This window comes from Diospyros lotus, chromosome 7 (genome assembly GCF_014633365.1).
Source record: "Diospyros lotus cultivar Yz01 chromosome 7, ASM1463336v1, whole genome shotgun sequence".
Taxonomy (NCBI): Eukaryota; Viridiplantae; Streptophyta; class Magnoliopsida; order Ericales; family Ebenaceae; genus Diospyros; species Diospyros lotus.
The window spans coordinates 5,073,348-5,145,436 of NC_068344.1; the positions used below are offsets into that span (position 1 = coordinate 5,073,348).

At 35.5% G+C, this 72,089-nt stretch overlaps 4 protein-coding genes across 15 annotated transcripts; 1 reads left to right on the plus strand and 3 right to left on the minus strand.

Annotated features, from left to right (window-relative positions):
• Positions 1-589: 589 nt before the first annotated feature.
• Positions 590-5,810, plus strand: LOC127806076 (homologous-pairing protein 2 homolog). 2 transcript variants are annotated; one of them, XR_008024339.1, is made up of 7 exons: positions 590-707; positions 947-972; positions 2,770-3,037; positions 3,221-3,291; positions 3,381-3,569; positions 3,702-3,853; positions 3,995-4,053. XR_008024339.1 is itself a non-coding variant. In XM_052343070.1 (6 exons), the coding sequence occupies exons 1-6, from the start codon at positions 680-682 to the stop codon at positions 3,798-3,800; spliced, it is 681 nt and encodes a 226-aa protein (XP_052199030.1). In that variant the 5' UTR covers positions 590-679; the 3' UTR covers positions 3,801-5,810. The 2 variants fall into 2 exon arrangements, 1 of the variants encoding a protein (XP_052199030.1); XM_052343070.1 differs by having other exon boundaries at positions 3,702-5,810.
• LOC127806394 (uncharacterized) lies at positions 5,187-7,265 on the minus strand. Its single transcript, XM_052343647.1, has 5 exons — positions 7,074-7,265; positions 6,895-6,998; positions 6,624-6,795; positions 6,189-6,311; positions 5,187-6,095 (listed from the first exon to the last, which is right to left on the minus strand). Exons 1-5 carry the CDS (start codon positions 7,263-7,265, stop codon positions 5,187-5,189), a joined length of 1,500 nt encoding a protein of 499 aa, XP_052199607.1.
• A 4,397-nt stretch (positions 7,266-11,662) lies between these two features.
• LOC127806074 (uncharacterized) lies at positions 11,663-48,947 on the minus strand. Of its 10 annotated transcripts, none has more exons than XR_008024337.1 (16): positions 48,149-48,947; positions 46,355-47,553; positions 46,093-46,268; positions 45,410-45,609; positions 45,000-45,068; positions 34,646-34,718; positions 33,136-33,292; positions 32,736-33,027; positions 32,538-32,652; positions 32,241-32,404; positions 31,949-32,023; positions 31,434-31,850; positions 30,943-31,007; positions 30,168-30,221; positions 30,041-30,070; positions 11,663-11,849 (listed from the first exon to the last, which is right to left on the minus strand). XR_008024337.1 is itself a non-coding variant. In XM_052343069.1 (12 exons), the coding sequence occupies exons 1-12, from the start codon at positions 48,584-48,586 to the stop codon at positions 31,662-31,664; spliced, it is 3,147 nt and encodes a 1,048-aa protein (XP_052199029.1). In that variant the 5' UTR covers positions 48,587-48,947; the 3' UTR covers positions 31,246-31,661. The 10 variants fall into 10 exon arrangements, 1 of the variants encoding a protein (XP_052199029.1); XR_008024335.1 differs by having other exon boundaries at positions 11,663-11,945; XR_008024331.1 differs by lacking the exon at positions 11,663-11,849 and adding an exon at positions 11,892-12,073.
• An 8,271-nt stretch (positions 48,948-57,218) lies between these two features.
• On the minus strand, positions 57,219-59,779 carry LOC127806586 (heavy metal-associated isoprenylated plant protein 1). Of its 2 annotated transcripts, XM_052343969.1 has the most exons (5): positions 59,349-59,779; positions 59,185-59,266; positions 58,086-58,850; positions 57,893-57,974; positions 57,219-57,791 (listed from the first exon to the last, which is right to left on the minus strand). In XM_052343969.1, the coding sequence occupies exons 3-5, from the start codon at positions 58,104-58,106 to the stop codon at positions 57,565-57,567; spliced, it is 330 nt and encodes a 109-aa protein (XP_052199929.1). In that variant the 5' UTR covers positions 58,107-58,850; positions 59,185-59,266; positions 59,349-59,779; the 3' UTR covers positions 57,219-57,564. The 2 variants fall into 2 exon arrangements, with proteins under 2 accessions (XP_052199929.1, XP_052199927.1); XM_052343967.1 differs by lacking the exons at positions 57,219-57,791; positions 57,893-57,974 and having other exon boundaries at positions 58,572-58,850; positions 59,349-59,768.
• Positions 59,780-72,089: the final 12,310 nt, after the last annotated feature.

The following is a 72,089-nucleotide window of genomic DNA, read 5'->3' on the forward strand; positions in this document are numbered from 1 at the left end:
AAAGACCACAGAATAATTAGAGGCGATGTCCACCTGTCTTATTTGAGACAAACCAGATCCCTAATAATGTGGAATCCATTCCCAAATTTATGGAGCTGATAAGGATATATTGTCTCTATAATATTATCCTCTCATTTTGAATTTTATGAAAATTGTAAACACCTTATACTATAAATAGAGGTTAAAAACCATTCTAAACGGGGGACAATAATAACATACTATTACTCTACCAGAATAATTAGAAAACAGTTGAGTACTAGGCATCATTCTGACCGAACCACGTAAAATCTTTCCTATGTGCGATTTATTATTCGTTCTATTTGTTTATTCTCTTTGCATTAGTTTTTATTCTCTCATTGCAGGCCGACGAACCACGGTCGACCAATTCCAAATGTCAACAAGTTTTATATTAGAAATAAATTTATATTTCTTAATGTTGCGGTGTGGCACGTGTCTAGCATTATAAAATTTTAATTAATATAATTATGTAGATTAGGCGTAGTTTGCTTCGTAATTAAAGGGGGTATGGAATCCTTGGGCGATTCAAGATTGGGGTTTAAAAAACGGTGTCGCTTATCTTCATTCCAATTGCACAAAAAGAAGGTTTTAGAAAGATCTTCCCGCGCGAGCAAGGTGCTGCTTCTTCTTCTACACTCTCTCCCTCTCTCTCAGATCGATCATGGCCCCCAAATCCGACAGCGTCGAAGGTCTCCCCATCTCTCTCTCTCTAGAGAAGCATAAACAGGGATTTGAACCTTCAATCAGTACTACAAATTACATTTCGTTTTATGTTTTGAGCATCATTTCTGGAAATTATATTTGCCAATATATATAAATATTTTAATCGAGCTCATCCATTCAAAGTTTAATTCTCAAATAATCGCATCTAAGTTTTCTTTCTCTCTTTTTTTGTTCTATCATTTTTTTTTTTTTTCAATTTTTGCAGGGATTGTGCTCAACTTCGTGAACGAGGTAAAGCATTTGTAGCCTGTTTGGATTTCTACTTTTCCGAATTCGTCTTTTTTTTTTTTTTCATATTGTTGATAATACTCTGAAATTCAGTCTTGTATGTGTTCTTCCATGTTTATCTGTGTATACGCCCTAGTTTAATTGGCTTGAAATGAGTTTTCATGGATGAGATTATACGAGTTTTTGTTTCTCTATTACTTGTAAATCTACTTCAAATTTGCTCTGGTGTGGTGTGGATGTATTTATTATATGCATTTGATTGCCCAATGAGCAGGTGAGAATCAAATGCAAACTTGAATTCGTGCCGTGTTTTGGGTTATGTTTGAGGATAAGTTGGGGCAACATAGACTCCATTTAGATTGCTGAGAAAAGGCTAACAATCACGAGGACAAACCCATTCGGTTCCCATATCACTTTTCTATCTTTATTTCATTTTGAACACAAAAATAGAAAATGGCATCTGCTTGCTTGTTATTGTTTTAAAAAAAAGAAAAATGAAAACAAGAAAAAGGTATTTTCGCAGTTTTCATTTCATTTTTAATTTTTGCCATCCCTTACTGTCAAGCATTGTTTTTACCACTAAACATTTTTCACCTGTGATTGCACTAAGGTTTATTGTAAGTTTCAGCCAATTTGATCCCACACAATGTACAGAACAACGCAGAGACACAAAGATTACAATAATACTTTCCCATCCTTATTAATCAATTATGATTTTGAAGGGTCTGGATGAAACTAACCTACTTTGCCCAAAATCACACCCATGTCAACCATGCGAACCATGTTTTGGCAGTACGCATTTATTGACTGCCTTAGGTATTTATTATCAGTTGACATCCCTAACCGTGTAAGAATATCTTTTATATTTTTCATATTTTTTTTCACTTCTTCCCCCTCCCACACTCCTCAACGCCTGGAGGGGAGCCGACAACCCTACCTGGGACAGTGTGACGTACCTAGTGACTCCCACGAGATGATTTTCCTTGGAGAATAATTTCCTCAGCTCGACTTCATCTTTTCTTCTGACATTATCACTCAATAAGAAATTATATAGCATCAGAAATCCAAAGTTTCACGTCATTTTGCTATAAAATTTTGATTGATTTTCACATATTTTGCTGTTTATTAGGGTCACTCCTGATAGTTATAGGGATTTACTCAGTTCTGTGGGGGAAGCACAAAGAAGAGAAGGAGAAGAAGAATGCCGTCCCGCAAACGGCACTTTAGCACTGCTAAGCATCTGAGACACCAAAGCAAATGGCTTGGAATTGCAGAAACAAGAAACAGCTAACAATAAGCTTCCCTCAATTGCCATTATTTTACCCATATCATCATCACAGACCTTGCTGTGAATCTTGTTGGTGACTTGCCAGAGGAGACGCTGACAGCCTGCGGTGTCTCCTCTAGTTGTTGATGAAGATAGGGGTGAGAGATAAAATATAAAAACAAAATAAAACCGAGTTGTCAAACAACATACTAGTTTTCATAATTTTAAATGAAAACCAAAACCTAAAAAAAAAAAAATGAAAACTATAAAATTGGAAACTCTTCAACTTTCCTTTAGTGTTCCTTTCCCTTTTCAAATTATAGTTTCAAGCGAGCAATGGAAGTTTGTCTATTCTTCTCAAATTTCCTATTAGAAATTTAGATGGATCTTCAGATGAGAATTTTTAAACCATTTAATCCCTCTCCTAGTATTTTTTTGCCAGATCTAATCTTCAATTACCTTTCCCTTTCAATCTGTTTGATCTTCGAGGAGCTATAGATACACTCTGTGATATATGATTTTTCTTTATCCAGCAAAACAGACCATTAAATTCTCAGAATGTGACTGATGCTCTGCAAAAGTTCAACCTCAAAAAGGCTTCAATACAGAAAGCTCTGGATGCCCTTGCTGATGGTGGGCGGATATCATTCAAGGAATATGGTAAGCAGAAAATATACCTTGCGCGACAAGATCAATTCGACATTCCAAACAGTGATGGTCTTAATCAGATGAAAGTAGAAAATGCCAAGCTACAAGAGAAGCTTAATGAACAAAGGAGAGAAACAAGGGAGGTTGAAGGAGGTATTTTTCTGAGCATGCTAATGTATCTTATGGACCATAAGTTTTATTATTACGACAGTTTTACTCCTTGTAGGGTGCTAACTATAAATTAATCTACACATAGCCATAGCTTTATGGACTTCAATATGATATAAAGCAAGATATATCATTTCTTGATGTCATGAGAATATATTGGTGTTGCAGAAATTAAAGCTCTTGAGTCCAATTTAACTTTGGAACAGATATGTGCAAAAGAATCGAATTTGAGAAAGGAGGTAAACTAAATTAACATAATCTGATCTTTTTCCTTCAATCTGAGTTTGAAGATGTAATTAACATTATAGGACTTCATATCCTGTATTAGATTGCGGAAATGGAGGAGAAATTGACTAAATTGCGTGGAGGAGTCACTCTAGTGAGCCCAGAAGATAGGAAGGTCATAGAGAAAATGTATATGGATACAGTTAGTCAGTGGAGAAGACGGAAAAGAATGTTCAAAGATCTCTGGGATGCCATAACTGAGAACTCACCTAAGGATCCCAAAGAATTTAAGGTGGGTTGATGTCTCTGTTTGCAAGGAAAAGGGGGAAAGAAACCAAAAAAAGAAAAAGAATGGCCTTGCATATTCTGTGTGCTTATTTTTAGCCTTGCATATTTTGTTTGTTCTGAGTATTCACATTTACAGGAGGAACTTGGTATTGAATATGATGAAGATGTTGGGGTGAGTTTGCAGTCGATCTCGGATCTGATGCAAAACAGGAAGAAGCGAGCTAGAGACCAGTGACTGTCTAACTAAGCAAAGCGTTGCACTGTTAATATGGCCTTTTTATGATAAAGGTAAGTCCATTGTGTAAGTTGCGTCTGTATGTTCTCATAATTCCATTTTTCCTCCTTGCTAATTTTACTGTTTAGATATGTTCCTTGCCATGAAATTGTTTGTATACAATGCAATGAGACAATTTATGTAATTCAAACAAGGTATACACATGGTCCAGAACAATCAAGCACAAGGCCCCTTGCAAGTTGGGATAATTTTGGGGCTTCCCTTCCTCCCCCCCCCCCCCCCCCTTCTTTCATATTTTGATGAATAAGAAATTTTAGAGACATGGCAAGGGCAATGTAAACATATACCAGACAAGCTGAAAGGAAAACATATGAGCGACCAAACTGTAATCCTTTCTGAAGTCCTGAAAGTACAGTTTCTGATTGAGAAATTATGTCAATATTAGCATACATTGCTCCTCCACCCAAGTAGTTAGTGTATTTCTATCCATACTCTTTTATCTTTCTTACTGGTCTAACCTGTGAACAAAAGAAGACACTATGCTAGCTTAAAAAACCTTGTCCCTGGAGTAATTCTGTCAGTCAGAATCGGCATGAATTGATATGAATATTCTTTGCTGAATAAACACCTTTTATGAGAGAACTGATCTGAAGCAAATTTTGGGGACAATGAATGACCATGAAATCACTTAAAACATTTGATCCGATCATGTAAAAGAAATGAGAGCCAAAAGGGTAGTTTACTATTCCTTTTTTCTGAATAACTTCTTTGGGATTTTTTTTTTTTTTAAATTCTGCAACCAGGCTCTTTATAGGGCAGAATGGAGACTTAATTCCCCAGTAGTTGATAAACAGGTGTCAGGAAGTTAAATTGGATTTTTGGGAGTTGTATGCTTGGTGTATTCATAAAATGATCTGTCTGTTTCTTCTCCTCTCTCTTCCATTTCTAGGTATGAATTGTTTCTCTCCGTAGCTTCTCTTCATCAATAAAAATGAATATAAAGGCTCCCGCCTTTAACTGCTCGCCACTACAATGCCATGTACATCTTTTTTACTATTTGGTCCAGTGAACTTTTTCTCCATACAGCGTCACTTTGAAATCATGAGGACTTTGTGAATTTATAGGAATTATGATTTGTATCTTTCAAGAGAGAGACATAGAACTCTGAAACCGTAATCAAAAGTATATAATGATGATATAAATAATACAAGAATCACCCCCCCCCCCCCCACCCCCCTGGCCAAAAAAAAAACAAAAAAACAAAAAAAAAGGGTACAGCGTTTACTATTTTGCAAATAATGTTCATTAAAAATTGGATAAACATCTATAAAGGTAGATAAAGCCTCTGTATTTTACTGCAAGCTGACCACATTTCCAATATGCTTCTCAATCCCCCTGTGCTCTTCTGGTTCTTACTGAGATTGGCCTCTTCTCTGCATTCAGATACTTAAGCCTTTGCATCCTGGACCTATCAGCAAAATGTGCTTCAGGATTTCCAGGCCCTGCCTCTGCCTGCACACCAGTTTGAGATGTCAAAGGGAACCTCTTTTTAGATCGATAGAGCTTTGAACCCTCTCTTTGATGGAGATCGTGATCCACAACTGTGTTATGCTTTTCAGAACTTAAACCTTCAGTCATAAGAAAGCTAGGCTTCATCTCCAAACTCGATTCAAGTACTATACCTTGTTCATTTCCAGTATCATGATCATTCTCGTCAAAATAGATTCCCTCATCTATTGGCTTTGCCTCGGCCACTACATCCACGGGTATGCTGGTCCCAGTTGAAACACCCCCATCTGAATCTGCTGAATTCACACCAGGGACTGCTATGTTGATCTGTTCAGATTTCTCAGCTCTTTTTTCGCCTTGAATTTCATCATCTTCGAATTCAGAACGGTAATTCTGAATCGGGTGGACTTTCTCAAATTCCATCCCAACTCTCCGATCCTCAGTAGTTTGAAGTTCAGATTTTGTCTCATAATGCTCATCACTCTCCTTTCTTTTCCCTGAACCAGGACTATTTTGGTCGTTGGGATCATGAGATTCAGACCTAGAGAGTTCCACTGCTGCCCTTGCTGCTGCTGCAGCATAAGCTGCTGATTTAAAAGCTGCTTCTGCTGCATCAGCTACATCCTTATATTTCCTAGTCTTCATTGAATCAGACCATCCCTCCATGTTTTCTACACCCTCCGGCAAATCATGCAAGCTATCTCCAGCCTTAGAACTACTCGACACTGCTGATAACTGTGTATTAGTCTGGTGAGGCTTCTGTTCTGCCTCCATTTCTTCCTGCAACTGTCAATCACAAGAAAAGTGTCAATATTCTGAACAAATTGATGATATCTGTTTTCTTACAATTCCTGATGTTGATTCATATAGAATGGATACCTTTGTGATAACTGAAGAAGCTTCTTCAATCTGCAAGACAATGTTGTTCTCTGAAGCAATTTCCTTGAGCACCTTCATTCTGTTCTCCAAGCTTGGCTGTTTAGTTGACAACTTCTGTATCATCTACACATACAAATACACATCACAAACATATTCAACCGATCATCCTCCCAAATCTTCAAAATCCAAGTAAATGCAAGAATTTGAGTTCGGGGGACTCATAGCCGGCTTGATTTGGGTCTTGTATAAACCATAGGTTCAATGGCGTAATCCAAATCCAACTTGATATTGATCGGGTCCAAAAACATAGACCCTTAATAAAATCAAATTAGAAAAAAGGACCAAACTGAATCAAGCCAACCACATAGGTTCTAATCAATTCTTGTCTCTATCTAGACCTATGAGCACCCCTAATTGGAATAAGTTGTTGAATACCTTCACATTCACCCCACAGTTGTTTCGCAGCTCAATGCCACGAGCCGCAAACTCCTTCCCAAACCGAGATGTGAAGATGGCTCGCATCTCCACAAGCTCCGGAAACATTCCACACCTTGTTGACGCATAGAGCAGACCTGATATTGCCTCCTTTAGCTCCTCAGGACACTCTCTACAAAATCAAACATGCATCATACATTGCCAGGACAATTTTTAAGCATAAGGAATTCGAAATTCAGTTGGGCATGGAAAGGTTGGTGTAGAAACTAACTTGGCATGTTCAATGAGGTCGATCCTCTCTGCCAACAAATGACAATAGCCTTCCATCATCACAAACACATCCAGCATATTCTGCTCCTTAATAACTTGCTCAACCTGCCAACAAACCACCATTTAGAAACACAAGCACAAGCGAACACCAATCAAACTCCACCGGAGAGTGGTAGGTACCCGGAGAAGAGCGCGGTCGTGGTGGTGGCCGAGGTTGAGGAACTGAAGAACGTCAGAGCGGGCCAGGGAGCGACAGGCTTGGCGCTGGTTCTTGAGGACGGCAAGCCGGGAGACGGCGAGGTTGAGGAGGGACCTGAACTTGGAGGTCTTGAAGGTGGTTCTGCCAAGTAGAGCGTCAAGCTTTCTTCCCATGGCTGCTGCTGCTGCTGCTCTGTGCTTGGCTGGCTTGCTGGCTAGGCTCGTTTGAACCTTTCTTTATGAGATAGTACTACCATTTGTTGTTAGTAATTGGAAGCATTATACAAATGGTTGATGGTGTGAATGAATTGTGAAGAAGAAAGCGATTGGGTTTTTCTTAAGAAGGAAGGCATGATATGTTCTGTAATTCAGTTGTATCGTGAAGAATGTGAGGCAAAGAATTTCAAAACGCGTTCCTCTGTCGGTATCTCTGCAAGCGGCCCATTCAAACTTTAAACTTCGTGGAAACAAACATACATGTTATGCACTCTTCCCAAAATAAAACCAAGGGTTAACCCGGAGAGATTGGCAATTAGTAGTAGCAGATCTACACGCCAAATAGCCATATGATATTGATCTTGTCGTCTACGAGTCTGGAAAATTACACAAAATTACTGGGTTGGGTCCAGGTTAAATGGGTTTTGCCCAATACGGATACGGGTCAACATAAAATTAACACCAGTCGACATATCTAATCTAATAGAAATTAACCCGCTTAGCTGTGCAACTCAAGTAAGTTAAAAGGAAATCATAATTAAAAGGTATTATTATGGGGGTATTATTAATAATTAATAGCTATTGGAACGTGTTCGCTGTGTATGTTAGATTTGATGATGTGTGAAGAACTTGTTAAACTATTTTATTATTATTAAAATACTCTTTAATTAATCTATTTTATTAAATATGTAAACCACAGATTTAGTGTATGAATCTTTATTAAGGTTTTTATTCATAAAATACCCTTCAATGTCTCAGATATAGTACCTATATATATTAACAAGATATGAACTCATCACTGTCTCTGAATTACAACAAATGTAATCTAATCTCACCCACCATTTGTTTGGGTGACGAAACATAAATTGTGAGCACTAAGCCAAGTACAGGTCACAACCATAATTACATCTGTAACCCACACGGCATGTCATCATCAGCAACAGCAGTTTTTCACACCATCGGATTATGGGTTCACATCAAACCTTAATGCATCCCTGACAATTCACTCACAATGTTGATTCAAATCAAAACCCACAATTTTTCTACCAGTTTTAGTTTGCCCAATTAATGTTGGATAATTATACGACGGATTATTCTACTTTGTCTGAATTAATTGACGTACGGGATGATTAAAAATATTAAATATAAAAAATATTCTCATCTTGAAAATATCGCGCGCACATTTAAATAAAATTCGGACAAATTCATCATAAATGAAATCCGCTGAAGTGAACTGGGCGCCCAACGGATTTCATCTCAAATGAAATACGTCCACACAATGTGCGCGGATTTCAACAATGTTGAAGTTTGTTCGATAATTTTTCAGTAAATTTGTACATCAACCTTTTCCAGGCACTGTAGCACGACTCTTATACAACAACAATATTGCATTGATTCTTAGTTGACTTCAGTGAGTAAATTAGATGGATTGTTAAGCTTCATAAATTATCTCTATTTATGGTGATTATATTTCTTTATAAGTTTAATGCATTAAAAAATGACATATTATATTTTGATATGTAACAAAAACTCACATTCATAATCATATTTGCAGTGTCTACATGACGATACAGCCGACCACAACTGACGATTATCTCGTCAAGTAAAAAATTTGAATTACAATTATATTGAGGGATTCGAATATTCTCTTAAATTGGATATATGATAACCTTTTTAAGGAGAAACACCCTAAAAATCAAGTATCATCGTCAATTTAGCCAATTAAGCAGCAAATCACATTCAATTCAAAGCTGATCACAAATCAGGGCATTTAGTGACAATTTTCTATATCATCATCATCATTATAACTTATGTTCAAAAAAAATTTAACTAACTGTTTTTGGTCTTTCTTTGTATTTTATTACAAACTTCTTTGATCTTGTCCACTCTTCTCATAGGAGCATTCATAGTCTTTTCCTTTAAGTAACCAAATCATATTAATCTTGTTTTCAAGCACCTTATCATTACTAAATACCCTGATTTGTGATGATTTTATCATGATAACTTCATTTCTAATTCCATTTCTTGCGTTGCACATTGATTGTAACATCTTCAAGTCAATTATGTTCATATTTAGCACATGTTAGTGTTTCACTATTCAATATTTCATACGATATAGTAGAATTAGTTTTATAGTTGTAATATGATAGAAGAAGTTTGGCAAGTGAAGGAATCGTAATATAAAAAATAGGTCAAAGATAAAAATATAATGTATACATCCATTTCATTTATTATAATTGTGACTCGAAATTTAAATTTGACTGACATTGAGACTTCTAATTCGACCGTGATTATGATGATTTTAAATTCAATTTTGATTGAAATTTATCTTATCTAAAAATTATCTTCATAAATCATTTTCTGATCAAAATATGATTTCCTATGTATATATAATAAATGATTTTAAATCTATAAATAAGTACCTAATACTCTGAAATTAATTACAGTAATATCATCTTAGTGATATTTTAAGTATAACAATATCACTTTTATTGTATCAATATTTATTTAGTGATATTTTATTCTTTCTATTTGTAATTTTTTTTAATTTAAGATTTTTACGTAAAATTTTGTGTTTCGTGTGTGTAATTAATAATTTGATCATGATTTATATTCGATCTAATTTTGTAATATCATCCCATAAAATAAAATGGGATGTTTTTCATCCATTTGAAGGAATGGGCATTCATTCTTCATAACAACCAAACCCAATCCATCCTTCCTTCCAACCAACAAAAGACAAAATGAGATTTCAAAGGAAAGCTTTACTTCTTTTTTTTTTTTTTGAGTAACGTGAGAAATGTGAAAGGTCTCCGATCACAAACAATTTTTGGGCTAAACCGTCCTATCTTTTCTAAAATTCACAGTTCACAATATGCTTTTCTTTTTTATTTTTTGGCAACGTGAGAAATTTGAGAAATTTCTAAACACAAACAACTTTTAATTTGGACCGTCTCACATTCGCTAAAACTTATGATCTGTCTTGACCTAATCTAAATATATAGTAGATAAGTTCACAACGAGAAGAAACTCAAGATCTAACATCTAAGATAGACATAAATAATTATATAATGCTGTACAAAGATAAAATTAAACTCACAATCTTATAATATCTCAAGTTCCTAAATACATGCTACGGACTCTCTACACTACCCCTAGAGTTATTTCACTTACAATTTTATTTTTAAATTTTTTTGTTTTTATTTTTACGCACATGCATAACTAAAAGCAAGAATAAAATATTTTTAAGATTAACTGAGGCACCATTCATTTTCGATTTAAAATATTTTAAATTAAAAGATGAATTTTCAATCTTTACAATTTAAAGCATATAAATGCGAATGCCAATGCCACTTTTCTATTTATTTTTATATGCTGCCAGATACTGCAATTTACTTACTTTCTAATGTTTTATGTGAAAAAGTTTCTTCCAAAAAATTTCAGTTATTTTCTACTGTTTGGCATGTTCAAAATTTTAGGGCATATTTGTTAAAAAAAAAAAAAAAACTATTTTTAACTCTAATTTTTAATTAAATAATTAAATCTCTCATAAAAAACAAACAGAAAACCTCAATTTTGCAAGTTTTTTAATGATGAACTAGAGACAGGAGGGAGAAAAAATTCAATTTATTCAAACTAACCCAAATGATCCAACCAAACTTGTTGATTCTGTTCAATTTTTTTTCTTACATCAATGATTCAATTAATTTTTTTCAAATATTTAATTTTTAATTCTTAGTTCAATTTTTTAGTTAAAAAAACCAAACTAACCAAATCAATTGAATTTTAAAATAATATTATTTTAATATTTATAAAATAATATCATTTTTTTATTTTGTATATTTTTATCAATTATTTTAATTTTCTTCACTGTTTTTATATTTCTTCAATTTAATTAATTCTATTAAATTTATACAATTTGAATTCAATTTTTCAAATTAATAAACCAGTTCAGTAACCACCGTTTACACACCCCTAACTAGAGACATCATTATTGATTGATGCTTTCAATTCAAAATATAAAATATTAAGATATTTTAATTATGAAATTAGTTTAAAAAAACTAAAAAATAAAAATAACATTTACCATTTCCAATTTAATAGTAGTCCACAAACATTTACAAGGGACGGCGCTATGCTTATATATATCATCATAATAGGTGTAGTGGACAAAGACAATACAACAACAGCAAATTCCCTCCCATTTTTAATCCCACCCCCCCCCCCCCCCCCCGGGAGAGAGAAAAATTTAAATGCCTTGGCACCATCAGTTGTATTATTGTACCTAATAGACACAACATTCCAAGTGACTAGAAGAAGGAAAAACGCTGATAGCCCATCGAAATCACTACAAATTGTTCAATGTAACTATTATTATTATTATTATTGTCATCAATCATGATGCTGATGAGTTATGACATTACCAATAATATGCTTCGCTATGCATACAAAGCGTTAATAATGCCAGAGGGCGGGGATAAACTCTTTTTTCTTTTTTTTTTTAGATTTATCAAAAACCACTCGCTCTCGTATAGCCAACATCTGTATACACGAAAAAAATGTAATTTGGCCTGTGACATCGCATTTAAATAAAATATTATTTTCCAAAATCCCTGTGAAGTAGCATTCCTCCTGCGACTGTTGTCCAGTGACAACAAATAAATAACATCAACTCACAATGTGTGTTAAAATCACGACGACAATGCTTTTAACTGACCCTGATAGCCTCTTCAGATTCCTCAAAGATACAGCCAAGGAACCCCAACCTTGAGGAGTCAAGTCATGTTCATAGTTCTCAGACAAGCAAAACAAAAAGGGGGAACTGAGCTTTAAATTCAAAGAAAAATACAATGCCTCCGACCAAGAGAGAGAAAAATTGAACCGTGTTCGTCAACATCCGAGGTGCAGTACAATAAGCAGAACACCAAAGAGAGAATGTGTAACAACATAGAGGAAAGAAAATGTACATAAGAAGCTAAGAATGTTTTCTTTATGTCCTGCTAGTTATAAAATGAGAAAATTTCTCGTAAGTAGAACATGGTTCAGATGAGCACAATAACTATGAAAACAACCCAGTTAAGCAAAATAAGCCATTGACAGGGCAAAATAACTATTATCTGATAAGAAAAAACAACCCAGTTAAGCAAAACTCCATAAAGACTCCGTACAGGTACAGTGAAACGGGGAGAGGGGGAAGGAGGATGAGGCAACGCAAGCTGACGTGTGTACAGCTTGAGGGCATGACATGCATTTGGCTGAGACTCCCACTTCTTGTCTATCTTAACAACTTCTAACCATTAACAGTAGGGGAAATGAAAATTAACGAGATCTGTGTTAAGTCTCAAAATCCTGTGAAAGAGTAGCAAGTTAAAACAGATTGAAAACTCACTATATGAAATGTGAGTATAGTAAAAATACAAGTGTGGATGATGTTATGGTAAAACCAATAGATCAAGTCATACAAAAAAAAATCAGTTTACATATCTTGGATGCTAATCATCCAAAACAGATGGAGAGGCTGATGAGAATGTTATCCATTGAACCAAAGCAGGCTGGTTAAAATGGAGAAATACATTTGGCATTCTATGTGATAGCAAGATTCTGTTAAAGCTAAAAAAAAAGAAAAAATTATAATACCAGTTTTGCTGTATGGCAAAACTTGTAGGGCAGTAAAATACAAACATGTATAAAACATGGGCGTATCAGAGACAAGGATGCTATGAGTAAGGTTATCCATAACAAGGTTGAAGTGAATCCTACAAGATAAGATGCATGAGACACAATTAAAAGTTTGGTCATATGAAAAAAACAAAAAAGATCAACAGAGGTTCATATAAGAAGAATGGATCATAGTTGTTGAAGATCAATAGGGGTTCCTATAAAAAGAGGTAAGAGGAAGATCAAGAAAAACTTAGTGACAGATGCCTATAATATGAGTTATAAGGACTGTACAGAAGATAAGACCATAAAAGGGAATGACCAGCAAACTAGAATTCATGAAGTTAACCTTACAGAGTGAGATAAAGGCTTGATAGATTGTTGTTGGTACCCATGAATACAGGAAGGACAAGATCCAAAGCTTTTAATGAGATTAATTTCTATTCTATGTCCTGAAAAAGCCATAAGTTCTTACATTCAAATGGTTGAAAACAAGGGAACAATCAGCTGACAAACTTGAGTTTTTAGCAAGTCAAAGCTGTTAAGGATTAATGCATCAGGTAAAAAGAAAACAACTAAGACTTTGAAGGTTAAATTAGACAGTAATCAACTGAAAATAGTACTACACCTTTTTTTCTCCATCTTAATTTATCTATATACCCATTACATATCCTCCAATCAAGACAAAGGATTTGTAAAAAGAAATCTTCTTTTCACTATCTACAACTCAGACAAATATCTTGCTGAGCAACCCCCAATCGGCTACCCATGTGTATCCCAACTACAACAACATATAACAACAACAACATATCTAGCCTTTATCCCACTATATGGGGTCGGCTACATGAATTCTAGACTTCCATATATTTCTGTCTTTTGTCATATCCTCATTTAGATCCATATATTTCATATCAAATTTTAATGTCTCTCCCAAAGTCTTTTTGGGTCTACCTCTACCTCTTTTTGTGATTAATTGTTCCATTTCATCAACTCTCCTCACAGGAGCGTCTCTTAGTCTCCTTCTCACATGACCAAACCATCTTAGTCTAGTCTCTCTCATCTTCTCCTCGATTGGCACTACTCCTACCTTATTACGAATAACTTCATTTCTAATTTTATCCTTTCTTGTATATCCGCACATCCATCTTAACATCCTCATCTCCGCTACACTCGTCTTTTGCTCATGCTGGTATTTGACTGCCCAACATTCTGAGCCGTACAACAAGACTGGTCTTGTATGTAACATCCCGTTCGAGCGATAGGAAGATCCGGAACAACTTATCCTAATGGGCCTACGCGAACTTCCCAGGGGGGTCACCCATCCCTGGATTATCCCAGGTCAAGCATGCTTAACTTGGGAGTTCTTTGCCAACATTCAGCCCCAAAGGCATTCAGTTGGTGTTATTTCTTTTCTTACACTATCCTCGATATATACTAATCTCTCTGGGCTCTCGAGGTATTGCATTCTCTCCCCCTTAAACACATGACGTCCTCATCATGGGACCTTACAACTGGTCCCAGCTCTCCCCCGTCCAGTGTCCCCGGTCCAGTACCCCCAGCCTTGGGCTAGTACACGGTCCCCAGTCCAGTACCCCCAGCCTTTGGCTAGTACACGATCCCAACACACGGCCCGGGTCGGCTCTGATACCACCTGTAACATCCCGTTCGAGCGATAGGAAGATCCGGAACAACTTATCCTGATGGGCCTACGCGAACTTCCCAAGGGGGTCACCCATCCCTGGATTACCCCAGGTCAAGCACGCTTAACTTTGGAGTTCTTTGCCAACATTCAGCTCAAAAGGCATCCAGCTGGTGTTATTTCCTTTCTTACACTATCCTCAATATATACTAATCTCTCTGGGCTCTCGAGGTATTACATTATAGCTGTCCTATAAAATTTTCCTTTCAATTTTAATGGGATTTTACCATCACATAACACCCCCGATGCATTTCTCCATTTTAGCCAACCTGCCTTAATTCTATGTGCGACATCCTCGTGGATTTCTCCATCTTTTTGAATCACTGATCCCAAATATCGAAAATGGTCTTTTCTTTGTAAGATTTGGTCTTCTAATTTTATTATAACATCATCCACTCTTGCATTTTTACTAAATTTGCATTCCATATATTCTGTTTTCTTTCTACTTAATTTAAATCCCTTAGATTCTAAATTGTTTCTCCACAACTCAAGCTTAGTGTTCACTCCTTCTTTTGTTTCATCCACCAACACTATGTCGTTTGCAAATAGCATACACCATGGCACATCTGTCTGAATTCTTTAGTGAGTTCATCCATTACTAGGGCAAATAAGTATGGACTTAGTGCAGAACCTTGATGCAGTCCTATTGTAGTTGTAAATGGTTCAGTATCCCCTCTACATGTTCTGACCCTTGTCTCTACACCATGATACATGTCCTTAAGGGCTTGTATATAGGCTATTTTGACTCCTTTCTTCTCTAAAACCCTCCATAATACTTCTCTAGGGATCCTATCATAGGCCTTTTCTAGATCTATAAACACCATATGTAGGTCCTTCTGATGATCTCGATACCTTTCCATTAGACGCCTCAGTAAATATATAGCTTCCATTGTTGACCTACCAGGCATGAAACCAAACTGATTTTCTGACACCTTTGTTTCCTTTCTGAGCCTCTACTCTAATACTCTCTCCCAGAGTTTCATGGTATGACTCATTAACTTAATTCCTCTATAATTTTCACAGTTTTGAACATCTCCTTTGTTCTTGTATATAGGAACCAAAGTACTCTTCCTCCACTCATCTGGCATCTTTTTTGATTTAAGGATGGCGTTAAATAGTTGCGTTAGCCAGGAGATGCCCTCTTCTCCCATGCATTTCCATGCTTCTATTGGTATATTATCTGGTCCCACTGCCTTATGATTTTTCATCTTTTTTAATGCTTATCTTATTTCATTTGAACTTATGCGTCGATAGAATGTGTAGCTCACATTCCCTTCGGAGTTACTAAGATGCCCCAACCTAACTCTTGTGTCACCACCATCATTGAATAATTTTGTGAAATACTCCTTCCATCTCTCCTTAATCGCTCCCTCATTCACTAAAACATTTTGATTGTCATCTTTTATGCATTTCACTTGATTTAAATCCCGTGTTTTTCTTTCTCTTACTTTAGCTAATTTATATATATATCCCTTTCTCCATCTTTTGTATCAAGTCGTTTATATAGATTCTCATATGCTTTTGATCTTGCTTCACTAACAGCTCTTTTTGCTGCCTTTTTTGCTTCTTTATAATTTTTTTGATTTTCTTCATTGTTGCATTGATATACCGCCTTATAGCAAGTTTTCTTATTTTTAATTTTCAATTGTACCTCTTCATTCCACCACCAAGACTTCTTAAAGTTAGGGACTCTACCATTTGTCTCTTCAAGGACTACCTTTGCCGTGCTTCTCAGAGCATTAGCCATTTCTTTCCATATTTGGTTTGTCTGTCTTTCTCCATTCCATTCCCTTCTACCCCTTAATTTTTCTTTGAAGATTAGTTGTTTCTCCCCTTTTAAATTCCACCACCTGATTCTTGGATTTTGTTTCATGTGATTTTTTCTCTTCCAATTTCTTACTTGGACGTCAAGTACTAGAAGTCTATGTTGAGTAGTCAAACACTCTCCCGGTATCACCTTACAATTCCTACAACATAACCGATCCTCTTGTCTCATGAGGAAGTAATCTATTTGGGTGCTTGAGGTGATATTTTTATATGTGATTAAGTGTTCGTCCCGTTTTTTGAACCTAATATTGGTTATAATGAGCCCATATGCCATAGCAAAATCTAGGATAGATTTACCCTCATTATTAATTTCCCCAAATCCATACCCTCCGTGTACCTCTCTATATCCGTTTCCGTCTCTACCCACGTGCCCATTTAAGTCACCTCCTATAATCACTTTCTCTCCTCTTGGTATCATTTGTATGAGTCCCTCTAAGTCCTCACAGAATTTTGCTTTTATCTCATCACCTAACCCCGCTTGTAGTGCATATGTACTAAAGATATTCATAGTCATTCTTCCTAGACTAATCTTCACCATAATAATCCTATCCCCTATTCTCTTTACATCCACTACCTCATCTATTAAGCTTTTATCCATAATAATCCCCACTCCATTTTTCGCTCGATCAGTTCCTGTGTACCATATTTTATATCCAGCTTCTGATAAAGTTTTTACTTTTTTCCCTACCCATCTCGTCTCTTGAAGGCACATAATATTAATTTTTCTCCTAATCATCACATCCACCACTTCCATAGCTTTGCCTGTTAATGTTCTTATGTTCCATGACCCAATCCTTAATCTATGATTTTGTTTTTGGCCTTGACTTTGGATTTGATTTTGTTTTTGGCCTTGAATTTGATTTTGTTTTTGATTTTGATTTTGGTTTTGGTTTTGGTTTTGGTTTTGATTTTGATTTTGGACTAACTTCTTTACCCACATCCGTCCAAGCAAATGCGGGAACCCTTTCTCATTTATCACTACATCCGGGCGCCGATGCAGCGGCCCTATCTCACTTGTCACTACACGGGGGCAGTGTAGCGCGTCGCTATGAAGGGTTACGCCCATGTGCTCCCATAAAACCCGTAGGCAATTAAAGAACAAGGCACTAGTCTAAAAACCTATCATTTACATGCAAAATGACATTTTGAAATCCAATATATACAAAGGCAAAGAAAAAGAAAGTATAATACAAGTCTTAACCCTCTCCAATTTACAGGTTTTTTATTTTTTTCAATTCTTACAGATCCAAATGCAGAATCTGAAGAAAACAAACTCCAAAGGATCATTGTTAAACAAAGCAGCATCCTGGAAGACAAATGACACTATATGAGCCATTAAGGGGAGGAAAAGAGGGAGATCAACAAAAGGGACAAACAAATGTTGGATCACATCATCCAAAAAAAATGTTAGATCACTTTGCCAGTCCACAGGCATGAGCTCCCTCAATATGTAGTTTGCACCTGCTTCTCTAGCAGATGTAAGTTGACTAATAACTAGGAAAATGCTACCCAAGACTGAAAAAAAAACAAGAGGACCAAGATAGCAAGACACAGGGAGAGAGAAAAACTAGAAGAGGTGTCTCAAAAGTTCATTTTAATAAGAAAGACACATCAGTTTCATTCTTATGAAAGACCACAATATGCATTCCAGATTTTGCTGCCTGCGAGCATGTTCCAATCAACAGAATAAAAATTACAATTGCAATCTCTTACTTTCCTAAGCTACCCAATAATAAATTGAACAGCCAGAGCCCAAAGAAAGTATGAGATTCTAAGACAAACATAATTCTTTAACATGAAAGTGATAAAAATTGAGATATTAACAAAGAAACAGCCCCCACCCTCTTGCCAGCATAGATGATCAACAAAATCCACCATTAAAAAAAAAAAACAAAAACAAAAGAGGCCAAACCAAATATCAAGATAACAGATCTGACCATAACCAGTTACAAATTGATAATAAAAGAGAAAAGATATGGTCACATCATGAGGGCAGGCTGAGACAGGTCTCAAACAAGGAAACAATTCAAGGTTATCCATGTACAGGAGATGCCAGGGTAACCTGCAATTTCAGAAGCGCAGGTATGGACATGGGAAGAGAGCAAGACAAAGACAGGGACAAAGCCAACAACAATTTTTCACAGATGATGAGCACCAAAAACAAAACAAAAAAAAAAAACTGCAGAGCAACAAAAAAACATATTTTTATAAAAATTAAAAAATTTGGGGAAAACCACTTACAAACTAATTATAAGATAATACATCTATAGAAAAAAGATACAAAGATGCAATAAGTAATATGGCAAATCTATGTGCCCTGAAGCATACTTCCTCATCTTATACACCAAATGCACTATATCACACTAAAAGGGACGACTAGTCATGTATAATATTGACCATGTCTGAGCTTGCCAGACCAAAACGTACAAAAGATTCATGACTAACAATAGCATAATCACTAAATGCCAAGAATCAAATAAAAACTGCTTGACCTCAACAGTAAAGAGGCTTTAACTAACAAATAGAGAAAAGTCACATGCATACATAGAACTATGAAATGTTCTCTTGCTTTTTCATTACAAATGAATTCATACATCTCAAAATAGAAAGTTTCTGCATCTGAAAACATTTGCTTTAAAGTTGCAATGTATCATAAAATTTCTATCACGACCTTAAGACCCAACTTCGGCAAAAACTTCTGGATTGTGCAGAAAATCATATATAGTAGATTTTACTACTTAATGATTTTGGTGTACATCTTATTACACAATCATCTCAATCTGCATCAGGATCCTACTCAATCCCACTCTTAGATTTTGTTGTGCATAATATATATTAGCTATTGCTTATTCCTATGTTTGTGGAACAAAACAAGCATTTTACACCAGGGCAAAAATTCGTACAATAATAGTTATAATAAATATGCTACTAAAATCAAATTAGTCACACCAACTCTCAACCAGGAAAAACTAGACAGTAAGGCCAAATTATTAGTTTTTTAATTCGTACTTTTTCCTTTTCCTACAGATCATCTTTTTTCCTTTCTTTTGTTATTTCAAACCACAACCAACCATTTTAAAAATGCAAAGCTACTGTTCAAATTCTTTTTTCAGCATCTTTCTTCATGTCTTTTTCTTGCAATCCATAGCTCAGAAGTTTCAACAAACCAGTGCCAATATTGATTTTATGGAACAAAGAATCACTTTTATTTCATTCTTTGTCTGGTTACTCTATTTTCTAAATTTAACTTGCTCTTTGATTTAGTCATTTTTTAATTTCCTAAAACACAAGACTTTTACTTTTAAATTCTCTATAACATATAAGTGATATATTATATTATTCAGTTAAAAAGTGCAACTTTTCATAACTTAGCCTCATTTTGTGTATACTAATTAATTTGTTCATATAAAACCATCATGTATTTTTTTTTCCCTTTTCTTGGCAAGATTTTATAATTCCCAATGATTAATCAATCATGCAAGCCCATCCAGTGATTCAGCACAAGATTCCCACATTTTCAATTGCATATTTCCCAAAGCAAGCTGAAAAGTATTTTGAATTGTAATTTGTAAAACTCTAACTAATTCCCAATACTCGAATCCATGACCTTCCTATCACAAAGGAGCAACCTTACTGTTGCTACCAAGGCTCACCCTCAATTAGAGAAACATAAGCCCCAACATAATTTCTGGAAACTAGCTTTTAAACCCCATTGTCACCCAAAGTTATACTCTAAAAGAAAATGATAATTTTCTATGAAACAAAGGGTGGTAACTAGTAATCTAAACATGCCCTCTACCACTCAAAAGAATCAGATACATCACAGAAGGAAGGACTGGTGATACTCAAAAGAATCAGATATCTCACAAGAGACAATAAACTCAATTCCTTCTCATTTCCTGTTTATAATGTGCCTCATGAAATAATATTACACACTAGCGATTCACCCATTCGCAGGTCCTTCTCAAATCAAAACCGTGAATGAAATTTGGAACTCATTAAACTGCCCAACAAAAGGGATTTTTTTTTGTGATTTGAGTGTGGAGATTTGAGGCACTTCTCCAACAGAATCAAAAAGTTGGATAGTAAATCAAAGAGAGAAAAGTAAGATTACTAAATTTGTGAATTTGGAAGGAAGAAAAAAAATACAGCAGCACATGTTGATTGCATGCACCCAGCTTTAAGAAGTCATTTTAATGTTAATTTGGACATTAATTCCAAAAAAAATGGTACCAAACTCATATGAGGAAACAATTACCAGAAAGAGACGATTAAGAAATGATAGCAAATTGATGGAGGCTGAGCAGCTGGCCTCAAGTTTGGCCCACGATTACCAAGCTTCCAACAATTACAGTCCAAGGTATTGGGGTTAAAATAAAGGAAACAAATCAGCTTTTGCAGTTGATTTAATCAGTATTCACAAAGCAGGTTTTAAATTCAGACTGGGGGGTTTCACATCATGTCCTAAATAGAAGAGAAAAATAAAACAATAAAGTAAAATCTAAGGGGTTGTTTACTTCTGGAGAATGTTTTCTGTTTTTCATCTTTGTTTCCATGTTTTCATTTTTAAGCAAAATTAGAGAAAAATGAAAAACGCGTTCATTTCTACCAAATATGAAACCAGTTTTAGACTTCAGAAAAAACAAGAGAATGTGTTCAAAATCATTTTATTTTCTATTGAACAAAAACTGAAAAGAGGAGAGGCCGACAATCCCCTAAGGATCTGCAAGAGGAGGAGAGCTAGACAATCTGCAAAGGATCTATGAGAAGAGGAGAGGCCAATGATCTGCAAAGGATCTGTGAGAAATGGAGAGTTAAGCGATTCGCGAAGGGTCTGTGAGAAGAGGAGAGGCCGACGATATGGGAAGAGGGATTTGTGAGCTGGAGAGGTCGATGATCCATGAAGGATCTGCAAGAAGAGAATAGCCAGACAATCCGCGATCCTTCAAAGCAGGGGCTGAAGCTGAAGGATATGCAATGAAGACAAGAAGCAGATGAAGGATGTGCATCAATGAAGGATATGCAGCTTGGAGGATTCAAAACAGTCTCCCATAGAAAACCGTGTTTTCCCTTGGAAATAAGTGGGAAAACACGGTTAAAATTTACTTAGGAAATAGAAGAAAACAACTTTAAGATGTTTTCTAAGGCCTAATACAAATTTGCAAAATAGAAAATTTGTTTCTGTTCTCTAATTTAGGAAAAAAAATTGCTTTGAACACAGTTTCCAATTTTCTATCCATGTGGAAAACTTTTCTGGAAAACTTCTCTAGTTTTCCACAAGTAAACAGCCCCTAAAATTTTCTTCTCCAAAAAACCACAACAGAAAACAAAGTCCAACCTTTCATATACTACTTACCCTCAATGTGAACTAATTAAAGCTGTTAAAGGATTACAACACAGCAAATGCCTAAAACCCAACCAGTAAGAATGGTAAAGTACAGAACAGGACAACAAAAGTATCCAGTTTCCCCAACCTTGTCCTGCCCAAACCCCAAAAGTGGGACATGACACCAATCCCAACCCATATAGCTAAAGGCAAAGAAGCCTAGTTCTTGAAAGGTTGATCGATTTTCTGTTGAAAGGATTATTCCATTGACTGGAAACAAAAGAAAGGAGATATATAACAAACTTATATATGTTTGAAAATCTAGGTAACGTCGGGAATCTTGCATGTGTACATGTTTGTTGTGAGCAATCAACACCTCAATCTAATGAACCAAGAGTGGGACAAGATAAGGTCATAGAGCATGCCTTCGGCCACACTTAGAGGAAGATGAGGAAGCATACCACAGCTGTAGGCACTCAATTCTTCCCCTTTCCAGACCTACTCAGCAGCACATGGCAGCAAACACCACATTGCAATTTGAACAACAGAGAATATGAAATCACAGAGAGACCAGAAACAAAACCCTGGAATTAATTTTTACAGACCACCTAGATAATATAAACCCCAAAAAAGAAGTCACCATATTTACACAGAGTTATAAATTCATCACCCAAACCCCATCCTAGTGGGTTCAGGTAGGGTTGGAACCTGACTAGTCAGTTTATATTGCCATACCTACACACCATCCATTGACAAGCACCTGGAAAGTACAACTTTTCCAAGGCAAGAAAGTGATAAGAGACTTGCATGTAACAACCATAACTACAATTAGGCAATAATTACCTTTCGCATATTGAATTAGAAACAGGAATTATCAGCACCAATCACCTCCTAACAAGGTTGCCTTACATCTATGGCAACTTGCAAAATATGCCTAACAATATATCTTGATCTTATTCTAAAATTCACATCCACAGATATTAATATATCATAACTTAAAGTAAAATCCAACTCCTTAAATTTATTCATTTCCATTCTGAAAGCATAAAATAAACCACATTCTTAACAGCCATAGCCTTGGATCAAGATATTATCATTACACCCAAGAGACTAATACTGACACCAGCTAACCAGCCAGCGGCCAATACTTAATCATATAAAGGGCATACATATGAGATGAAGAGCAAACAATATGATCAAATCAGAACACAGCCATAGAGAAAGAGGTATGTTCAACAAAAATTATAATTAATATGTCAGTTCAAATAATTGAAGCCACTCATCAGCTTATAAGAAAGGACGTTGAATAACAACAACAACAACATATACAACAACATATCCAGCCTTTATCCCACTATGTGGGGTCGGCTACATGAATTCTAGACTTCTATGTATTTCTATCTTTTGTCATATCTTCATTGAGATTCATACACTTCATATCAAGCTTTAATGTCTCCCTCAAAGTCTTCTTAGGTCTGGCTCTTACCTCTTTTTTTGATTAATTGTTCCATTTCATCAACTCTCCTCACATGAGAGTCTCTTAGTCTCCTTCTCACATGACCAAACCATCTTAGTCTAGTCTCTCTCATCTTCTCCTCTATTAATACTACTCCTATCTTATTACGAATAACTTCATTTCTAATTTTATCTTTTCTTGTATGGCCGCACATCCATCTTAACATCCTCATCTCCGCTACACTCGTCTTTTGCTCATGTTGGTATTTGACTGCCCAATATTCTGAGCCATACAACAAAACTGGTCTTATAACTGTCCTATAAAATTTTCCTTTTAATTTTAATGAGATTTTACCATCACATAACACCCCCGATGCATTTCTCCATTTTAGCCAACCTGCCTTAATTCTATGTGTGACATCCTCGTGAATTTCTCCATCTTTTTGAATCACTGATCCCAAATATCGAAAATGGTCTTTTCTTTGTAAGATTTGGTCTACTAATTTTATTATAACATCCTACACTCTTGCATTCTTACTAAATTTGCATTCCATATATTCTGTTTTCTTTCTACTTAATTTAAATCCCTTAGATTCTAAATTGTTTCTCCATAACTCAAGTTTTGTATTCACTCCTTTTGTTTCATCCACCAATACTATGTCGTCTGCAAATAGAATACACCATGGCACCTCTGTCTGAATATCTTTAGTGAGTTCATCCATTATTAAAACAAATAAGTATGGACTTAGTGCAGAACCTTGATGCAATCCTATTGTAATTTTAAACGGTTCAGTATCCCCTCTGCATGTTCTGACCCTTGTCTTTGCACCATGATACATGTCCTTAAGAGCTTGTATATAGACTATTCGGACTCCTTTCTTCTCTAAAACCCTCCATAATACTTCTCTAGGGACCCTATTATAGGCCTTTTCTGGATCTATAAACACCATATGTAGGTCTTTCTAATGATCCCGATACCTTTCCATTAGGCGCCTCAGTAGGTATATATAGATTCCATTGTTGACCTACCGGGCATGAAACCAAACTGATTTTCTAAGACCTCTGTTTCTTTTCTGAGCCTCTGCTCTATTACTCTCTCCCAGAGTTTCATGATATGGCTCATTAACTTAATTCCTCTGTAATTTTCACAGTTTTGAACATCTCCTTTGTTCTTATATATAGGGACCAAAGTACTCTTCCTCCACTCATCTGGCATCTTTTTTTATTTAAGAATCGCGTTAAATAATTTCGTTAGCCAGGAGATACCCTCTTCTCCCATGCATTTCCATGCTTCTATTGGTATATTATCCGGTCCCACCGCCTTATCATTTTTCATCTTTTTTAATGCTTGCCTTATTTCATTTGGACTTATGCGTCGATAAAATGTATAGCTCACGTTCCCTTCGGAGTTACTAAGATGTCCCAACCTAACTCTTGTGTCGCCATCATCATTGAATAATTTTGTGAAATACTCCTTCCATCTCTCCTTAATCGCTCCCTCATTCACTAATACATTTTGATTTATCTTTTATGCATTTCACTTGATTTAAATCCCTTGTTTTTCTTTCTCTTGCTTTAGCTAATTTATATATATCCCTTTCTCCATCTTTTGTATCAAGTCATTTATATAGATTCTCGTATGCTTTTGACCTTGCTTCACTAACAGCTTTTTTTGCTGTCTTTTTTTATTTTTTATAATTTTTTTGATTTTCTTCATTGTTGCACTGATATACAGCCTTATAGCAATTTTTCTTATTTTTAATTTTCAATTGCACTTCTTCATTCCACCACCAAGACTCCTTAAGGTTAGGGGCTCTACCATTTGTCTCTCCAAGCACTACCTTTGCTATGTTTCTCAGGGCATTAGCCATTTCTTTCCACATTTGGTTTGTCTGTCCTTCTTCATTTCATTCTCTTCTACCCCTTAATTTTTCTTTGAAGATTAGTTGTTTCTCCCCTTTTAAATCCCACCACTTGATTCTTGGATTTTGTTTTATATGATTTTTTCTCTTCCAATTTCTTACTTGGACGTAGAGTACTAGAAGTCTATGTTGAGTAGTCAAACACTCTCCCGGTATCACCTCTACAACATACCCGGTCCTCTTATCTCATGAGGAAGTAATCTATTTGGGTGCTTGATGTGACATTTTTATATGTGATTAAGTGTTCGTCCCGTTTTTTGAACCTAGTATTGGTTATGATGAGCCCATATGCCATTGCAAAATCTAGAATAGACTTACCCTCATTATTAATTTCCCCGAATCCGTACCCTCCATGTACCTCTCTATAGCCGTTTCCGTCTCTAACCACGTGACCATTTAAGTCACCTCCTATAATTACTTTCTCTCCTCTTGGTATCATTTGTATGAGTCCCTCTAGGTCCTCCCAGAATTTTGCTTTTATCTACTCACCTAACCCTGCTTGTGGTGCATATGTACTAAAGATATTCATAGTCATTTTTCCTAGAATAACCTTCACCATAATAATCCTATCCCCTATTCTCTTTACATCCACTACCTCATCTATTAAGCTTTTATCCATAATGATCCCCACTCCAGTTTTTGCTCGATCATTTCCTGTGTACCATATTTTATATCCATTTTCTGATAAAGTTTTTGCTTTTTTCCCTACCCATCTCGTCTCTTGAAGGCACATAATATTAATCTTTCTCCTAATCATCACATCTACCACTTCCATAGCTTTGTCTGTTAATGTTCCTATGTTCCATGACCCAATCCTTAATCTATGATTTTGTTTTTGGCTTTGACTTTGAATTTGATTTTGTTTTTGATTTTGTTTTTGGTTTTGTTTTTGATTTTGGACTAACTTCTTTACCCACATCCGTCCAAGCAAATGCGGGAACCCTTGCTCATTTGTCACTACATCCGGGCACCGATGCAGCGGCCCTAGCTCACTTGACACTACACGCGGGCAGTGTAGCGTGTTTCTATGAAGGGTTACGCCCACGCCCAAACGTTTTTTCATAAGAGTTTCCCGAGTGTTCCAAAAATATAATGGATCCCACAAAAATTTCCCATTCACTCTAGACAAACTTCATCTTAAATTGATTTGCAGATTAGCAAAAGACTGAACCAAGTTCCCTGGTTACCATCCCCAAACCATGAGCCACATTCATGAAACTTCCCTCAAGAAAACCATCGGCTTGGGGGTCAAAATACATCAGGACAAAACCAATTGGCCATTCAAAATTCATTTAGCTCAAGTGTCTAAAAGCATATGTTACAATGGAACTTCTCTACAAGTGAGATTTGAGTTAAGCAGTGGAGCATGAATAGATAACGCTAGTACGAGCTGAGAAACCATAACACAACGCACTTGTCAAAGCCCCAACTGCTAAATATAAGCAAATATCTTCTGAATTCAACCCCAAGAGCAACAAATATGTTTGACTGAGTAAACTATCTCAGCAACCTTTTTGGTGGGACCAATAATAGCTAGGAGTCTCATAAAGAGATTAGAATTAACTATAACAGGTGTATTCCCACATTCGTTGAAAGATTTCAAGTTTCAACATATAAATGGTACAAGGAAATAAATGACTACAGGAAAAAGCCATAGCATCAAGGACATATAAGAAGATACATTTCAAATCAACAGCAACAAGCAGAAAGCCTTTACCCACCAGACAGGACCCCCGTTTCTAAAAATACAGAAATAAACAAACATGAGCACACATAAAGACTTGCAAACTTATATGTTGAAGACAAAGTGACCCTACTATGTTACCAAGTAGAAGCATGCCAAAGCAAATCTACTTTTATACATAAAGAAAGAAAAAAGGCAAAAACAAGTCTGAAAAATGATAGGAAGAAATGAAAAGAACAACAACAAAAGAAAGAAAAAAAACAAAAACAAGACCAAAAAATTATAGGAAAAAATGAAAAGAACAATAACAAGGAACAACATTTTTGCATGTTCTTGATTTAATGTAAATGCTAAAGTCAACTGAGCATTGTTGTTAGAATCTTACGATTCACGATTCGAATCGTACGATTCAACTTGATTCATATAGAAATCGAGTTGAATCTATAGGGTGAATCTAAAATCTCTTAGAATCGTACGATTCACGATTCGAATCGTACGATTCGGCTCTATTCATATAGAAATCGAGTTGAATTTATAGGGTGAATCGAAAATCCCGGTGAATCAACTATGAATCGAACGAATCGACCGTGAATCTCATGAATAACACGATTCGTCTGATTCATCCAATTCGTGCGACTTCATTTGCATGTGCGCTTTAATCAAATATTCATTTGATTTGGCTATCTTTGAAAACAAAGAAGATGATGAAAATGATGCTCTTAAACTTGAAGATGAAGATGACTGATAACTAGCTAAGATTATGGACAATGGAGTTTATTAGTAACCTTATAATTGTAGGTTTTTTTTTTTTTTCCTAGCTTGTTATTTTGAAAGTGGTTTGGTTTGGTGCAATTTGAATTTAAAGGCAAAATAAATATACTTTTGCCTTTTGGTATAATTTTAAACTTAGCAAATATATTTAGAAGTTTATTTATCTATTTATATTTAAAAAAATTGATCATGGTGGGTATATTATTTATTTTCTATGGATATATATTATTTATAGTTGAAATTGAGAATGTGTACCAAATCTTACAATTCGATTCGATTCTCGATTCACGATTCATAAAATAAGCATTTCGATTCTCAATTCGAATCTCGATTTAACAACTATGCAACTGAGGTTATTTATTCTCACCCCATACTCCTATCATATCTTTATCAACCCCTTGCCTACATAGCAAAAGCAATCTGTGACAGCATACACAACATATCATTATGAACATCTCCAAAAATATCAGAAGTTCTAAATTCCCAGATATAAAAGGCATGGGGTTTCCTTTGTCTTCAAACTCCATATTTTGTTAGTTCACCCTAGTTATAAAAAAATCCAACTGTGAAATGGTAAAGAACAGTGTGCTTTTTCTGGTGCATGATATCAGAATAAGGGACCATTTGATATTGCTGGGAAATTTTGCTGTTGTGAGAATCATTTTCGTAAAAGTGCTTTTACAAGAATCACTTTTAAAAAAGAACAGTTTAGCATTTGGCCAGATAATCTGAAAAACACTTTTAATGTTGTTATGTGTGCTGGTGTTCGGCCAATGTTTGACAAAAGGCACTTCTGATAATCAAAGAACCAAAAAATGAAACGAAATTGACAAAAGTGCTTTAATAATTACTACTGTTTGGATTAAAAATGCTTTCCACATTTTGAAATTTTATGATTAAATTTATTTTCAATTTATAAAAATCTGGCACATTTTTTTGCACTAAAATTATTAATTAAATCATTAAAATAAATAAATACAAACAATATTTTTAAATTAACAAGCAGAGACTCATTCAAAAGAAGCTTTTCAAGCCTTTCAATTTTTCTGCTCCTAATGCCACATAGTAAAGTAACACTCATTATCTGGTTGGCACCCATTATTGAATCTTGATCAAGTTATCTGCTTCATCCAACTTCCCTTCTTTGTAAAATTCACAAATCAAATGGAAATAGGTAACAAAATTAGGCTTGATATTCCTTAGCCTCCACAAATTTCTGAGCTTGCACCTGAATCCTAATATTGTATGTAATAATCCCCAGATGAATGTCGTACTTTTTCATTAGTTCCAAAACCTTCCCAACATCATCATATTTCTCCTAACTGTAAAACCCATCAATTAAAGTCCTTAATGTCATCACGCAGCTTAATGCAGAACATAGAGGATGACCAAAATGCCCCCATAAAGGTTGACGAGCATGAACAGATGAATGTTGAAATCTTGAAGAGCAAAAAAGTTGCAACTTATGAGATGGGTGATAGAAACAACCAGTGACGGCAGTGGTTGTCTGACCACAAAACTCAATAGCAGAAAATAAAGAGGATAACCAAAAAAAAACCCCATAATAGTTGCAAAGCATGAAGAGATGAATGTTGCAGAGCATAAAAGTTGTGACCAGGCAGATGGATGACGGTGGCGACCACTAACCATGGCAAGGGTTGTCTGACACCACTCATGCTCTTCATTGGCGATGAGAAATAGGGTTTGAAAAGAAATGTTGAAGAAACAATGTTAAATGGAAGGGATAATGGTTGTAATTTTAAATGTTCACTAAGGTTAATTTGGGCAAATAATAATTTTATTTTCTTGCTTCTATTGTACAGTAGAAAAACTGTTTTTACGGTTGTATAAAAGCACTTCCTATTTTTGTCAAACACTACAAAAATGCATAAAAGCGCAAGTTTCCCTTGCCACCACAGGGGCAACAGGCCCTAAGGTTGAGGAAAGTAGCATCACATTTCTTATTTAACCAAGCAAATGTTAGTATCACATCAGATTTTCTCCCATCAAAAGAAAAGAGTGGAAAATTATTTTCATTTCAATTTCAATTCAGAAAAAAAGTAAATAAGAAAGGATATTTTCAATCCCTCTGATGCAGGGATATATTGTGAAGTAAAAACAATTGCTTATTGTGCGAGGATGTAAGTCAGAACTAGGAAACTTACAACCAAATTCATAAGCAAGGAGACTTATCAATGCTTTCAGTTGGCAAAAATAGTATAAAAAATCTACAAATGTGAGAACTTCAAAACCCAATCATAACAATATCTAGAGAATTTAGACAGACCACAGGAAACTTATGATCAGGCACCCATAAATATATTGAAATGAACTACTCAAAACAATCAACAAATTATCAGTAAATAAAATCCAGAAATTAAGAATACTTACAAGAGTTGATGAAGCATGGGGTGTTGTAACCTAAAAAACCCAAAAGAACGTGTCATTGCCATTTGAAAAGCAGACATCAAATATCATCTTACTAACAAGAAGTAGAAAACAAAACAGGGAGACTCACTGGAAAGTACATCCAGTTCAAGCTGCTGCAGTGATACATCTCCAATGCGAATTCCTCCAGAATGACCGATCCATGGATCAGATATAATGCGAGTTCAATTAGAATATAAATTTACTTCAAATAAGGAAATAACAAAAGCAAAGACCAGAACACTAACAGATAGCGCTCTTGCTACTTCACTACAATATAAATTTACTTGAAGAAACAAATAACAAAAGCAAATACCACAACAATGAAGCAGCTCAATTGCTACAATAGCATTCACACGATGAGACAAATTTACACAATAAAAATGAATCAGGTAACTAAGAACGTGCTAGTACATTTCCCATCCTGCAAACGTTTTAATTATTATCAGAAAGTTTCAGCAAATGCATGCAAGCATTATCCTTCTTATACTCCTAGAATCAGGTATTTAACAACATGCCAATACTTTCCCCAACCTGCAAACATTCTTAATCAATATCAGAAAATCTCATCAAATGCATGCAGGCATAATCCTTCTCACACCCCTTGGTACAAATTACCAAAAATTGAACTTCAGCAGTATCCTTTCTACAACATTCTAACAGCAATAATATCCATGTACCACAATGCTCACATAAATCAAGGCTTGACACCAATAAATCCTAATGCAAAGTAGTCAATTATTGTTCGAGTTCCAGCCACTACCACTAAAAGAGTCTATGGAACGAAAGTATAATGTTGAAACAGACATCAAGGCATGCAGTTTAAAGGGTGCCATGGAAAGCTCCTAATAAACAAACCAAGGTACCTTCTCCAGAGTGCCTTTTATGCATCTAAAGCACTGAGTAGTTGCCTCATAGCACTGGTAGACTCCTGAATGAAAAATAGAATTAGACTCTCCAGGATCCAACCAATTCAGGAAAGCAGAACATTAGGCTGCAATATAATAAGTAAAAAGCAAAAGGCAATGCATACTATGGCCCAGAAAATATAATTCAAAATCCTAGAAACCATCAAGTATTTTTTCTAACTTTGTTAGCACAATTAACCAACTTAAAGAAATGAGAAACTAAGTGCCAAAAACAACATTATATTTCACAAACATGTCAAATTAAGTAAATTATTTTCCATATATATATTCTGGTGAATAATGATACCAACAGATAAAGTTCCAGGTACTGATCAAGTACAGCATGATTATGCTAGTCAATTTCCAAATGTTTGTAAAAAATTTCTTTCAAGGCCACCAAGTGTGACTACAAGAGGAAGAGAAAAAACGCCTTTGGCGAGTTGTCTTACAATAGGAACAGAAAACATTCCACTGAAAGGACCACCAAGAGGCCTCCAGACCAAACATTAGCGCTTTCCACTTCCGAGATGCCAAGAGCCCCCAAGCTCAGTAGCCAACATAAAGAAGATAAAGACAGATAAATGGCCATTGATTAGATATTTCACTATAAATTCAGCCACAATGAACAAATATCAACTGCAACAGCATTTCTGGAGTCAGAAAATCAGCATCATTGTTCACTTGCCAGTGATGAATGGATGGCTCAACGCCTGTGATACAGTTATCCTCTTATCTGGATCTAAAACAAAAATTTTTTCCAGAAGATCCTTGAAATTGGCCAACATCTTCAGATCCTCACCAGGAGAGCTTGAAACTATTGCACCAATATCTTTTGGCTTGATGCTAGTGATCAGCCTCTTCATAGACTGCACAACCACATAAAATAATGAATTAACAAAATGCAGCAAAATATCTACACTGGCAGCAAATGAATAAATATTACAACAAGATTTATGGAGGCTACCTTCTTCGTAACAGGATCCTCCTCGGTGGCAAGAAAATTCAAATCCTGGTCAAAGTGCTGCTCTGTGAAGGCTCCCTATCAGAAGTGAAAAGGAAAAAGGAAAAAAAATCAAAATACAATAGAAACACTATGATAAGCAGAAATCGTAACCCAAAAAGATGAATAAGTTTGTTACTGCATCCAAAATAATGGGCATAACTGAAGATCAAAAGAGGTATAAGCCAAACAGGGGGGGGGGGGGGGGGGGGGGGGAATCAGAAATACAGCTCTGCATTGTTGAACCTGCATATACCTTTCGAAGCATCTTTTTTGGAAATTGACCTTTTAATTCCATATGAAGCCGAAGCATGTCATTGTTTGTGGCCCCTGGAAAGAGTACTTTCCCAGTATAGAGCTCAAACAGACAGCAACCAACAGACCAAATATCCATTGGATGGTCATAAGGCAAGCCAAGAACTGCATTAGAGTTGGCAGCATGTCAGGATTATATTCTTCCAGCAAAATCAACTGGTCAGTCTATGCAATAACCAGTAAAAAATTCCTTCGATATTTTAACATAATCGACCATTAATGGATGAGAAAAGCTTACTTATCTCCGGGGCACGATAAAAGCGGCTCACAAGGTAAGGCGTAATTTCATTTTTACCAGCAAACATAGCATTACCAAAATCACAAAGTTTCAGCACATTTTTCGCTTCATTTACCTGAAAACACAAGCACATTAAGGCATACCCTTATACATGACTAACAAAATATGGCCAAACACAATAGAATAAACTATACCTACCAACATATTATCCGGCTTTATATCACAGTGAAGAACGCCACAGTTTTTGAGATGCTTCAGTGCAATAAATAGTTGCTTTGAATAAGTCCTCACAGCAGTTAGTTTAAGTCCAATGTTACGGCCAAACTTCTTTAAAAGCTCTCGTAGATTCATATGAAGGGACTCAAAAACTAAACATAGATGATTGCGGTACTTAAAGGATGAAAGGAAACGAACACAGTGGCGTTTGTTATCTGGGTCAGCACCAACTAACTTCTTTAATATGATCAATTCCTCTTTGCCAGCCTTATGCCTGTTAAAAGGACAGCAAGTAGTTAAAATACTGAAAAATAAGGAAAATGATAGTGCTGCAACAAAAGAAACCAACTAAAACAAAGATCCAAGAAGCTAAGTCGCCCACATGTGCTCATTATTACGTATAATTTTTATTGCCACTTCTTCTGGATCACCAGGTCCAGCCTTCAGATCTTTCGCCCGAACTACCGTCGAGAATACCCCTTTCCCATGAGCAGCGGTTATTTCATACCGACCATCAAGTAGTTCCCCAAACCTGTAGCCTGCACAAAAGGGAAAGCTGATCACATGAGAATGGGTAGCTACCTGTTATACTGAAGCAGAAAACTAACTATTGGACAAGACTGCATCAGGAAATTTTATATGATTCTTCTTACTAGAAATATAATAGGAGAGACTATGACTACGTACTGTTTCAAACATTTTTAAAGAGGGGGAAACAAATACAGGTAAGAAATATTACAATCATGCAATATCATTGAAGAAACTCAAATTTTGAACAACACAAAAAAAATTTAACGAAGGACAAAATTCTGATCATTAGGTTTCAATGAAAATAATGGCTGCTTGGAGATAACATCAAAAACAAATGGAATTAGTGATTAAATGATACTGGACATGGATCTCCCATGTATTGGGAAAAAATCAACTATGCCACTCTAAAATGTGGTACACTTGGTGCATACTTGTATGATTACACTTTTTGGAATTTAGCATGCTTCAGGAGTATTTATGTTTTAACAATCAGATCGGACATAAATAAGACAATTTATGTTCTAGAAAGCATTCCAATTCATTATTACATATTACACCAAACGTTGGTTTTGATTTTGCCTCCAAGTACTGAGTTGACCTTTAAGAAAACGATCACAGAAAGAAAGCAGATCCATTTGCTCAGGTAAATTCACCATATTGAACATAACTGTACCATGGATTGGCAGAGGAGTTCAATAACCTAAATCACTAAAGCCTTCATATTTTCTATTAACACTCGGTGGGTAAAATAGAAAACTCCAAAGGAATGCTACATCATCCTCAGCCTTGAAAATCATACAGATATTTGCCATCAATATACAAGCTTGACTAAATGAGTGCTCACTCCATCAGACATTCAATATGTTATTCAACAACTACGTATCGGCAGGGCAGGAAAAAGAGAGAGCTATTACCGAGGCCATCTTATCTCCCAAAACCTTAACATTGTGAAAACATGGAAGACAATCTCACTTGGAACTCCAGGAAAATAATTTGAATAAACATATTACAGCATGAAAATTGTTATACACCATTTTTAAGACTTCCCACATACCCATTATTTTGGTTATTTTGTGTGTAAAATGTCTTGCTAGATATACTTGTTCATCATCCCTACCGCTTCCCCCAATTTGTTTCTCATCCCTCACTATCAGACATCTATTTGATGATCTATATATCTTATATATTACAGAAAAATAAAACTAAAGTAATGGCCGTTCAAATTTAAATTAATTCTCACAACTGAAGAAGATATGTGAAATTAACTGTTTCAGATGCTCACAGGCCAACAAAATAGGACGTCAAGGTGCAAGATGTTAAAATGAAATGAGGGAATGAGTCAGGAATTAGTGTATACTTACTGTAATACCCTTCTGCATCATCCCAGTTATCATGAAGACCACTCCTTTCAATTGCTAAACCCTCTCCTTTCCCCTGAAGTACAAAAGGAAATAAACACAACCAGATTAGTATTATCAAAACATCAACCATTTATAATGATTGAATATTTGAATCATCTAAATTAAGACAATTTTTCTTTTCTTCTTCTTTTTGACATGTCAATGGACAATTAACTGAATTTAGTTGACAGCATGAAAAAGAAATTTTCTAAATTTTAGCATATATAAGAGGGACCAAAACAAGCGTAATGCAATAAATTATACATATCAATTTAATTTAGAAAATATCCAACGGGGAAGGATGTGCATTGGAAGAAGCACCCGAAAAAAAAATAGGAATAGAAATAACATAGCAAAAGATGAATTGCAAGACAACAACAATTACCAACTCAGGCCACTTGTTAAAGATAATAGAATATTAGTCTATTACCCAACACACACACAATGGATGAAGAGGTGCAATATCCATATTCAGGTGATATGCCATTATTTGATTCAGTCATATGAAAAATGTGGTAGCGTAGACACCCCTGCCACACTAAAACCATATAGATGCACTTCACATGTTGTCAAATGTGCACTTTACACATATCAAAACACAAGTGCCTTGGGATGAGCAACATTAATATGGTAAAAAGAAATTGTGAAGAAGGTAAAGGAGTTGTTGTGTCATGGGTAAAAAGCCTATTAAAAGACAAAGAAGCCCGAAAGTCCAAAATAATCTTTTGGGCCAAAAGGTGTAAATTTCCCATACGCGGGTCCCACAAAAACGCACAAACTCGATAACTCCAACATTCAAAAATCCCTCTGAATATTCCAAAAAAAGAATAGATAATTGTCAGATTCCAGATCTGACCAGCTAATCCGAGAACAGCAAGGGAAAAGAAATAGAAGACTTGAGAGAGATTGGAGGGAAATAAGGGAGAAATTTAGGAGGGAATTGAGTTGATGAGAAAACTGATTTCCTGATTTCATTCAACATATCCAAATAAGGTGCCTTGATCAGTTTATATACTGATCAAAATCAATTAGGCGCCAAAAGCCGTTGGGCTCGCCCATGTGAACGCACAAGTGCCCATGTGCACTTACAAGTGGTTTCCTTGCGCGCTGGATACGCTTTCACGCGATTATGCATGCTGTGACAGTTTCCCCAGCTAAGCACAAAGATTTATTTACATTCTAATAGTGCAATTATACTATTATTTCTACTAACAACTAGTTAGCGTAACAATCCTGGCCCCTTAAAATGTTTCTTGTCCGCAAGAAATATGGAGTAGGCTGGCCACATTGGGAAATTGCTAGAGAAGTTCCAGTAAGTATTCCCAAGTATTGTTGTCGGAATGCGAAGAAGACCATTGACACCTAAATCATAGGAACGCCATTGTGGTGGGTCACTCGTCTGTCTACGATGGCGATGGGAATGGCCTCCGATGGTATTTCGCTCACTATAGGAGGTAAGCTCGGTGTAGAGCTGTGGCTGCCCACTGACTTCTTCAGCAAGGATACATGAAAGACTGGATGTATTCTTGCTTCAACCGGTAGTTCCAGTTTGTAGGCCATAGCATCGATTTTCTCTAAAATTTTGAAAGGGCCATAAAACTTAGGATTCAACATTGAAGTGGACTGTTTAGTCAATGCCTTGTAATGTTGCGGATTGAGCTTCAAGTAGACTTCATCCCCTACAGCAAATTCGTGTTCGCTCCTCTTTCGATCAGCTGCTTGTTTCATTCGATTATGTGCCTTGGCCAATTCCTCTTTCACCATTCTTAATGCTTCTTGTCTCTGCTGGAGGTAGGTTTCCACAGTGGCTACTATTGTGTGACTTCCTAGTGCATGAAGTAAATTTGGTTTGTAACCATAAAGGGCCTCAAATGGAGTCATCTTAAGTGAGTTGTGGAAGCTCGTGTTGTACCACCACTGTGCCATTGCCAACCATTTATGCCATCCTTTGGACTACACAAAACTGAAGCACCGTAGGTAACCTTCTGGGCATTGGTTAACGCGTTCAGTTTGGCCATCCATTTCAGAATGGTATACGGTAGACATTAGGAGTTTGGTTCCGAGGCCTTTCATCAGCTCTTTCCAAAACAGGCTAGTAAATATTTTGTCTCTGTTAGAGACAATTGATCTAGGGACGCCATGTAGCTTTACCACATTATCCAAGTAGATTCGAGCCACCTCCTAAGCTGAGAACGGATGGGTTAAGCCGATGAAGTGGCTAAATTTGGTGAATTTGTCTACAACTACTAGGATACAATCCTTTCCCTCTGACTTTGGTAGGCCTTCAATAAAATCCATAGTAACATTAGTCCAAGCGCGATCTGGAACCTCTAAAGGTTGAAGCAAGCAGGGGTGGGCCACTGTTTCATGCTTGCAACGTCTGCAAGCCTCGCACCTCAATACATATTCCCACACATACTTCCTTAGTTGTGGCCAAAAAAATAACTGTCTGACTTTGTGATATGTGTTTTGGATACCCGAGTGTCCTCCGATTGGAGATCCATGCAATGCATGGATTATCTTGTCCTTCAGCTCCTTACAATCACCGATTACTATCTTGCCTTTGTATCTAATTACTCCATTGGTAAGTGAGTACCCTGGTTTGCTGGTGGTGCTCACGGTTAGCTATTCTAGAAGATTCTTGGTCCACCCGTCCGTGTGGTAGCTATCAGTAATTTCTTGGAACCAATCGGGTACCACTGTAGATATGGTTGCGATCATTCCTTCTTCATGACAGCGAGATAATGCATCAGCTGCAACATTTTCTTTGCCCTTCCTGTATTGGATCACATAATCTAAGCCCATGAGTTTAGACATACCTTTTTTCTGTAATTGGTTGTGCAACCTTTGTTGTAAAATGTATTTCAAACTCTCATGATCTGTTTTGATTATAACCTTTCCTCCTTCCAAGTAGTGGCGCCACCTTTCCACTGCCATTAGCATTACCATCAGTTCTTTCTCATAGATACTAAGGCCCTGATGTCTTGGGGCCAAAGCTTGGCTAAGAAAAGCCAAAGGTCTTCCATCTTGAGTCAACACCGCTCCTATGCCCGTTGCTTGCATCTGTTTCTAATGTAAAGGGCTTATCAAAATCAGGCAACCCTAGCGTAGGCACGCTGCTTAGAGCTGCTTTTAACTGCTCAAAGGACTCTTCTGCCTTAGTACTCCATTGGAATCCATTTTTCTTTAACATTTCTGTCAACGGTTTGCTTATAGAGCCATAGTTCCTCACAAATTTCTGATAGTAACCAATAAGCCCCAGAAAACCCCTTAAGGCCCGTATGTTGGCAGGTTTGGGCCAAGCCATAACTGCCTCAATCTTCTTCGAATCAGTCCCCACTCTTGCTCCTGATATAATGTGCTCGAGATACTCGACTTGGGGCTATGCAAAGGCACATTTCGACCGCTTGATACATAGCTGACTGAATCGCGAGATCTCAAATGTAGCCCTAAGGTGGTTAAGGTGTTGGTCAGCGGATGGGTTGTATATTAGTATGTCATCAAAAAAAACCAGCACAAACTTTCTAAGGTAGGGTTCAAAAATCTGGTTCATGAGGGCTTGGAATGTAGCTGGGGCATTCGTGAGGCCAAATGGCATTACGGTAAACTCAAAATGCCCATGATGTGTTCGGAAGGCTGTCTTGAAAGTGTCATCAGGATGGACTCTAATTTAGTGGTATCTAGCCCTTAAGTCTAGCTTAGTAAATATGGTTGCATGTTTGAGTTCATCAAGTAGATCATCAATGATGGGAATAGGAAACTTGTCCTTAACAGTTATGGCGTTAAGCTGTCTATAATCAATACAAAAATGCCAAGTTCCATCTTTCTTTTTAACTAATAGAACAGGGGAAGCAAAAGGGCTGTAGCTTGGGCGGACAAGGGATTGATCTAACATTTCCCCGACCATTTTCTCAATTTCAGATTTGAGTTTAGGCGGGTACCAATAAGATCGTATGTTGACAGGTTCGGCCTGGGGTATGAGGGGTATAGTATGGTCTAAGGAACGTATAGGAGGTAAAGTCTTAGGTTCTACGAAGAGATCTTGATATTCATTCAGCAATGAATCAAAAAGGGTTAGTTCAAGTACCTGTTGCGAAGACTTTGAGCTTACTGTCTGAATTTGTTTCCCTTGCTGATCGCTGGCCTCAATGGAAAATAGATGAGCCACCTGTGCCCACTTTTTTTTGAACATTCGTTGTAACTTCTTGCCCCTTATCAACTTGCATGCTCCTACCTCCATGTGGCCCTACAGTACCACTATTTTCCCTTTTTTATCCAACGTTACTTCCATGTTATTAAAGTCAAAGCTAATGGGACTCACTTCCCGCATCCAATCTACCCCCAGCACAATATGACAGCCCCCCCAATCTGAGTAGTCTAAGATCAGCCTGGAATTCCTCCCCTTGCATCTCCCAACAGAACCCCATGCAAGCTAATTTGCTGAGAACTTTATCTCCATTAGCTACCGTGACTGATAATGGCTGTGTCCTCGCTGTTGGCCATCCCATTCTTTTAACCGTTGTTTCATCAATGAAACTGTGGGTACTCCTACTGTCGATTAACACCATGAGAGAGCTATCGTGCACCTTCCCTTCTACTTTAATAACTTTGCTATTAGCCACTCCTTTAATAGCGTGTAATGATATGGCGCCACTGCCCTCGTCCTCGTCTTCTTCTATTGCTGCCAATTCTTTTGTTTCATCCCTTTCCTCTTCTCCGTCCAACAACAGCAGTTGTTTTCTACATTGGTGTCCTGGTGTGTATTTTTCCCCACACCTAAAACACAGTCTTGCTATCCTCCTTTGCTCCAACAGCTTGTCTCTGCCTGCTCAACGTATTTAGAGGGGGTGTAGGTAACGCGGAATACCTGGTATTAGGGCCCGTCCTGATTGCCTCTCTTCCTGGTGGTCTACCACCCTGATATACCATTCCTCCTTGGGTTCCTCTGATCTGTCCCTTTTGTTTCCTCAGCAACGCGTCAAACGTCATTTCTTGTAGCTAAGCCCCCTCCGCTGCCTCCGGAACCGTCCTGGGCCTAAGAACTTGGACTAATGATCGAAGCTCCTCATTAAGTCCTCCTATGAAGCTGGATACAAAATAATCTTCAGTGAGGCCAAGGTTCTGATTGAGCATCAAGAACTTGAGCTCTTCGAACTTCGCTTGATAATCCATCACTGAGCCTTCTTGTCTCCAGCGATTAAATTCTTGTACTATATCCAACCGTCCCCGTTCTCCAAATCTTTCATTGAGGCCTTGAGTGAAGTCCTCCCAATTATAGTTCGCTCTTACCCTGGACCACCCTTGGAACCACACATCTCCTTCATCGTGAAGATATGCTACTACCAAGGCCACCCTCTGAATCTCTGATACTTGGTGAATCTCGAACAACTTCTCACACCTCCTCAACCACCATCGCGGTTTAGTACCTTCGAAGGTCGCGAGTTCCAGTTTAGGGACACCTCTGATACTGGTTTCAATACAGTTTTTATTATCTTCAATATCTAATTTAAGCATTGGAGTGTTTGCGCGGGGACCTCCATGCGCCCTCTGATTGTTTTCTTATTTTTGCAAGCTCATTGACAAGGACGTTTCCATTCAAATAAAATCATTGTTGTATCTAGGCAACAGCCGGAGTGAACCTTGTACAACCAAAGGGACTAGTTACACCACAAAATTATTTATAAAAATATGAAAGTCTAAGGATATAGAAGTATCCTCCCTAATCCACCAAAATAAGAAAATGGTTACAGGCAATATCCTCTAAAAGCTCTCATAGTTGTGCCAAATATGCCACATAACACAAAAAGGAGTAGCCATGAAGGTATGCCTCAAGCTTCAAATGGAACAAACACAATCCTGGGCACAAAAAGCCTTCCAAACTATGTCTAGCATGAGCCTATTGTATGCCAAAAATATCACAAGGCCCCAGTATCTCAAGCCACTGTGAAGTGGCAAAGATGATGGTACACTAACTCCCATCTCTTTTGCAAAAGAAACACCAATCCATCACCATATGCACCTTCAATCTTAATAGAAGTAAGCATAGAACTAAAAAAAAAAAAAGCAGTCCAATAAAAAAATAGTAAGTTTAGCAAAGATATGGCCATGGATAGAGATTATTGGAGATCTAAAATTCAAGTAGCCAACTACACCTAGTGGAGTTAAGGTCTTGGATTGTTGTTGTAAGCAAAAAGGTTAGCATAGGAGGGCTTCCAATCTCCAAATTTCTTTCCACAAAAAACCCACCCCTCCTCCATCAGAAAAAGCATTGCATAATGAGCAAGTCAGGAAGACTCCATCTCTAGAAAGACAACAAACCCAACTGGCCACCTTCCTTGTGTGTATACAAAAGTTATACAATATACTAAGAAATGTGGCACACACTAAATATCAACAATTCTAAAGATTACATCTAACAGACAAGACCACACGACATCATCACAAGAAAATGAGATAATAACTCATAAATTAAAGCCTTCTTAAATCAAGATGACAAAGTTAGGGAAGAACTCACAAAGTAGTAAATGCCCACACAAACTATGGAACCAAAACCTAGCCTATTTCTAAAAATCCCAAAAATGAAAAAAGTTGAATAAAGCTTCCTAACCTCCTATAATGCTTTTATGTGCAACCGGACAACAACAAGAAGCCTTAATCCCACTAGGTGAGTTAGCTACATGAATTTATCTCACCAACATCTTCTATAAAGCCATTATATCCTACGTCATGCCTAACAGTTCCTTTCATCATTGATTTTCATCTCACATGTCTAAACTATCTTAAAAGTGTCTCACATATCTTAACTTTAATAGATCACCCTTACTATAAATGACCTCGTTTTCAATTTCTTGTGCGATTGCACATTTGCCCAATTTATCATCAACTCAGTCATGCTTCGAGGTGAGCAAATTCGGGTAATATCAAATTTCTAGACACAGCAATTGTGGTTACTTTGATTCAATTTTTTGGGCAAATTGTTCCAATTCGGATTTATTTGTACAAAAAATTCAGGTTTCGGATCAATTTTGGAAAAGAAAAAATGTCAAAACCCAAAATTGTATCAGTTCATTACAATATCTATAAAAGATTGAAAGATACAACTCTTTCCCCCTATCAAACATAACCCTAGCCATCGACCCTTTCTCCTCGATTAAGCTTCACTATCTTCAAAGAGCCAATAACTATCGCCAATATTGAGGCTAGTATCACTAAAACTAGAACAAGGAGGAAGGGTAATTGTCGATCTATTTGCAACCATCAATCAAAGAAAACAACCTAATAGAAAAAGCATTTTCTACCAATACAGGAGGGCCTCTGTTGCCAACCCTAGTTGCTGCTCTTGAAGGAGACCAACCACCACCGTGCAACAGGGGACACCCTCCAACGACCCATGCTCTGATTGACAGTGGTTTTTGTTCTCCTTGAGCTTTGTTGTTGCACTAAGTGTTTCCAGATTTCTCCTTGATCAAACCTTACTCACTTCAATAAGTGGTTAGAGTGTTGCTCTGGGATCGAAACCTAGGGCCACCAAGTTCCCTGATATACCTCATTCACTGTACTCTGGGGGCAGTAGGTGAGGGTGCTCGTGATGGGACGTTACCTCCACAAAAAAAAAAAGTTCCCATTTATATTGGTAGTTTGCTTGTAGATCAAAACAATTGTTTTATTCATTGAGTCTCATTTTTATTACATGTATATTTTTGTTTACAGCTCGTTCAAAACCTATAAAACTTAGGAATTGAAATTTCAAATCCAAAGTTTTAATCAATTCCAAAGTTTTAATGAATTCTTGAATTTGGAAATAAAAAAGACCTAGAATTACATTTACCTTTAAACTTTAGAATCAAAAGTCCGATCAAAGTTGGCAAAAATTGTTAAATAAAAGAACTGGAATTCTTAGCCACATTTAATTTATCTCTACAAAGACCATTCCGTATTATATTGTTTTTCTCACCAAAAATAGATGCCATGGTTATATATGTGATGCCATCTGTGTAATCTTATTTTTTATATTTAATAAATATATTAAATATCTTCTATCGCATAAAAGTATAACTCGATGTTATTTATTTTGCAGAGTTAACATTTAAAAGTTCAAATTAATTTTTAATGGCTATGGGATCTCATCGCCAAAAATAGTAGCAGCAGTAGTAGTAATGTTGTACATTAACTTTTTATTTTGATTGAGTTATTAAAGATAATATGGTCAAATTATTTACTCAATTCCATTTTCATCTTGGTTCCAAATGTAAGAATTAGAATTTAATTCAAGTTTTAATGTTTTGTTTCAAACAAAATAATCAAAATTCTAATTCTGTTGGAATCACTAAAACTATGGAATCAGAATTCCAATTCATAAGAATTGTTTCCGAACAAGCTATTAATATACCCATTGAGGAATCATATACCTATGAGCTATTCCTCATTTTCTAGAGGATGCTAAAACAAAGATGCCACAAGGCGCTAGCTATAAGTGTCATTAATAAGGTGTTTTGTAGTTTATTGCATGAAGGGCACCCTATTTCATATTACAAACTTTCCTAGTAGGTCAGTGATGTATGGTTTGTCCAATCACCATCTTATATTCAATGCCAAATGTCCACTATTGAAGACAGATTGGTTTTACGTTTGTTCAGTAAATTTATTTTTAAGGAAGACTGCATAATGGGTGGAATAAGTATTGGCAGTTTTCCTGAATTGACATAAAAGAATATTCAATAACTCAAATTGGATTTGAGATTTTTGAAGGATTAACTTGGAAATGAGATGCAAAACCTCTGATTATCATGATTAATTCCATCTTGTCTTCCCTTAGGGATCACTGAAATGCTTAAAGGACTGTTAGTTTAAGGAATATTATTAAATTTGTAAATTTCTGACGGGATTTCTTCATTTTAGCTCTAGGAACCTTTTTCCTGTATCCAGATTTGTAAATTCCTAAAAGAAATTATCTTGAATTCTAATATATTAAATAAAATTTGGTTATTTTGTATATTTTGGTCATTTATTTTTGTATATTTTTTCATTTTAGCTGATATGGTTAATTCGGTTTCTTCAAAAAATTCAATTCAGTTCTGTTTCATTGTGAATTAAGTTCAAATATTTTGGATCAGTTACCAAACCGGCCAATAACCAATCAAAAAAACCAATTGCTCACGCCTAGACTCATGCTCAATTTCGCACATACAACATAGCATTCTGTTCCATAAAACAAAACAGGTTTTACAGCAGCCCAATAAAATTTTCTTTCTAGCTTTAGATGAATTTTACAATTGTATAAAATGGCACTCCCATCATTAGCCATCCTACCTTAATTTGGTAAATAACATTATCAACAATCTACCCTATTTTTTTTCAATAATTAATCTGATATATTTGACTCAGTCTTTTCTTAGAACAAATTAATTTTCAAGTCTCACCACATTATTATCCACACTTCTATTTTTGTTAAACTTACATTTCATATATTACATTTTCGACTTACTCAACTTGAAATCTTTGAATTTTAAGGTGTCCCTCCCCAAGGGCACCGATTATCCATCTGAATCACTGTACTCCACAGCCATTATCCTTCAAGCCTCCAAAGCCACTTACACAAAAGGCTTCATTAAACAACCCCAACCTTTTTCATCCCAAGACCACCCCTTCTCAAGAGGTAAGCGTATCCCAGTCCATGGAATGAGACTGCAAATCATCACATAAGACACCTCAACAATAATCACATTGTAGCTAGTCCAATTTTTTTTGCCACCTAATTAAGAATTAAAGGAAAGTAAACAAAAATGTACAGGAACACTCAAGACACATATATAAATCCCAGTCCGCCAAATGATGTTTGAACTCCACTCTGAATGCACCTATAGAAGATCTCTTTGCAATATCTCAAGCTTCTGAGCAATGAAGAGAAAATAATTGACTGAGGAACTGGATAAAGGTTGCAGATATTGGCATAAAAAAAAAAAACCACACTTAGCAGCTAGTTTCATTAACATAAATGAAAAATTTCTAGATAAGCAATTATGACAAAGGAAACAAAATTAGCACAATCCATAATCATTGATAAGATTATAAACTAGTCAAGAATGTCCAAAATTGGTTCTAACAACCATTTCAGCCATTGCCACAGGTTCCTAATCACATTTAAAAAGTTATAGAGAGACCTACAAAGAAAATAAGCACACAAATTATTACATGATAAATCAAGTAACAAAAAGCATACAATTACATGATACATTGAAAAACAAATCTACAGCTGCAAGGCAAAAGAATGAACTTGTATATATTAGAAAGAAAATATATTTCAACACAAACTTACCGTTCTACGAACTCCAGTAGGTGAATCTCCAAAAATATCATCACAGAAAATATCATTTGACCTCTCACTCTGTCAAATCAAACAGAAACAGACATCATGCCCTATTTTAAAACCAAGAACTTTAAAATCAATATTATTGAGCGCCTTGCTTGATATGCCAAATTATATGGCAGAAGTACTTGGTGCCTAAAGATATTAACATAGGCATTAAAATTACTACATATATAGGTGACAGACATTAAGGGGACAAAATATTATGAAAGAAAGGGAAAAAAATTTAGAACACACAAGCAACAGAGGCAATCCAATCTCTATATATATACATCTAGTCCTTGACCATGTAAAAACAAAGCATTTTGAGAGAGACAGATCATACACAAATAAATAAAGAATTTGGGAACAAAACACACCTTAGGTGTACCTTCACCCAGTCCCCCTGCGCCAGAAGTCTTTTCAAAACTAGAACTACCATCCTGAGGTGGAGATTTCCCCGGTGTAAATGACTGATCAGCAACAAACGTGTCAGCACCTTTGGTCCTTGCATCAATAGCTTCTCGAGGAACACTAACACTAGGCACCTCCTTTAAAGCATGTTCAGCATGCTCCTTATCTGTCAATATCCAATAATTATAAGTGCAAGTAAAGTTCACACCTATGATTAAAACAGCAGTCTAGTACAGAATGTAACTTAAGTTAAATATTAGATCTGTCAGTCTCAATGTTGACTAAATCCATAATTAGGACATCCAGATATGGACCAATAATGCAGAATTTAACTTATGAAATGAAACAGTGACTGATTAGTAACTAAATTACTGTTTACTAATTCACATTTATGCATAATGTTATATATACACACCACAAGAATAAATCCATTCCAAAACACAAGGTTCTAAAAAATCCAAAGAAAAAAGAGTATAAAGCAAATAAAATTGTGTAAATTTGCACGCTTATAAATAAGCTCCCAGAGAAAGGTTGTCAGAAAGTTAGGCCAGTTCAATCACTAGAATCCCCAGTTTTTCCAGGATTTAAACCAAAAAAAAAAAGGAACATGATTACTAAAAAGCAAGGTTCACAGATCAAAGAAGCTCACTCTTGTTCTCTGGATGAGGCTCATGTTGTTGCTGTAACTGCTGAGACTTGTATTTCTCCAGGATAGCCTGCATTCTCTTTCTACTCTCCTCCTTAATCCTGTTAAGATCTTCTTCTTCCTGATCCATAAGTTGTAATGAGATCCTTTCTTGATAGTCCGCTTGTTCATCTTCATCTCTACAGTCAAAGCAAGAACCGCATGCATCAACAGGAAGAACATACGAATTCCACCCACCACTATGTAAATGTTGAAGAATGTGTACCTTTTAAATTTCTCCTCATCTTCACCTAAAGAACCAACTTTAGCAGAACTTTTTTCTCGATCCTTTTTTCTATCCCTGTCTTTGTGATCATCATTTCTATGATTCTTGGATTCATAATACATATCCCGATAATCATAACCAACTTTTTGCCCATAACCATGGAGCCTGCTAACCCTGTCACTCTCTTTTTCCCTCTCTCTATCTCTAGTTTTATCCACTCCACTACTTCTTTCACGGTCCCTCTCCTTCTCCCTCCTCCTTTCCTTCTCCTTATCTTTTTCTCTTTCCCTGTCTCTATATCTTTCCCTAGCCTTCTCCCTATCTCTATCCCCCTCCCTGTACCTTTCCCTCTCTCTCCCCTTGTCATTGACCCTGTATCGATCATCCTCCCTCTCCCTTCTTCTATCACCACCCACCTCTCTACCCTCCCTATTTCTATCCCAAGTATCCCGACTCCCCTCCCTCCCTCTATCTCGAGTCTCACGACTGTGGTGCCTGTCCACTTGCCTGGTATATCTGCCATAACTAGAACTATGCTCCTTATCATTTAACAAATCCCTACTGCAGTGTTGGTAGTCCCAATTATGTCCTCCTATTCTGTCATCATCTGAATCACTAAAAGTTCTTCTGTTATCTCTACGAAGTGAATCATCCTTCCGCTGTGCAGTTTTCATAAAAGAAGCCTCCTCTAAAGCGCTTTGCGATTGAGACCTTTCCTCAGTCTGGTCACGAGACTTTGATCTATTCCTCCTATGAGCCTCTTTATGAGGTCCATCATGGGAAGGTGAGCAAGTGACATTTCTGTGCCTGTCAGTCCTGTCCTCATTATTTTCAGATGACAACGGTTTTATCAGTTCCCCAGAATCAAGGTCGTCATCATCATAGTAGCTCTTTCTCTTAATACTTCCTTTAATGGGGGATTCCAGTACTGCATGAGGCTCATAATTGTCCTTAGCGGATTCCTTTCCAATATCCCCATTAATTTCATGCCAAGAACTTGAATTTCCCCGTAAACAGACCTCATTATGAATTTTAAGACCACCAATCAAATGAACATTATAATCCGCAGTTGTCTTGCTTGTCATTTCCTCATCACTTTTCTCCACCGCCAATGATTTTGGATTACAACCACTATTGAAATTTTCTGCGGGTGGGAAACTAGAATTGGGACTGCAATAATCAGTAAGTCCATGATTTCCCTGAAAGACAAAGCATAAATAAATTGATCAAATTCACAGGATTCCAGGTGCAAAAGCACCCACTCAAAATGGGGAACAAAGTTATATTTGCTAATAACATGCAGAAAATGAAAGCTTGTAACCAGTTCTTACAAATTAATTGAAAGCCATCAGTCTTCAGTAACGCCTAGAAAAACTCTGCCTGGAAAACAAGTTGCACATATGGAGTACAAAACTGTGGGAGATACATTTCTCGTGTCTGTGATGCAAACAGGTCCCAACATAGGCATGAGAAAGCCACGTACTCTTAACGACCTCATTTTAAAACCGTTAATAATACAATCACTTCATAAAACAATTGATAGCGCTGTTTGGTTGCAGAGAAGTCATCCCAATAAACAATTATGGCCTCTGACGCTCAAACTACTTAACACAGGTCACGAACTTCACTAAGCTGAAGTTAATTGCGAGTTCAAATTTAATTTCAGTTGGAATCACAAAGCAGTAGAAAGGATAAACTAGCGGATGATTTACTTCAATGTTCTCAGCAACCAAGCAGGTATTGAAACAAATAATCAAACTTGTAAAGAAAAAGACAAAGGGAATCCGAACACACCATGTCGCAATTATCAGATTCACGGCGAAGATTGCCCAGCTGAACTCCATCAAATTCCACATCGGAATCCGTTCCCTTTTTCACCGTATCGTCGTCGCGGGCCCCAAATGCCTCGTCTTCGATAATCTCTCCTTCCTCCATGTCATAATCGGGTCCTAGTAGAGGGGGCTGCTGCGGCTGCGGCTGCGGCTGCGTCGGCGGCGGTAGACACGGAACCCCATCTTCTTCCTGGCGCTTCCTCCGATCGCCAACTTCAGCGTCTTCCTGGCGGTGGGGCTCCTCGTCCCCATTCTTCCGGTTGTCGTGGTAGCGGTGTCGGTGTCGGTGGTGACGGTGATGGTGGCGGTGCTTGCGGCGTTTGGAGCTGTCCTCTGCTTCGTCTTCGGAGGAGGAGTGGCGATGCTTGCGACGGGTGGGGTCCTGGGAGTCGCTAGCCATGGTGGTGACTCTCCCTCCCTGCCTCCCTCTCTCTCCTCCCTCTTTTTTCTCTCTATCGGAGGGATGTTCCGAAACCTAGGGTTAGGGTATTTCTGAGAAGAAAGGGACAAACAAATTGGGGCTATACTCTACTCGAATGAAATTGAGATTTGGGACGACGAATGATTGCGCTGAATTCTGAGATATGAGAAGGAACGGCAGATATGAGAACTCCAAACGATGATCGATTGATTAGGGCCTTGCCTGGGCCGTTCCCGTTTGAGCCTTGTGGGAAAGGATCGGCAAGCAGGTGGCGAAGTGTCTCACGCAAAGGGGTCGGGTGGGAGGTGATCCGGAAACCAATATCTAAGGCCGTCCAAGGAAGACGTTCGGAAGGTTAATTTATCATTCTAACGCCGTTAATTTGTGTTTTGGTAGGTTCATGCCTCACAATTGAGATTTATGTCTCGCAAACTGCTTTCAAATTTGTGACCTGTTTGGAATGAATAAATTTAAGTTTAACGTTTATTTATATATGAATTTTACAGGTGCGTTTGATTTGTATATGAATTTTTATGCTTGGAATGATATGATTTAAAATATAAAATTAAATTATTTAAAAAATCTAAATATAGTCAAATATCTATAATTATTATTTTAAATTTAAACTCTTATATATATAAATTACGCATATGTGTATATATATGTTTCCATATATAATTTTATTGTTTATTGGCCAAACCTATATTTTTTTTAAAAAAAATTTACATAAAAATCCTATCACTCTCTACTCTTTGAATTCCAAATTTGACCTATTAAATACTTAACATTTGTAATATTGACTATCTAATTAACTAATCAACACTAGGCGTGTAATAAAAGTGACATTAAGCATGTGAAAACAAAATAGCAAAACACCATATCGAGTGACTGTCGGATTAGAAATTTATCAATAAATAAGTTGTGAATCACCATCAAAGTAAAAAAGACAGGAAGTGGTAGCTCAATCCTCAGTTGGAGCAAAAAGTAGGAAATCTGGATTGGTTGCCACTCACAGGTTGTTAATCGAAGCAAAGAGGATAAGGAATGGAAGATTGGTCAGCTACAGGTCACTAGCCAAAGAAGGGGAATGGTGGGTTAATTATGACTCATGGGTCACCAATTAAAGGAAACATGAAATGTTGGGTTTAGTCAATACGACAATGCCTGACGGGAGACTCGATTCTTCTTTTTGAGTTGACAAAAGAAAATAACCAAGAGTAAAGACAATGGTCGAACGCGAAGAGAAAGGCAGAATGAAGAATTCGATTTTTCTTATATTTCTTATTTATTGTATTTTTCTTTTGCCAACTCACATTGCATGTAACTCGTACATTATTTTAAATCAAATTAAGTAGTCAATAACTGTAAATTATAAAAGTTAAGGCCATGTTTTCTTCATTGTTTTTAGGCAATTTTTAAATTTTTAAAACAGTGAAAATGCGTTTTGTAAGGCCCGCTTCCGAATATTCGAAAGAAAGTCATTACAGAGATGATATAGAATAAAACTGAACTCAACTCATTTCATTTCTAGTAGCGAAAATTTAAATAAGATTTAATTACATTCTCAATATCTCATAACTCTAGACTCGATGGTCATACAAAATAATAAGAGACTCAAATGCCATAACATAATAAATTCTCATTATTACAAACCTCACCAAATTACTAACTATGATCTTTAAAGCTAGGACGCGTCTCCGTACACCACTATCCCTTGGCTGCAGTCCTATTGGACTCACCACCAATAACTGACTTTCCTTTACCTAGAATGGCAAAGAAGATTAAGTGAGCCATAAAACTCAACAAGTTCAATAAACAATAAACAATATATAGGATCCAAGAACACGATAACACCAAGAAAAGTAATCAAGGACTTCACAATTATATGCAAGATTCATAATTCATGAATTTATCAATTCAACTTAATATATCATGTCACCATGTATCACTATACAAATGTGCATAAAATTCCAATATCATTATCAATTCTTAGAGACTCGCAAGCCATCATTCAATACATGCAAGAGTGCATCATTTCATTATCAATATCAATTTTCCCAACTCACAAGCCATAAATTGATGCATGCGAAAGTGCATAAGTTCCATCAAACCTCATAAATAATATATGGAGCCAACCTGTCGGGCTATGGCCACCTCGTCCCGTGCTAGGTGCTTTAGGGTACCATTTCTCCCTCTGCGCAAAATAATAGGTGTGCAAAATATATATATATGTAACATGTACACGTATGCATTATGTATGCATTTGCCAACCACATGTATTTAAATTCTTGTTTCTCAATATTCATACTTTCAACACCATTTACCCATACTGGGTATTTTACCATCATCAGATAATTCATCATATCTTACTTCATAACATTTTTCATGTTTAAGATGTAAATTATAACCTAGAAGCAATTTTGAGAGATGTTATTTAAGGTCAAAACTTGATTAAGTATTTGAGTGGTATTAGAGATTTAATATATTATTTTTCCCTTCTTATAATTTCCTTGAATTCATTTAACTCATTCAAGTATACAACTACTTGCATTTATACTCATATCTTAATCATAAGAAAGAATGGCAACCCAAAAAGAATTTCCTCTCACAAGTTGTTGCCATACTTATATATATTTTATGTCCATCTCACAATACTGGATAGCTGTTCACGCATATCAAATGTAGTTTTGTTCAAATGAAAACCAAACTACCTTCATTCTTATACATATGAGGAGTTTAAAAATGTTTAAAAGAATCTCCTAAAGTGAATTTCAAAATTCGCTTTGAAATTTTCGATCAAAATAAATCTGAACTTTTTCTAAGGCAAGGGCTAACTAGAATATATTTTTGTAAATATCTTCATTTTGAAAAACTAACTCCTAGTATTTTGATAACTAGCATTTATTATTGTAAGAATGATTTTTAATGAATTTTTCAAGAAACATAAACTATGTATTTCTAGGGTGGTAAAATTGTAAATTCGTAAATTTGTACTAAAACCAAAATTATATCTTTTTATTTTTATGGATTTTGATTTTTTTAATATTTTTATTGAATCCAAATAGGGGATATTTTCTTATTTACATTTATGTATTGAAATAAATGAAAGGTAAAATATAAATTAAGAAAAATACAAACATTTACTTAAGCTAAGGAAAGGTAAATAGATAGGGTGTGAGCAGGTAGCTCCCATTCAAAGGCTTATGGGAAGAGCTCGGGATGAGCTTGCGGTTAAGGCTTATGGGAACAGTTCAGGACAAGCTCGAGGTCATGAGTTTGCGGCTTATAGAGGGAGCTCGCGGAAAGAGCTCGGAACGAGTTTGAGGTCATGAGCTGAACGAGCTCGTGGTCAAGGGGTTAGGCAAGAACTCGTTAGACGAGCTCGTGCCAAGAACTTGAGGTCAGGCACAAGGCAAGAGCTCGCGGCCAAGAGCTTGAGAAATGAGCTCGTGGAAAAGACAAGCAGAAAGAGCTTGGAACGGGCTCGCTGGAACATTAATGAATCTGAGCGTGTATATATATATAACTGGGTTTGCAAAACAGAGTAGGGCATTCGAATGACTGTTTAAGCATGAGTATATGGTGGATTGGCTAGACAGGGCATGACTCAAATAAGCTTTACAAATCAGTGAGGGGTAATAGCTCGTTACGCATGTATGTATATGTGTATTTGTAAGTGGGTCTCTTATATAGGTGAACAGTATATATATTCTCAGTTGAGCTTTTGCTGTTGATGTGAGACCTCTGAATACCTCAATGAAATCATTCGAATGAGTGGCAAATGACTTAACATTTTACATTCCGACATAGCACACACAACTATAAAAGGCATTTGGAATAGCTAGCTCATTCAGATGTGATATACATGCAAATATATATATATATAGTTAACACTGTTTCTTCGGATGGAGAACGAGCAGATGTTCTCATCCTTACCTAGCTATATAAAATGCCATTCACAAAGAAGTTTGGGGTGAAAACAAACCCCATTTTGAGACCGCAAGAAGACCCACAAAGATATACAAAAACAAAATGTTGAACACAATGAGATAAAATGAACACAATGAGATAAAATGAACACAGTGAGCTAAAATGAACATAGCAAGCCAACATGTACGCATCAATCATATTGGCAGAAGGAGATATATGAAGGAACTTGCACTGAAAATCAAAAGGGAGTGCAAGAAGAACTTGCTTGATAACTTCGCTATGCAGAAAAAATCCTCCATTCCTGAAGCTGCTATCAACCCAAACGAAAATACTCGCAGCCAGGAGGGGAATGAGAGATAAGAAGAAAAAGCTATAGATAGAAAATGTGGGTACACTTAGGAGAAGGTCGCCAGTGCAGGTGCAACACAAAGAAAGAAAATGCACAGTTTGCACCTACCACTTGGTCGAAATGACCCGATTGCCCTTCACATTTACAATGGTCAAAAGGAATACCAAGGGCACTATTAACGTTTGATGGCCAATTTATTTTATTATGAATTTTTTTTAAGAATTTCAAATCCCATTTCTCAATTGGGCTCAGCCCATGCCGTGGGCCATTCCATGGCCCAACCCACTAACCCAAATAAATTATCATAATCCAAACCTATTCATAATATAATTAAAATTCAAAATACATCTCAATGGCCCAATCTACTTGGACTTTCCCCACATTTTTGGATTCAATTTAGATGGGCTACCAAATTCTCATTTCCACTTACTCTTCATTCCATAAGTAAAGAAAAATATTTTCAACCCTCAATTAATTAACGTAAAATTTTTTTAACCCAAAATAAAATACCCAAAAACGTCTAGACCTCTTAACGGGTCGTTACACGTTTATTTTCCTTTATAGTTATTGCTATTAATAAAAGTTGCTCTAAGGCATCATAGATAAAGCCAACTCTTTCACCAATAGAGAAAAATCATCGTTTGGTGTGTTTAAGATGGTGTAATATAATTGAAAATATGAGAAAAGATTAAGGACATTTTGATCAATTCCATGAAATTTTCATTTCATAACTTTTTAAATTTCAAATACAAAAATTTGGAATTGGAAATGAAAATTCCGACTTTGATAAAAAAAATTTCAAAACTCATTCCTCTAAATAAAGTATTAAGAAAATTTGATCCTTCTACCTAAGCAAGCAATGGAGAATTCCTTATCAATGTAGTATTTGTTAAAATGAATAAAATAAGATTGTATTAAGATAAAGTTTAAATATTTTTCAAACCAAAATATGGAATGATCAAAATAAGAGTTAGAAGCATTATAAGATTTTTATCAAAGTATTTGTTAAATTTTTTGAAATGCACTGGAGGAGATATGCGTCATTTTTTTTATTTAAAAAATTTAAGATATGCTTATTTAAAAAAATGAGAGATAAGTATATATGAAAATGTTAAATAAGAAGTCATGTAACTTCTTTTCCAATGGTCGAAAAATAAATTTAACAAATATATTGAAAATAACAAAAATCTAAAATACTTTTTATATCTTACATTTTTTTGGTTTATATCTTAATTAATAAACACTATCCAAATAAATTATCATTTTTAATTTATAGGATTTTTTTTAAGCACAAGAGTGGCCTCAAAACTTAGTTTGAAGACTAGATCAACTCTTCTACTTTCAAAAACATCAGTAGAACTAATATTGCAAACAAATCGACCTTATAAAAATTAGGCTTGAACTTATTTCTTGGGAGGCTTGTTGAGTTCAAGCTCAACTCATTTGTTTACCTATCTATCTAGATCTATTTATTATATAAACAAACACATGACTTTGGTATTATAAAGTCTTGTCAATAAAATATTTATTTAAAATACCTTTTTTGTACATTGATTATAAAACGAAAATCAATTTTATTCATAATCAATTAACTACACTAACAAAATTTAAATTCGTAACCCTTGAGAATAGTAATTTGTCCCCCAAACATTGTCGCCATTATGTCAAATATCATTTTATTTATTTTTTTTAAAAAATTAAAAATTAAACTATATTTATGAAACGCTATTTAATGAACTTTTAGTTAAATTTATTTTTACTCGTATCACAGATCATCTCTCTAATTTATATTAAATGGTCTTTAAACAAGATTCAAACAAATTTTAAGCAAACTTTGGGCTTTTCATTTGAAAACTAAAGCATATTCAGTTTTTGTTTTTGAGCTTATGAGTTGGTAGATTTGATTAACTCATTAAAATACGAGATGGTCTTAGTTGGGCTAAACTAAATTATTTGACATATCTAATGAAAAATAAGTCAATGATAATTGTTGAGCATCAATATGAGTAAAACATTTAGTAGAAATGAAAGTGAAAAGAAGTTTTTGAATTATTTTTAAAATAAAAATAAGTAAATTCGTATCAGGTAAATCAAATAATTTTTTTCTATTTTTGTTTACAAATTTTTTAAAAACATAAAGAAAAAAACACTATCAAACAACTCTAACAAAAATAGTCGTTGTTGATAGCTAACATAAAAAAATAATAATAATAATAATTAAACATAAAAAATTAAAATTGAATGATCTATCAAATGAGGTTCGTGTAGGCACTATGTGCCCATTATGACCATTGCAAGCTAAGTAAATTTGGATAAAGTTTTTAGTTGGAACCAAGAAAATATAAAATTAAATAACAATATTGCTTATATATATATATTCTTATTTTTGTATAAAATAATTTATGAAATAACCAAATACAATTTTTATATATTCTTATTTTTGTATATTTAATCATCTTTCCTATTCTTATAAATCTCATTAGAAAAAATAAAAAAAATTATCCAAATAATTAATAGACATTATTTCAACTTAAAAATCCGGAACATCTAACACAGAGGTTGAATCCCTCGTAAAGCAGATTTTTTCTATGAGTGACATTTTTATTTCTTGCATTTTTTTTTCACATTTCTATTGAATTTATTCTAATTATTTTTATTAAAATGATTATGATAAAAGAATTTGATTATGTTTCAAAACTAATCACCACCTAATTCATCTAACAACTATGCCCACAATTGGCTTTTTTTGGTTAAGAGATGTTTGTACTTATCTTTATTACTGACCTTATCTAGAACTTGCTCAACTTGTCAAATCAAGGCAAGACTTAGTCTCTTAGTGTGTCATTCATCGATTAAGTTAGATATTAATTTAGAGATTGAATAATATAATAATGTTGTAATTAATGAGATATTTGATTTATAAAAGTTTGAACTGTTATATAAATGCATTTTTGAGTTGGAGTCATTCTATAGGGCCCGATGGGCCTACCGAGCAGCTCACAGAAGGGGGCAAAAAAGACGATTTTGCCCCCGCCCACTTTGCAAATTTGCAAAGCTGGCCACTGCCCCTTCTCTCTGGTGCGTCTCCCCTGCTATGGCTGCTGCCTCAGCTTGCTGTCGTCACCTCGCCTCGCATCCGTCGCCTCTCTGCCATGGCCGCCTCGTCTCATCTCGACTTGCCCTCGTCCCCTCGCTGACTTGCCCTCGTCCCTTCGTCGACAGTCGATGTAGTGATTGTCGGCGAGGGCGAGGCGGCCATGGCAAAGAGGCGACGACAGCAAGGCGAGGCGATGGCCATGTCAGGAGAGATGCACCAGAACATGGAGGGAATTCATGGGAGGGGGATGGAGAAAGTAGGGCATGGGGTAAAATTAACTTTTTGCCTTTTTTCAATAAATTTGTCGGTAGACGTGTCGGGCTTTCTAATATTTTCCTTAGACTTGATGGGTGGCTACCATCATGTCAGATGACTAATTGGATGTTAGCCTACCCTGGTGGACGAATACAATTATACCACATGGAAGGTTGGATTCAGTCCCAGGGGTTGATTTGGCTAGCTGGTTGGCTGGCTAGATAAAAGGTTGGATTCTTTGAGCTAGATTGTCACTCAGACAAAATGGACCTTCAAGTTAAATCTAAGACTTGGAGTCCATTCGGACCATTCCCATCCTAATAAAAGATATTTCTATATTATCTTGGAGAGTTGGATGCCCATCGTTGGAATTCATTTTCACTGTTCTCTTATCTTTTCTAAACAGTATGTGCAAAAATCAGATGTAGTGCTTGAAGCCTCATAATGGTATGTACTTCTAGATTTGAAAAAGGATCTATTTACTTATTTATTTTCTTTATTTCACTCTTTTTTGGGGGGCTATATGTTCACATCTCTATGCACTTTTTAGATCCAAAATCTGAAGCCCAATAGTTTTGGATAATCAAAGAATATGATGTGTTGTGGCTAGAACATAATATTAAATTTATTAATTAAAAATATAGTCGTCAAATTGTTTAAATTCTGTACACATAACAGTTTTTATATAAAGACTCTGATACTTAAATTAAATATTGAAGTATTGAAATTATTATCAGAAATTTATATTTTTTGAATGATGACTCATTTATTTATAAAAGAACATGGAGTTTTGTGATAAATATAATTAGTACTGAGATCTATTAGAAATAAATTATTATGAATAATGTTTATTTATTTATTTTTTTGTATAACTCTCAGAGAGATTTTTAGATATCGAAGTTATCCTATTTGTCCTTTATTTGGGACCCTCTCAATCAAAGGAAAAATTTACAAGACAAATTCTGAGATGGAGCTTAATTATGATTTTCGGGAGATAATAATAGTCCCCTAGTATATGTCATCGGGTGATCGTAATGATATCCCGACCTTCCACATGATACCATTTGGGATTTTTGGTATTTTAGTGGAGTTTTGTACAAATGGGAGTAAAAAAACAACCATTTTGCTTATTAACAAAAGGGTGAAGAAGAAACAAAAAAATATATATATATATACTTTTTTTTTTAAATTTACATATTATATCCATCTAACATTCTTAGTTACCAGCTATGGACCATCATTTTGATGCTAAATATAAGATCTGTTTCTCCAAATTAACTGTAGTCTCCTGTGATGCCAAAGACCCTCTTTTTTTCAAAGTTTTCATCAGCCACGCTCTTGAAAGACTTGGCATGCAGACTGTTGGAAGACCTCTTCTGTAGTCTCTGGTGTTTGCTCTGCATTGACATTCATGGCTTCAAGCTCTTGAATTTCCAGAATTTCGACTCGTCGGTTCATCTTCTTCCTGATCCTTATAGCCACATCAGATGCTCGAAATCTCCCACAGACTGACACCCTGCGGTGCTGTTTCTCTATCGAGTGCATCTCTATTTCTTCAGCCATAGTATAGAGGGCAAGAAAAAGAAAAACACGGTTTAAACGATAAATGTCTACATGTTTTCGATGTTAATCACTTCATTCTCGACGAGCATACCCTTCGTGTTGAGAATGATTCGTTGAAGTTTCCTGCAGCAGCCACTGCAGTCGACATTAATCCTCATCACCATGCAGCAGTACTGCAATTTTACGGAAAATATATTAGTTGAAATCCCATTTGCTATATATTCAAATGAAAACGTGAGGCGACAATGAAATGGAAAGTTAATGAAGATGCTTTTGAAGCTTGCCTTTATCAAGAATTCGGACATTAAGCTGAGATTCGATCAGATTTTTAGATTAAACCATTGATTCATTTCGAGGATATATAAGATCGATCATAGGCTAGTTGAGTGTCTTAAAAGTAAGGATTTGTCAAAGGGGATTCTTCTCCTCCATTTTGGAGTCTGATTCTGCCAAGTTAACGTTATGCTTTCACTGCTTGACTTGTTTGTTGTAGCATGCCGATGAGGTGAGGTATCTATTTCTTCTCTTCAAAGCTTCATGGTTGGACTCTCTTGTTTACATAATGTTCATGTTTCACAAATAAGTAAGGGATCCCTGCAAATCTCTCTCTCTCTCTCTATAAACCTCCTAATGAAGAAAAGAAGTTCCCCAATTCGGGTATCCAAGCACTAGGAGACGAAAATGAGAACCGATCACCATGTTAAACAAGTCATTAAGATTCAGAATTTATGAAGCAGATCTAAACTTACTAAGGTGAATCAGGCACGAAAGAGAGAGAGAATATGCGTGTTCATTACTCAAGGCGATATTTACACGTACAAACGCTTTGCTCTCTACTGACAAATACAGCTTGTATATTTTTTTTTTTGGGTTCGTTCTGATTTATGATCGACTGAAGGAAGAGCGAAACAATCGTGTGATGACTGAAATTTTGTTCATCTTGCTTATTGTAGCAACTTGCCTCCCGGGTACTTTGCGAACGCTGGGATAGCCACAAGTGACTGTCACCTTCTTCTCCATCACACTCACCACCACCGACTCTGTCTCCCCTGAAAATAAGAAAAACCTGGAGGTTGTTGATCTATGGATAAATTAAGTTTCACAGCTAAAAGTGACCCTTTTTTTTTCCCTAATCTTCAATACCAAAGGAAAAGGGCCTTTTGCTGCTTGAAAAAGAATACAAGAATGATTATGATAACTCAAGAAAGTACTTCCAAAACCTCAATGTGGTCCTATTAGGAATCCAATGTGGATGTTCAATTCCAGAAAGAAGAATTCAATGGACAGAAAGAAACCCACAACCGCTGTTGAGATCACAACAAAGGGACTTCCTATTGATCAAATAAATCGTAAAAACAAGCAATGTTGCGGGGAAAAACTTACCGTTCATCCTAGAAATTATGTCGGCTACCCTTTTCTGGCACCCCGCGCACTGAAAATCGGCCAACAGAACAACTTCCTGGACCTGCACAACAAAGAAGCATGAAGGTGCATAGACAAAATGAAACCTCCCCTTCAAGCATAAACATACAAGAAAGAGAACTGACCATTGGGACAGTTAAGGACTCAACAGAGGCGAGGGTAGTCCTAGTCAGGGATGCGTTTTTCGACTTTCTGAATCCAATTGTGCCATCTTCTTCCTTAGTCTGACAGGCATCAGCCATGGATTTGCTCTGCAGCTCAACTAACCAATTGGTGCCTACATATACTCCAGCAAAGTTGCTGTGTGAGTCTGACCTTCCAGACAGGGCAATGGAGAGAAGACGATCATGAAAAGGATCTACAAACAGAAGCTGCTAACTCGAAAGGGCAATCCCATCTTTTGAAGATGCTTCATTTGCTGGATTGGGGATATGGGAAATGAATGTTAAAAAGCAGCTAGCATTGGCAAAGGTCTTAGTCTTATGTGGAGTTGAGGAAGATGCTTCGTTCATTCAATTTCACTCACTTGGCAGCCCCACCATTGCCTGTTCCTCAAAATTTCAAGGCTTGGAATGAATGTGCTTTTGGTTGCTTACAAGGCCAGACATGCTTTCTAGTTAGGTCCCATTGACCAATCATGTGATGTTTAGCCCAGCATACCTGAAGCTTTGGCTCCGCATCTTCAGTTCAGCCTTGGCCTGTGCTAACCCTTGCTTAACTTTAACTGCTATCATAAACTTGTTTTTGTATCAATTATGTTTTTCCATGGCCACACTTTTAAAAGATTTGCAATTTAAAAGTCAACTCAAAATCCGAAAAAAAAGTGGGGGAAAATGGACGGATTCCATTTCAATTTAGGGAATGGAAAGAACATGGGAAAAGATTAATAAACATAAAATTAATAGTTATATTAATAATACTATTGATTGTACGATATCTTATATCACCTATTATATTAGGTATATTTCATAGTATATTGGATAATTAATTATATTAGGGAATATATTAATATTATCAATATTATTATATTTAGAATTTTGATTAATATACCATATAAAATATACATATATTACAAGATAATATATAGATCATATTTAAAATTGAACACTTACGTCCCGGCTTTAGTTCCTGCAGTTGGCAAGATTTTCTCTAATTTATTGTTGGTTTTGTTTGATTGATAATTGATTCTGATGATACTCGAATCCAACTATCAATATTGAATGAAATCATTAGGGCGCGTTTGATTGCTTATATTTTTTTTATGGAAAATGGTCATTTTTCACCCAAATTCTAACTTTTATAGTGTTTGATTAGCCAATTTTTCTAGACAACTTGATTTATAATCATGGTTATGGTGATCTTAGTGATAGAGGTCGTGGTGATTATTGGTAATAAATAGTCATGGTTGTCGTCGGAAAATGGATGAATATTTTTAGGAATTCTCTTTGAGGTGGTGGTTTGTTGAGATTTTTAGCGACAAATCCTAATTAGTCTTGAAGATTAGATTTCCTAATAAGTTTATTTTCTATTCCTAATTGGTTTCTTGATTAGTTTGTGATTCTATTTCCTAGTTAGTTTCCACTACTTGTTAGGCAAGGAAACCTTAGCCTTGGTCAATAAGAAAAATAATCAATAAATAGGATGATTGGCTTGTTATTTAAGGTATGCAAATTACTTGTGAGAGATCAATAAGAACTAGAAATTGAATGTAATTAGGATTTGAGTTTAGAGAGAGAATACTGAGCTTTGTAGTTGTAAACTTTACTGCATAGTGATATTTTTTCTTCTATCATTCTGACGGTTGTGATTTTTTCCATTTAGGGTTTTCCACATAAAAATCTTCTATATTTGAATGTGATTGGATATTTTATTTTTCATCTTATTTTTCAACACAACTTATTATTTAACTTTTAATGGGATAAGTTTGAATCTCTTTACACAATTTTTGCAAAGAGCAACTAAAGCCTTTACATAGTGCTTTTTGAATGGCTCAAGCACAAACCACATAGCTTAATCAAGCTAAGAATAGATACAAGTTAACACAATGAGAAGCTATTATAGTTAGGGACTCAATAAGAGGTGGCTTGTCAATGAAATTAGAGACAAAAAGATGTGGAAATAAGAGCACTCTTCTTCTTGACTTTACAACAAATGAGATTGTATAAAAGATGTGCAACTAAGAACACTTTTCTCTCACTTTACAACAAATTAAATGAGATTGTATGTTTTGATAGCTTCTTTGGCTTGAGAGTAAGTTTCAAGATTGTTTAAATAAGTCTTCTCATTCTTCCTAAATTTCCTCTGCCTTTTATAGCTTTTCTTTCTTATTGGCTTTTTGTCCAATGGGTAAAAAGCATCATTCCTGAGTTTCTGCAAAAACATTCATCTTTTCTTGGCAAAGTAATGGTTAACACATAGTTTGAACTTCAAATTTCATGCCAAATGTATGAGAGAATGATCAGAAGACATTAAATGTAACTGACAGAACTTAAACGGTCAAAATTGTGTGCATTTAATGCTCTGTAATGACTAGTTTTTCAAATTTCAGCATATATTAGCCAAGTAAGATTTGTCATTACTCGAGTAATATTTGCAGTTATTCGAGTAAGCTTAAAGGTTAGTTGATTAAGTTAACGCATTACTCGACTACATATTTTTCTTAGTCGATTAACAATTTGAATGTAGAGATTTACTCTCTATCCATTAATCCTTACTCAACTAACACACTTTAGTTACCCGATTAAGATACGACATTACTTGAGTATAAAAATCACTTTGTCGATTAGTAATAGAATTATAGAGACTCATACTCTATCCAACAATATTTCACTCGACTAAAATAATAGTTTACTTGACTAAGATAAAAGTTACTCAATTAAGTATAATCTCTTAGTCAATTGAATGTTCAAGTACAAACACTTGGACATTTTTCTCCCAAATTATTACTGAAGTAATATTTTTCAATTTCTCAACAAAAGAATGAGTAATTACTCGATTAATGTATTTCTTTAGTTGATTAATTACACAAGTACATAGACTTATCATTCTGTATAGATTTATTATTAGATTAAGGAGTATAATTACTTGACTAAGATATAACATTATTTGAGCAAAATATTTTCTTAATTGATTAAGATTACAAGTACATGGGCTTGTTATTTAGTCTTATTTCTTACTTGATTAATGATTATGGTTAATCGACTAATGTATTACTTAGTCAATTATCAATCTAATTACTCGATTAAACCTTTCTAATATAATATTTGAGTAAATCAAGCATACACTCGATTAATTTTTGAGTATCTGGTGTTACTCGATTACAAATAGTAAATTACTCAAGTAATATTTTAAAAGTTAGTTGTAACTTTCTTTTCCAAACATATAAACTCGATTAATTTTTTTACTTTACTCGAGTAATCTGTGTGTTACTCGATTAATGACCAAACTTACTCGATTAAGTCTTTAAATATTTTGCTTTACTAGATTAAAATGTTTTCAATAAAGTTTTGCATTTAATTTTCAATATCAAAACATTTTCACAATTGAACCCAACGATCTCCTCCATTTTTATGATTGACAAAACATTAATGTCATAATTCACTTTCTCTCCCCCTTTTCTCATTAACAAAAATGAGGTTGTAACATCCCGCATCGAGTGATATGAAGAATCAGAACAACTTACCCTGATGGACCTACATGAATTTTCCAGAGGATCACCCATCATTGAGTTTCCCCAACTCAAACACGCTTAACCTAGGAGTTCTTTGACTACATTCAACCCAAAAGGTATCCAGCTGGTGTTAGCTTCATTCCTTACTTATTCTCGATATATACTACCATTTTTTGGGCTCTTAGGGTATTATAGATGTATTCTCTCCCTTTTTGTTATTTTAATTTCTTTTGAGAGATAAGTCATCAAAAGACAAAAACTTCCTTGAGTTTATGCCTAGAATTTTCTTAAGATATATATCACTTGAATGTTTATTCATATTTTCAATTCCCTTCTCCCATTTTTTGTTATTATTTCTCCTCCCATTTTTGACATACCATTTGAACATGGTTTGCCTGATACCAGTTAAAAATTACCACTTGTTGATTATATATGGAAATTGAGTAATTTAGACTTGGAGAGTAGATGAATTTTTGTGATTTTTAGTTTCTCCCATTGTTTGCATTATTGCTCCCCTGGTTTTAAGGGTATATTTTTCCTAGTACAAGTTATGTTCCCCTTTTTTCTTGAATGTATATCTTTCATTATTATAGATATTTCTTTATATATGTCTATTTCTTTTCCCCTTTTTGTCAGTATCAAAGGGATTATTCAAGGTAATATTCTATTCAAACTTTGGAAGAGGTTTTGAACCTTGATTCAATTATTCATTGTTTTTGAAAGATAATCAACTAACATTGTTGTTAATAGAGTAATAGTTTAATTACTCACGTATTGGTTCCAAGATAATCGAGTAATAAATGAAGTGTTTTTCAACCCTTTTATGTTTTGAGAAAATAATCGACTAGTCCTTTTTGTTAGTTGAATAATAAATAAATTTACTCGATTACATTCTATTGATAGTCGAGTAATAAGTAAGATTACTCGATATAATATTTTATTGATCGTCAAGTAATAAATAGAATGATTTCCTATCCTTCACTATTTTGAAAAATTACTTGAGTGACGATAATTTTACTCGATTAATTTTTTTTTTATTCAAGTAATTTTATGCTTGAGTGATTTCCATGTTTAGTTAAATAACTTCAATGATACTCAAGTAACTCTTGTTATAATTGTATAGCAATGGCACCACAACCCAGGAAGGAGATGAATTGGGTTATTTAAAAATTTGATTGAACTTGAAATCATTTTTGATAAAAAAAAATGTGATTTTAATGCAAGTGAGGAATTGCTTAGCACAATAAATAAAACAAGAATAAGAACAAAAAGAGAGACACAAGCAATTTATCACGGTTTAACTTAAACCAAGTCTAATCCATTACATTAGCTCCTCATTAAGGATTTTTCAATCAATCTATTATAATCCTCTTATCACTCCGGATAGGCCTTCTAGCAACAAGTTAGGAAAGTATAACCTCTTACTTAAACAAGCAAACCTTCTAGCAACAAGGTAGGTATTACAACCTCTTGCTTAAAAAAATAAACCCTTTAGCAACAAGTTAGGAAAAACAAGAATGATGTACAAGAGAAGATCTAAGAGCGAAAATTCTCAATTACAATGATCTCTTAAATATACATGCAAAGGCTTGAACAAATAATAAAAATGATAATCAAAGCTTTTAAAGACAAAAATGAAGAACAAATGAAACAATTAAGCTTTTGAAAGAATAAACATTTGAAAGGTTGAAATCAATCATCTTGGTTGGTTTGAATCATCCATCTACCCTTTATTTATATAGCTTCACGACCTCTTTCAAAAATCTTACCGTTGGTAGTGGGAAGAGCACTTTGGATGAGTGGAGAAACTAGCTATTGGAGGTTCTTGCGACAGAAACGGTAGATAGATGAAGAGCATCAGTCGACAAATTAGTGAAAATTTAAAAATCGATCGATAGTGTAGTGAAAAACAATCAACAGTTTCAGTGCAAAGCTATTGTCGGTTGACAAATTGAAGCAAATGGTTAACATATGGGAGCAAATAGGTCAATAGTTATTGTAGCACTGTAACAAAAATACTGTAGCAAATGAAAAACACTGTAATAATCTAGAATTACTGTAGCAACCATCAAAAAATAAATTTGAAATTTTTGCTCCACTTCAAAATTATTTTCAAAAGTATTTTTATTCAAATAAAAACATAATATTCCAAATGTCATCAGGAAATTTATCACAAGATTTTTCTTTAAAATTGGATTGCATGATGAATTTAATTTTTATTTTGTTGCTTAATAAATCATATAAAAGTAATTTGAAGTACCAAGTTAATAACCATTAATAAAATAATTTCATCATTAAAATACAATTGATTTTCATCATAAAAATCATATCAAAGGTAAAATATCAATCTATCATCAACATACATTTTGTCGGTCAACAATTCATAGTAGAACGGTCGACAGATGCAAGGTAAATTGAAAAATAGCCAAAACAAGCATTCTGCTGGTCGATAGCCCTAAGACAATTAGTCGACAACCAGAAGCATAAAATCTACAACGGTCTACAGTCACTTCCAATTTGTCAATAGTTTGGTCCAAAATGTCAAAATAGTCAACAAGTTCCTAGAACCGGTCGACAGATGGTCTCTTGTCTTTGAAAAATTTTACCTTATTTTAACCAACAGTTGAAAACTAATTTTTTGAAAATCATTTAGGAAATTTCATCATAATACTTGTTTGAGCAAATCTCCATGTATAAGAATATAGTTTGATTGATCATGATGACAAAGTACATGAAACTGTTTTTTTATTGTATGTTAAATTGATATTTATTTGACTTAGGATTCAAAACAAATTGTTTTTTTTCATCATCAAAATCAATGACGAGTAAAACATCAACTCTTACTTTTTACTTGATTATTTAATGTATTCAAATTTCAATTTTTCCTAGTTCAGTTCTGATTTTAATGAATTCATTTGTCCCAAGAGGCTTTGTAAATATGTTAGCTAATTGATTTTCTGTTGATACATATATACAAGGGATATGTCTCCCTTTTGTACATGGTCACTAATGAAATGATGGCTTATTTCTATATATTTTGTTCTAAAATGATATACAGGATTTTTGAATAAATTTATGGCACTGGAATTATCACATTTTATTAGAGCGTGATTGACTTTTATTCCATAGTTTTCTGGTTATTGTATAATCCATAGTATTTGAGTACAACTTCCAACTGAAATATATTCAACTTCAATGATAGAAGTAGCAACCCTCTTTTGTTTCTTGGAAAACCAAGAAACTAACATGTTGCTTAGCATTTGACAAGTACCATTGATGATTTTTATATCCACTCTACATCCAAGAAAGTTAGCATCAACATAGGCATGTAGCTCCAAGGAAGAATTTCTTGGATAACACATCATTAATGGAAGTGTGCCTTTAAGATACACAAGAATCCTTTTAGTAGCCGTTAAATGGGATTCTTTAGTATTACTTTGACACCTAGCACATTGTTCTACCTAGCACATTCTTTAGGTTTTTTTTTTTTTTTTTTTTTATGTTGTGAGAGTTCTTTAGGTATTATTTCTTTTGTATTTTGTACATTTTCAGTTTGTTCTTCCTTTGGTTGAGTTAAAATTTCAAATTAATCTTCATAATTTTTTGTTGAATTTTTGGGAAGGTTTATTTCATCAAAATTTACATAGACAAATTCTTCTACTATAAGAGTTCTTTTATTATATACCCTATAGGCTTTACTAGATGTGGAATATCTTAGGAAAACTACTTCATTACTCTTAGAATTAAAATTTTCTAGGTTCTCAAGGGGATGACTAGTAGATCCTGGGGGAATACACAGGGCATTTTTGTTAGGAACCGGGCAACCGTGAAGATATGATTCTGCCTTGATTGATCCGTAGAGCCGCAAACACGAACTCCTCCAAGTCGGTCCACACGATCGGCTGTTTCCACGAATGCCTTGAGTAATGCTAGTAACCCTAGGCGCCTCCAATGAGAGATCCGAATTTCTTCTTGTTTTTCCAGCTTCTTAAGTGGCCTATTTATAGAGTAAAAACCCTAATTATGCCTTTGGAAAAACCCTAAACGATTTAGGTCTGACCCATAATCGTATTGGGTCGTATCTCTCTTTTAATTTGTGGAACGGACTCGACCCAAGTGTGTGACCCCTTAGATCCACCATTGGGATAGATGTAGGGCCAATTCTATTGGGCTATATGAAGGCCCAACTCATTAGAATAATTAAACTCTTTTAATTAAACTTATGGGCTTCATAATTAACTCATCTCATGTGCTTTTTAATTAAACTCTTTAATTAATAGTTTTATAATTAATCATATTAATTCTAAAACCCTACATATCATGGTTAACGTCTAGCAACATGCCATGAACGCCTAGCTAACGATGAAAAAACACGGACCTTTTCGATTGCAATTACCGTACAATAAAATCCTTTCATCAATCTATGTCCCGATTGAATTTAGGGTATGATTTTATGACGAAACCCTAGTCATTCAATAACTATGTATCCATTCCAGATTTATGACTTGTTCGATGAAATCAAAACACCTTTTGATTTCCATCTCACATTGGCCAAGGATTTCCTTAGTCATGAAATCATCGGAATACATATGACATCTTCTCATCTTGTCGATAAGTGATGAATCCTATTTCGACATTCACAAGCCTTCATATGTGATAAGGTTACGGCCAGTGATAATTTGTTAATGACTCCATTGGAATCCAAAAAGAACCAAAGCGTAACCAGTCAAATATAAGACTACCATGATGTCTCAAGTTTAAGGACCAATCTGCACTACTGCAACACAGAAATTCCAATTCGACAATCAACAATTACCATTAGGAATTCTGTAGCGGGTCAGTTCAGTGTACTTATTCTTATAATAAGCACCCACATATATGCACTAGTGTCCACACACCAATGTCTATGAAACAAGACATTCTCCTAATTGAGCATACATCATATGTGCTAGTCTATCCGAGTTATTAGTGTCCAATCCTAATAACTCTATGACTAGGAACATTTAAGATCAAGGCTTATAAGGAATATGTTTCATGATCATCATCTCTATGCACGACCATATTCCATGAGCCTATATGATCTATGGACTTTGTCAAATATGGAAATTATAAAGACAACCATCAATGACAAACAAAAAACATAATGCCTTGCAATAATAATTGATTAAAGATAAAGAGTCACAATATAAAATATGATCAATTACATGTAAATATAATTGGCTTGTGGGGCATATCTCTAACAATTTTCGATACATCCCCACTTGTTTGTTAGTTATGAATCAAGTATAGAACCAATGGGCAACACTTGGTTACAATTTCTTTGCCATTATTATACATGAAGCATATACAACTAAAAGCTCTAAAATAAGAGACATTTGGTTTTCTCCATTTGTAAAGTTCATAAAGAGTTTTCAGTGTTCATTACTTCTGCCCAAAAATATCCAGGTTATGACAACCCCGCCCTTGAACACCTCGACTGAGGCATCAAGCGAAAGGTGTCAAAAAGAAACGGTACGTGCTGGGGTTATGGGGGAACACACACATACCCAAGACCGAAAAAAATAACAAGACTTTATAAATAGCTAGGAAACATACTGCCATGTACAATAGGTCATACATTTGTAATATCATAGCAAAAGACAAAGTAGGGCCCACAAAAAAAAAATTATATATCTACAGTCCAAACACACGCCAAAACACCCGGAGATCTGTCAGTCATGGACGGCTTTGTACACACCTAGACGTTGGTCCTTACTTGGCTAGGCTCCCATTAGCCACAGTCATGCCCCTACCTGGAATGATGTAAGCACAAATGAGTTACAGAGCTCAGCAAGTAATATAGAATAAAAGGCAAGAAGAGTAAGGAGAACCATCCATAGATGACCATAAATATTCCACCTAAGCACTAAATGAGGAGGAAAATCATGTACAAACAAGTTTCAAGCCATCACAACATATGCATAGGCAAGATGCATGCTTCTACATTACCATCACAACAAATATACCAAATATAACAAGGAAATATGGGTCCCACACGAGTCCAGCCTTATGGCCCACTCGAGCTTACACGAATTTAGCTCTCACGCCACCCAAGCTTGACGGTGTAGCACCAGAGGGGACATTCTAGTGGACCTAGCTCATTTCACTCACACACACAACATGCTTTATGCTCACCCATGCTCAAAAAGATAAACAACATACACATGCTACATGCATAGAATATCTTCACTTTAAATGTATATGGTTAGTTCACTCATTTAACCTTGGGTGATGTGCGTGGGACACATTTATGAACAAGGAAACCTAGGCTAATAGGAAGAAAAAGGGAATCAAAGTTTGCATGAGGCTTTTAAGCCTAAATAGGGGACTATCAGTCTATAGATGCATTGGCATCTATCGACAGATTGCCTTCAATCTATCGATAGATAGAACCCACAAACACTCAACTCCCCTGCCTTCTCCATGCGAATCCTAGGCAAGATAGTTCAAACTCTTGCCTAATCTCTAACCCAACAAAAACACATCATTCCCAAGCAAGATTGGGGAGAACAAATCCCCTTGGAAGCGTTAAGGAAGAGATTAGACGAAGAAAAGCAAGTAATTTACAAACACGTAGGAGTTTACTTTAAAAACAGAGGGTTTGGCAAAAACCCCTTTCAACAACCAAACTCCAAGTTTTGAACCATGAATAGGTTTAGAACTTGTCTTAGATTCCTTGTTTAACACTTTCTAGCTTCTCCTGATCCTCAACACCTCTTGTAAACTCCCTTATATGAAGATTTTCAACTCTTTTTTTTAGCTACAAAACAGGGGAAAACAGAGTTCTAGGCTAGAGAAGGGTTAGGAAATGAATTCTTTACCTTGAAACCCCTCCTTGAGATCCTTAATTGCTGCTAGAAGAAGAGAATGGAAGAGAGAAGAAACCCTAGTGGCTGGAAAATGTCTCCCGAAGCTCTCCATCGCCTCACCACTCTCTCCCTCTTTAACTTCTCTCCTATTTATACTTTCCAAGATTTTGTTTTAATTTAATCACTAAATTACCAGCCCACTTTAATTCTCCATTTCCCTTCATTTTCATTTCATTTCCTATGAATTAGAGGCTACTTACCCTTTATTTCCACCTTGGCCCTTGGTTTGACTTGCTTGCTCTTATTGGACTTTGAATATTCAACCTCTTGTCAACACTTACACTTTAACCTCTTGCTCTTCCTTACACTTTTAACCTTCTTACACATACCAAATTAAATCCCCATGTTAGTATTATTTCACATAAGAGAAAATTTTCCAAAATAATAATATAACCGTACCATACTAACGGGGCGTTACACAGGTAACCTATTCTCAGATAACGTGGTTCTAGTAATTTCAACTAGAGGCCTGTTTTTTCTTTTTGTAATTTCATTTTGTTGCGGAGTTTTGGGTGCAGAAAAATTGTGAGAAATGCCATTTTCATCACAGAAAGTTTTGAAAGACATATTCTTAAATTATTTTCTATGATCACTCCTAATGTTTGATATTGTTAAGCCTTTTTCATTTTGAATTCTTTTACAAAGTTTTACAAATTCATTAAATGTATATTCTTTTTCTTTTTTTTAGGAAAATAGTCTATGTATACCTAGAATAATCTTCTACCACAATAAAGATATAAAGTTTTCCTCCTAAACCTAATGTTCTCATTGGCACACAAAGATCCACGTGTAGTACACGAGGTTTAGAAGTTGATACTATTTGTTTTAATTTAAAAGATGATTTTGTATGTTTTCCTCTCATATGAGCATTACAAAAAATTGTCTTTATTAATGTTAATCTTAGGAATGCCACTCATTAAGTCCTTTTTTAAGATTTTGAAAATTAAGTGCCTGCTTGCATGTCCTAATCTTTTTTTCCATAATACACTTTGGTTATTATTTTTGACTACAAGACATGCATTGTTTGAGATTTCTCCTAAGTTTATTATGTACACATTTTCATTCCTTTTACTAGTAAAAGATTCATTGTTTGAAGTTTTATCTATTACATGGCATACATCTTTATTAAAAGTGACAATATAACCTTTATCACACAGTTGGTTTGTAATACCCAAGATTTTCATAATCAAATATGATATAATGCTTGAGATTATTAGGTTCTGATACTTGAAGAAATAAGTCCTTACAAGGGATTATAGAACCCTAGAGACAAAAGTTCAGTTTTTGAGCCAGGGGTGAAATCGTAAATATTAAAGTTCGGGTAAAAGTGTAATTTACCTAAAATCTTGGGGTACTAACATAATTTATCCATTTTTTTTGGGGGGGGGGGCAAAAAAGTGTAATTAAAAATGGCTCGGGGACCAAGTTGCAAGGGGATAAGTGCAAGTTACTCGAAAAGTTCGAGTCAAAGTATAGTTCTTGAAACCTATATCTAGATCATTGGAGTAACGAACTGGGCCAACTAACCATTAGAAGTCATGATGAGGCACAAAAATCAAAGCATGAGGTGGCAGGGCAAAGGTGTAAACAATTGAGAAGGTGCGTACATGAGTTTACATTTCAATTTATCTTTGGATTTCAAAAAACATTTAAATCTACCTTTGAATCACTTTGAAATCCAAGACTTAGCCTCCAAGTTTGCTTAGTCTCCAAGCTAGAGACATGTGGCAAGCATTCATTGGTCACTTGGAGATAGGATTTAAAGTCTCATGATGACCTCACAAGGTGGCAACGCATGATTGGCCATAAAAGTTTGCTTAGCCTTCAAGTCTCCAAAATCTTATCCTTAAGGACACGTGACAAGCAACCATTGAATTACTTAGAAGCTAAGTTAAGGTCTCATGATGATGCATAATGACTCCCTTGAGGTGGCGGATAAAACTTATGATAACCCTTGAGGTGGCGACATGTGGTTAGTTAGAAGAGTCTATAAATAGGGGCCTAGGTTGATCACAAACCATTCCAAACCATTCCAAATTGAGGGAAACAAAGGGGAGGATCTATTCTTGAGAGAGAGGGGGATATTCTGCAAGAAAAATAAGGAAAATCGGTGAAGAAATGAAGAAGATACGAGCCTCGTCGAAGAAACTGCACGTCATTGGAATCTGGGCCTAAATTGTCAAAAAATAGTGAGGTAAGTCCATTTTTTTATATTCCTGTAGAGGGACAAAAGAGGAGCATGTAAGAAAAAATGGGAGTCAAATCAGAGTTAAAACGAGAGAGATATG

Coding starts and splice junctions, on each gene's coding strand:
- LOC127806394 (XM_052343647.1), bottom strand. CDS start 7,265: ATGGGAAGAAAGCTTGACGCTCTACTTGGCAGAACCACCTTCAAGACC. Junction 6,312..6,623: donor ACTGTGGGGTGAATGTGAAG/GTATTCAACAAC, acceptor TTGTATGTGTAG/ATGATACAGAAGTTGTCAAC. Junction 6,096..6,188: donor CTTCTTCAGTTATCACAAAG/GTATCCATTCTA, acceptor TGTGATTGACAG/TTGCAGGAAGAAATGGAGGC.
- LOC127806076 (XM_052343070.1), top strand. CDS start 680: ATGGCCCCCAAATCCGACAGCGTCGAAG. Junction 3,038..3,220: donor AACAAGGGAGGTTGAAGGAG/GTATTTTTCTGA, acceptor TTGGTGTTGCAG/AAATTAAAGCTCTTGAGTCC. Junction 3,292..3,380: donor AATCGAATTTGAGAAAGGAG/GTAAACTAAATT, acceptor ATCCTGTATTAG/ATTGCGGAAATGGAGGAGAA.
- LOC127806074 (XM_052343069.1), bottom strand. CDS start 48,586: ATGGCTAGCGACTCCCAGGACCCCACCCGTCGCAAGCATCGCCACTCC. Junction 45,069..45,409: donor TGGGTGAAGGTACACCTAAG/GTGTGTTTTGTT, acceptor TTGATTTGACAG/AGTGAGAGGTCAAATGATAT. Junction 32,024..32,240: donor CAAAAAAGATGCTTCGAAAG/GTATATGCAGGT, acceptor CACTTCTGATAG/GGAGCCTTCACAGAGCAGCA.
- LOC127806586 (XM_052343967.1), bottom strand. CDS start 59,465: ATGGCTGATGCCTGTCAGACTAAGGAAGAAGATGGCACAATTGGATTC. Junction 59,267..59,348: donor AGTCCTTAACTGTCCCAATG/GTCAGTTCTCTT, acceptor TTTGTTGTGCAG/GTCCAGGAAGTTGTTCTGTT. Junction 58,851..59,184: donor CATAATTTCTAGGATGAACG/GTAAGTTTTTCC, acceptor TCTTATTTTCAG/GGGAGACAGAGTCGGTGGTG.